Source organism: Cucurbita maxima, unplaced genomic scaffold, assembly GCF_002738345.1.
Source record: "Cucurbita maxima cultivar Rimu unplaced genomic scaffold, Cmax_1.0 Cma_Scf00003, whole genome shotgun sequence".
Taxonomy (NCBI): domain Eukaryota; kingdom Viridiplantae; phylum Streptophyta; class Magnoliopsida; order Cucurbitales; family Cucurbitaceae; genus Cucurbita; species Cucurbita maxima.
Genome location: NW_019272019.1, coordinates 880,395 through 952,483, shown reverse-complemented (window position 1 = coordinate 952,483; position 72,089 = coordinate 880,395). Strand labels below are relative to the sequence as shown.

The 72,089-nt window shown below is 36.1% G+C and overlaps 4 protein-coding genes and 1 long non-coding RNA gene across 8 annotated transcripts in view; 2 read left to right on the top strand and 3 right to left on the bottom strand.

Moving 5' to 3' along the window:
* Positions 1 to 11,987: 11,987 nt before the first annotated feature.
* Positions 11,988 to 20,372, bottom strand: LOC111476576. The gene is made up of 3 exons (XM_023120293.1): positions 20,040 to 20,372; positions 16,189 to 16,269; positions 11,988 to 12,785 (listed from the first exon to the last, which is right to left on the bottom strand). Exons 1-3 carry the CDS (start codon positions 20,196 to 20,198, stop codon positions 12,369 to 12,371), a joined length of 657 nt encoding a protein of 218 aa, XP_022976061.1. The 5' UTR covers positions 20,199 to 20,372; the 3' UTR covers positions 11,988 to 12,368.
* A 9,020-nt stretch (positions 20,373 to 29,392) lies between these two features.
* On the top strand, positions 29,393 to 31,443 carry LOC111476758 (40S ribosomal protein S18-like). Its single transcript, XM_023120557.1, has 4 exons — positions 29,393 to 29,517; positions 29,670 to 29,830; positions 30,695 to 30,883; positions 31,219 to 31,443. The coding sequence occupies exons 1-4, from the start codon at positions 29,515 to 29,517 to the stop codon at positions 31,322 to 31,324; spliced, it is 459 nt and encodes a 152-aa protein (XP_022976325.1). The 5' UTR covers positions 29,393 to 29,514; the 3' UTR covers positions 31,325 to 31,443.
* A 605-nt stretch (positions 31,444 to 32,048) lies between these two features.
* Positions 32,049 to 63,188, bottom strand: LOC111477137 (protein GIGANTEA-like). Of its 3 annotated transcripts, none has more exons than XM_023121135.1 (15): positions 63,010 to 63,188; positions 62,306 to 62,723; positions 51,410 to 51,481; positions 51,140 to 51,209; positions 50,910 to 51,052; positions 49,313 to 49,584; positions 39,114 to 39,169; positions 37,399 to 37,639; positions 37,162 to 37,312; positions 36,326 to 36,535; positions 34,654 to 36,189; positions 34,093 to 34,161; positions 33,755 to 33,973; positions 33,572 to 33,664; positions 32,049 to 32,555 (listed from the first exon to the last, which is right to left on the bottom strand). In XM_023121135.1, exons 2-15 carry the CDS (start codon positions 62,390 to 62,392, stop codon positions 32,259 to 32,261), a joined length of 3,516 nt encoding a protein of 1,171 aa, XP_022976903.1. In that variant the 5' UTR covers positions 62,393 to 62,723; positions 63,010 to 63,188; the 3' UTR covers positions 32,049 to 32,258. The 3 variants fall into 3 exon arrangements, with proteins under 3 accessions (XP_022976903.1, XP_022976904.1, XP_022976905.1); XM_023121136.1 differs by having other exon boundaries at positions 51,140 to 51,194; XM_023121137.1 differs by lacking the exons at positions 50,910 to 51,052; positions 51,140 to 51,209; positions 51,410 to 51,481.
* Positions 40,498 to 61,429, top strand: LOC111477173. Its single transcript, XR_002717230.1, has 3 exons — positions 40,498 to 40,507; positions 46,316 to 46,320; positions 60,627 to 61,429. It is a non-coding gene; the product is annotated as an uncharacterized LOC111477173 (long non-coding RNA).
* An 8,150-nt stretch (positions 63,189 to 71,338) lies between the features above and the next one.
* LOC111477154 (dehydrogenase/reductase SDR family member 12) overlaps positions 71,339 to 72,089 on the bottom strand; it is a 7,824-nt gene continuing 7,073 nt past the window's right edge. For both annotated transcript variants that reach the window (XM_023121160.1, XM_023121162.1), the window contains exons 9-10: positions 71,783 to 71,904; positions 71,339 to 71,710 (exon numbers count right to left, since the gene is read on the bottom strand). In XM_023121160.1, the coding sequence (XP_022976928.1) occupies positions 71,500 to 71,710; positions 71,783 to 71,904 (333 nt within the window). In that variant the 3' untranslated portion in view covers positions 71,339 to 71,499. The remainder of the gene's footprint in view (positions 71,711 to 71,782; positions 71,905 to 72,089) is intronic.

Genomic DNA, 72,089 nt, shown 5'->3' with positions numbered 1-72,089 from the left:
CAATTACTTATATATAATATACAACGTGTGTATTTTTATTAAATTATTTAAAAATATAGGTTTTGTTTGATTTTATTTTATTAGTCTAATTTTCAATTATCATTATTTAATGGAAAAATTATATATATAATTACCTTGATTTTTAGATAAAAGGAAAAAAATTATACTTATTTAAAAAATAAAGTCAAGGTAATTTTTAAATTTGACTAAAAATTCAAATATTTTTTTTAAGGTAGAAACTTAAATTAAAAAAAGTAAAAATATTAATAATTTTATTTAAACCAATATATTTTGGTTTTGATTTGATTCAACTTAATTTCACCCAAAATATTATTTTTTTTCTTTTAGTTTTTTTAATTGAGTATTAATTATCTAGTAATTATTATTTTTATTTGCATCATTTGATTGCTGGATTAATCTAAATATAATATTGAAAATTGCAATGAAATTATAATTTTAATAATTATATTTAAATATAATACAACATATAAAGAGGAAAATAAAAAAAATTAAGTAAAGAAGAAAATAAAGAGGTAAAAATAATAACTATTTTATATTGATTAATTTTAGCTTCTAAGTGAGGAATTAATTTTTATTTTAAATTAACTATTAATTATTAAATTATATTATAATTTTTACACTTTTTCTTGCTTTGATAATTGTAATTAGTTACCATTTAAAATTTTAATTAATTCTTATTTTAAAATAACAATTACTAAATAAATAAATAAAACACTATTAAATTAACGAATAAATTAAACCAAATTTTGCTTTGACGTTTAGTTTTCAGTTGATTATCGTTTGAATTAAATTTAAAAAAAAAACCTTATTAAAATAAAGTTAAATATTGAAGTTTTTTGCTCGACATTTGAGGATAAGTTTAAGGCATAACTCTGATACCATGTGATATGAATATGACTCTCCACAATGATATGATATTGTCCACTTTGAGAATAAGTTTCCATGGCTTTGCTTTGGGCTTCCCAGAAGTTCTTGTACCAATGAAGATAATATTATTTAATTATAAACACATGATCATTTCTTAAATAAGCTGATGTGAGACTTTTATTATCCAACAATCATTTTTTTTAACAGGTCAAGCATACAAACCTAAAAGTATGATTACAACTCAACCATACTTTTAAAAAGATCAAGAATATTTTAACGTTTGTAATCAATGTTATTAATATGTTGTGACATAATATTTGATATTTGAGCTTTATAAAATTTCAATTATTAATAATTGTTGGATGATGGAAATGTCACATCCGCTAATTTAGAGAATGATCATGGGTTTATAAGTGAGGAATACTAACTCCATTGGTATGAGACATTTTGGGGAAGTCTAAAGCAAAGCCATCATTGTGGAGAGTCGTGTTCGTTTAACATGGTATCAGAGTCATGCCCTAAACTTAGTCGTGTCAATAGATTGGTAAATCCTCAAATATGGAACAAATAAAAGGAGCCAAGCCTACTCGAAGGCCGTAAAAAATGACTAAGACTTCAAAGGTGTCGAGCCTCGATTGTGAGAATGGAGACACATGGCAAGTAATGCAGCAGGTGTTGAGCGACTGGGTCTTGAGCTTTCTACAGTGGAATTTACCAATTTGCCCTCATCTAGTGCCGAAGAACAACGAAAGCGTCAAATCATTTATGATAATTTTAATTTAATAATATTGTAATTTTTGGAGTACTCCACGTCAGTCAGCGTCAAATCAAATGAAATATAAACTTTTTCCTATTGAGATTATTATGGTACGGAGGAATGAGGTGGGACCCACTCCATGAAAAAGACCAAACTGTGGACCCCACAGTACAATAATAATTGAAATAATAATTAATTTATATATAGAAATTAATAATTCTTCCGTACGACAAAACTCTGACAGCTGTATGATTTTGTTTTTTTTTAATATTAATTATGCACATGTGCGAAAACGCACGTGGGGTCAAGCTATTACTTATTATTCAAGACCTTTTGAGTTTTTAAAATTTAAAATTATAAATTTAGTTTACAATTAATTAATTTTTTTAATTCAAAATTTAAGAATGAGAGTTCAAATTTTTTTTTTGAAACACTCATAATTTTTTTAAAAAGTATTTTTTCTTACCATACATAAATAAATAAATATATATATTACTTTAATTTAATTTCAGGATTATTTTTTATTTATTTTAAAAAATTAAATTGAGTTTAGTGTTTGAAAAATTAATACACTAGTTTTCTTTGCTCTTGATCTTCATCAATAAGTAATCTGTTCCAAAACTTTTTTCTTGAGTTTATAAGGGGTAAGGTATTGTAATGTAGTCGGAGAATATGCCATTTCGGCTACTATAATAGTGTATTTCATTACCCCTTTTCTTGTAAAGTAGTAACTACTTGAGCCACAGAAAAGACTTTTTGACCAATAGCTACATAAACACATATTACATTTTGCCCTTGTTGATTCAGAGTATCCGTGGCTAGTCAACTTCTCCCTACCCAAGGTTATATACTGTGAGCCGTTGTTATTTCTCTCTTGCTTTCTTATATAACGTCTCTTTCAAAAATCTCTCTCTACTCTCGTTTTCTAAAACTTTCTCTTAAAACCGAGGCCAGAGGCTCGAGCATACGTCGCTTGGCCGTAGGCAACACAAGAACGAATTGGCTTAGCTCACTTGTCGTTGGAAAGTGAGTGTCGCACAATCGCAAGTCGCTGCCATCAAAAGTGCGATTGTGACAAGATTCCATATTATTTGGTATTAGAGCTTTAGGCTCAATGTTGGATATATGTTTCCTAGAATTTATCTCTTTTAATTCTCTTATAATTTTTTTTTTTCGGATTGGTGTAGAATGTTCATATTCTATAAAGTGTTAGATCTCGATCTTATAAATTAAAGGAAAAAAAGAAAGAAAGTTTATTGATGTTAAATGTCATTTTTTTCTTGTTATTATATGTAACACTCATGTGTTACTACGACTAAATTAAATGTTCTTATTCGTCTTTTTTCTTTAACTTGTTCATTGCTTCTTTAATATCCATGCGGTTGGTCGTGCCTTGATGAGAGAGAGAGGTCGTGGAAGAAGGCATCATAATTTTCAACAACGAGTTCCTTATGAAAATAGAATTGATCGTAACGTGGGGAGCATTAAATTAAAACATCCCAAGTTTTATAGCAAAATCGATCTAGAGGTGTACCTTGAATGGGAAAAAATGGTGGAGTAGGCGTTCAACTGTCATACTTTTAGTGATGACAAGAAGGTAATGTTATGCATAGCTCAATTCAAACAATATGCTCAAATTTCGTGGGATAAATTGATGTCAAGTAGGAGAAGAAATCTAGAAGCACCAATTGTTTCCTAGTACGAGTTCAAAGAGGCTATGAGGAAGCGTTTTGTTCCACAATATTTTCAACGGGACATGGCACACAAGCTTCAAGCATTGAAACAAGGACGCAAGTCTATGGAGGATTATTACAAGGAGATGGATCGACTTGATCTCGATGAGGACATGGAGGCTCTCATGGCGCGATTTCTTAATGGGTTAAACACAGATATTGTAGACAAGGTTGATCTATAGCCTTATTCTAATATCGAGGAGTTATTGTACATTGCAATTAAGATCGAGAGGCAAATCCAACGAAGATCTCAATGGTATTCTTCTAAAACTTTTTCTAACTCTACTTCAACATGGAAAAAAGATAGTAAGAACATCGATTATAAGCATAGAAATCAAGAGATGGATGAGAAATCTCGGTTAATAGTGATCCATTTTGAATAATTTTTCAAGAAAATTTGGATGGAATCCATTGATCTATGAAATACATGTGTAAATTATGTCAAGAGTTGAATTTGCACGACAAAGTAAGAGAGGCAAATTGTACCACCCATTCAAAAAGAGGAAGATGTCTTGTGGTGAGCGACAATATTTCAAATAATGATATTGTTTCTGATGACGTGGAGATAATGATATTGTTTCTGATGACGTGGAGATCAACAAAGACAGTATGCACGTATATGTTACGTGAAGAAAGTGAAAAGGAGAAAGAATGTGAGGAAGAAATATTTGGCACGTGTATAGAGATTAAACAGAAAGAGAGTTTTGTTACGGAAGTTTGTGAGAAGAACAATGTTTTATATACGAGAATATAAATACACAAACATGAAAGCAAAAAGACTTTCATTCTATGATTGATTTCAACTTGAGCCAACATCGAACTCATGGGAAAAACAAGACCAATGGGCTACACACGAAGCAACGCTCCCATTTCACTTTTATATCCATGCATCACCTAAAGATAAAAGTGAAGACCTCGAGAAAACTAAGACCACGAAATGCAAATGATTTTAATTTGCATTACAAGAAGATCAATTGGATTCGAGGACGAATCCTCTCGAAAAAGGGGAGAATGATATGAAATAAGGTTTTATTGATATTAAAGAAGGGGAGAATGATTTAGATTAAGAAGGTTTTATTGTATTTTAAAAGCTTGCTTATAAATTATGAGTTACCATTTGTTGGTGATCATTATGGTACTGATGACCATGAAAGTTACAACCTTTTAATTAACCATAATGTTAGAGAACTTCTATGTGCAAGTGCTTAAGCGTACTATGACGCAATGGGGTGAAGGAGAAGTACACGAGAGTCAGACGACGAGATTTGGGGCGGAGAAGCTATGGAGGAGAACCGTCGGAACACTCGGGAAGAGAGAGAAACAAGATTTGAATTTCTGTGGATGAAGAAAAGGGATCCAAATCCGAGTAACCCATTCGCACCAACCCATTCCAGTAGCCCAACCAATTAAGATAGAAATGTGAATTGTTAATAAAACGAGATTGACGTTCTAATAGGAAAAAATTCCCAACGATACTTGGAGCAGCTTCGATGGACGAAATTCAAATGCACTCAAGTTTAGGGAGAACACTGGCTAAGGCCAACCAAGTAAATGGTCTTACTATCGGCTCGATCGGAAGACTGGCCTTGTGTATGAAAACATGTGTCCAATGACCCTTAATGAAAATATTTGATAAAACAATCAGAAGTACATGGTGGTGAAAGTTCTCTATTTATAATCATTTGAGAGAATCAAATAAATTACAAAGGGTATGAAAAGATCAATAAATGGAAAGAGCAATAAATGGATACAAGATATTTGAGTGTAATAAAAGGGCAAATATGATATCTATGTTAAGCCGTAATGGAAGAAAAATAACTAGATATTTTCGGATCAAATATGATATCTATGCTAAACGGTAATAGAATGCTAAATATCCTCAATCATACAAGATATTTGCCAGTAATAAAATGTCAAATATAATATATATGGTAAACCATAATTCAGAACTAAATATTAATACCTTATACATGTCATTTACGTTTTGTATTATATGATTATGTGACTATTTTATATGATGTTATATTATGTTATACGATAACGTTAAATGATGATGACATGACGATGTAAGATGCATGATGATGAGATGACTTAATATGATGTTATTCCATATTAAGATGGCGGGTATGTTTTAAATTTCATGGTACATTATGACGATGAGTTTTCTAAGACAACCCTAATTGATGCTAATGACAAGGAACATATAAAAGCCAACGCATATATGTTACCTAGTATGATGTGTGAATAATGTATAGGGTTGTGTCACAAGAATGATTTAAAGATGAAAATTGTAGGACCTCATGCATTGTGTGTTTATATATATATCAAGTTACTTCCCTTTTTATGATGATGAGTACGGACATGTACGATATGATGACGATCATCATCATCATGTCTCGCATGACACTCAGGGATTTGTTGACCTCTAGATGTTTGGCTACGGACAGCTAACCCGATTATGATAGGTCTAATAGGGTGAAAACCTCTTGGAGATTGACGCTCGCACGCGTGGATCATGCGTAGGGAAGTACTACATGAGTTGCATGTGTTTTGACGATAGGTCCCTAATCATGAGTTGCATGTGTTTGCATTCTTTGACCACAATAGTGGGGTCACTTACTGAGTATTTCTTAAAATACTCGAGTCATATGCTACATCTATTTCATGTGAAGGTAAGACACCCATGTACGACTGACGATGATATCACAAGTAAAGATCATAACACGTGCATAAGAAAGTGGTATTTCTTTTCGTAGACTTTAGGTTAGCATAAGGTGTTTTTACTTTTTAATATTTTATTTATTTTATTTAATATTTCGTTATTTTACTTTACAGACTTTTTCGAACATGTAAGTCTATGGAAATGTTTTACGATGAAGTTTAAATGTTTATTTTTGTATAAGAGAGTATGTTATGATGACGGTAGCAACTTTAGGTTAGTAGAAATCTAAGGCCGTTACAATTGGTATCAGAGCTCTAGGTTATAGATTCTGTAGACTAGCCTACGAGATAGGCTTGACATGTTCCATAGTCTCACCGTCGATGCTCCATCACCATCAAGTAGGTCATGCATAAGAAAAAGAAATGTTCTTGATTGCATGTACTATGATTGTTTACTATAACTTAGCATCGAATTTGATAAGCCATTATTATAATATTCATGGTAGCATGATCTTTGAACTAGTCTAATGTTTATGATAAGTTATGCAAGTTATGCTTGCCAAATTGTATGTTTATGATGATATGCAATATGATGCATATGCTTGCCAAATTGTATGCTTATGATGATATGCAATATGATGCAATTTACATTAGCGAATAATAGACTTAATTAAAGTTATATGTTGGTTTTTAAAACATGTCGCCCAGAGGATGACGAGGAAGGAGACGACACCCTATTAGAGAAAGTTGTAGAGATGAAGAGAGCCCACCTCGCAAGGGTTCAGTAACTAGAACGGACGCAGGTATGTCACCTCCAACGGCACTAGCAGCTGGAATAGATCTCACTACAAGCTTGATGTGAGAATCGTTTTAGGTCATGATGCATACAATGGTGGTCACTCAACAAGCCAACAACTCGCAATCTACAAGAGGAGCAAGATATTTATGGGACTTCAAGTAGTATGACCCGCACATTTTCAGCAGCACCGTGGGAGACCAAATAGAAGCTCAAATGTGGATTTCAACATTAGAGACGATATTTCTGTTCATGGATTTTTCGGATGATCAGAAGGTGTTTTGTGCGAAGAAGGACATAGATGGTGGTTGGATAACAGGGAATTTCTTGGTCCTACTGGGAGTGTTATAGACTTGAAACGATTCAAGAAAGCTTTCTTAAAGCAATTTTATTCGAATGTAGCTCGATTCAAGAAATAACAAGAGTTCACCTACCTAACACAAGGTGGACGTCAAAGTTTCATTAGTGGACAATGATTTATAAATGACTGAGAAGTTTATTGTGGGATTGGATATAGAGATTCGCGCATGGTGGAAGCCATAGACCCTACCACCTATGAGGATGCATTAAGGACAGCCAATGCTCTGGAGAAGCCTAGAGATGAAGTGCATCGAGAGTCAATAGTTACTGTCGGGTGAAAGTGGCCATATGAATCGAGGAATTTAGACCGACGGCCATCAACGCGTAGACCTTGATATGCTGATAGACATCCCCTCGACATGCCGACATGCTGACAGGTATCCTCCTCGATGTACTGAAAAACACTCCATAAACCAAGATGGGGCCAGAGGAAGAGGAGAGGCAGATTGTAATATATGTGGAAAGCCACATGGGGGAAGATATATGGCCGGGACTAGAGGTGTTTTAGGTGTGGCTAAGAGGGTCCATTACTAAAAACTGCACAAGACCTTTGCAAACTCATTCTCAAGCTAGTGCATATACGCCCACATGTAGGGATGCCAGAAGGTCCGACATAGTAGTGACAGATACACTATCAGTTCTGGGACTTATGCTTTCACTATATTTGATTCAGGTTCTACGCATTCTTTCATATCTTTTTCATTTGTTAGAGAAGTAGGGTTTGAACTAGAACCTTTATTGCATGTATTATCAATAATAGACTTAGTTGCTAAGGATAGAGTAAAAGATGGCAAAGTAACTGTAGTTGAGCGAACCTTAAGCGTAGACTTGTTAGTTCTTAGCATGACGAACTTCAATGTAATATTAGGGATGAATTAGTTAGCTGAAAACCATGTTAGTATAGACTATCAATTCTCATCATCGTCCGGATCCAGTTTTAAGTTCAAGGTTACATGCGCTAAAGTTACCCCGAAGGTAGTCTCGATGATGAAAGCCAAGAGATTGGTCCAACAAGGGGGTTGTGTCATATTGACAAGTGTCGTGGATGTAAGAAGAAAAGAAAAGACTTTAGGCACAGTGCTAGTAAATAAATTTTCATGTCTTTTTGGAAGACCTACCACTCCCCTTCCCAAGCGGTAGATTTTGCAATAGAACTCGAGCCGAAAACTGGGCATATTTCTAAAGCCCCCTACTGCATGGCGCCAGCAGAGTTGAAAGAACTCAAGGCGCACTTACAAGACCTACTGGATAAAGGCTTCACACATCCTAGCGTATCTCCTTAGGGTGCGCCAATGTTATTTGTCAAGAAGAAAGATGGCTCGATGCATCTGTGCATTAATTATAGAGAATTGAACAAGAGAACGATAAAGAATAAGTACCCACTCCCTCGTATTGAAGATTTGCTTGACCAACTCTGGGAAGCGATAGTATTTTCCACGATAGACCTTCAGTCAAGATATCACCAAGTTAAGCTAAAAGAAGTGGATGTGTTGAAGAGAACATCCAGGACAAGGTACAGTCACTACGAGTTAATGAATCGGGTATTCAAGGAGTGTCTCGATAGAGCTAGTGAATTAAAGGTGGTTAGAGCTAGTGAAGGATTACGACATAGACATCTAGTACCAACCTAAAAAGACAAATGTGGTTGCAGATGCCTTAAGTCGAAAAACGATACAATCGTCGACCATCGTCAGCCCTCATTCTTAATAAAATCAAAACGGTTCTCAATGCTTCCGCTATATGAATGAAGAGTTCATTCTCTTCAAGGCTCACATAGGTTGACTTGGATTTTAAAGAACATAATCGAACTTTGATTGAGGATAAATTAGTGACACCAAGTTAAGCTAATCATGTAAATGACTTGTTGGAGTTAGATAATTGAATGATGTATGATAGTGCATGCCTCATGACCCCTGCAAGCACCATATTATTTATGTTATGTGTATGTGTTCTATGTAGTGATATATGATGCTATGATATGTATGCATGTGATATCCATTAGACCATGTTGTAAATAAAATGAAATACTATGTACGTCACATTATGTATTGCCATGTAAAGTCATGTGGTGGATCATATGATGATTGTCATGTATACATAATGCATACATATAATATGTCATGGATGAAAGGAGAAAGGGAATGATGTTAATGCTATGCTATGAATGTAAATCATGAGACCTCATGCATGCATGTATGTCATGTGCATCGGGATACTTCCCCGTTATGTTATGTTATGTTATTAGAGACACATACCTTTGATATTTATGTTCGCCATGATATCATGCGAGTCTTTTCTTTTTTGTGGCTTCCAGCGACATATAATGCATTGTGCCCGACCAAGCCAGACCCAGGGGATACATATACGAGTTGCATGTGTTTTCATTCCCTGACCCCAATAGTGGGGTCACTTACTAAGTATTTCTTAAAACACTCAAGTCATGTGCTACTTCTACTTCAAGTAAAGACAAGGTGGCTCACGACGACACCTCTAGTCAAGACCATAACACATGCAAGAGTCGTTACAATGCATGTGGTAACGTCACTAATTTAGGCCAGAAAAATTAGGGGCGATACAAGAAGTACTATGCAGTAAAAAAAAAATAGGTCTTATCAATCATCATATATACGGTATGTGAATGCATTTATCAACTCCAATGGTGAGGCCAACACATGTTAAGAAGACTATGGAAATGATGTCATTGATATATAGTTTTCGGCATTTTAGTAAAATTTTCTCTCAATGATCAATTGGTTATGTTTCCACTTTTGGAATTCGCTCGGGAATTGCTATACTTTTTTTTTACTCGTCATGTTTGCATTATTTATGAAGTATGAATTTCATGACAATTTTAAAGTTAAAATAATTTTTTAGATATTTTTCGCTTGAAACAACTATAACATGTATGGAGTAATGATATTATTTCAGAAGAAAAAAAATAGGGTCGTTACCGAACTTGGTGAGTAATTTTCAAAATTTTATTTAATGGTCGATCTTACACTAATTACTTAATTTCGATTGAAATAGTGAAATTTAGGAGATCGACTTAAAAATAGTTGGTGAATGTAAAGTAAACCAAACATATGGAAAACTTTTGGTAACACTAAAATTCTTCCTATTAATGATTGAATCTTTCCATGACTTCAAAAATTGTGTTTAGTTATGTTTTGATTGATTTAAGTTTACCTTCAAATGAGAAATGAGAGGTATGAATCTTTTGTGGAGATAGAGTCAAACCTCGAAAACAACATACGGTCACGTAGAAGTACCATCAAAATAGAGAAAGACAAGAGTCGGTTGAAAGCGTCGACCACAACAGTTTCAAGGAGACAAAGTTCTGATCAAGTTGAGATTTGATCAACTCCGAGATCAAGGCAATAAGAGTCAAAGATTGGTATGAAAATACTATGGACTAGTTGAAGTTATCCACAAGATCGAAAAGACGTCATATAGGATCCATTTGCTCCCATGGATGTAGACTAGCCCTGTTGTCCACGTCAGTAACATGAAACGCTACTCATCTGACGTAAAAGACGTCAATCACAGAGAGGTGACACGACCTCACACAAAGAAGAAGAATCCCCAAGTAAATAATGTAGGAGAAACTTTGATGGGGGAGACGCTAAGAGCCAACGAACCGAAGTAGTTTTCAACATCTCCTTACAAATTTGACGAGACTCAACAATATTGTAATCAGCTAGAAACACATCGAAGAGAACTAAAAGTCAGCCTCAGCCTAAGACACAGGATTGTAAAGAGTCGATTGACAGAGATGTCAACCAATTGAGTGAGGGAAGATGTCACGGTCATGCTTGTCCAAAACATGACAGATGTCCCTGTCTTACTTATCCAAAACGTTTAACTAAAAATACTATAATTCTATATTAAGAATAATAAATAATAAAATATCATAAATAAATTTAACAAACAAGAAACAATATTTTAATTCTATTGTGTTAATTTAATGAAAGATGATTCAATTTAATTTAAACGAATGAAATATGTAATTTATTGGTTTGACAATTAATTAGAAAGTGGCATTCTTATAAATATAAAATGTTTTTTTTTAATTATTGTAAATAAATGGATGGAAATACGAAATAATTGATTTTATTATTGATATTATACCTTTTAACACCTTAGATTATTTACATTTTTCAAATAAAAAATAATTTTAAATTTTAAATAAGTTAAAAAAGAAACTTTTAAATTTTAGATTATTGTCATAAAATTTAACTTTTTCCTCGAACATTTATTTTGGATTTCAATAATTTTCAAAATAAAAAAAGTTCGATAAATTTTATTATTTTTGGTCTTTAAGTTTTTACACTTGAAAAAAAAACAATTTAGGGACGTATTCTCAAATCATTGCTAAAGGTCAGATACTAGAGGTAGCTTTTCCTCCAGGCTCCTATAGGCGTAGCTTTTCCTCCAGGCTCCTATAGGCAAAATGTCTAATATTTATAACGCTTTGATAGTTGAAGGTCAAGATCCTACTGGTCAAGAACTTAAAAGTTGACTCATTCAAATGGAATAAGTCAACAATGGGCAATGAAATCAAGTGTCATATGTTAGTGACCAATTATTAAACAAGTTAAAGAGACTCTCAAATAAACGTTAACACAAAATTAAAAGTTTATAGATATATAAAAACGAGGCTAACAAACGAGTGAGAAAACTAAAAGTTAGAGACTTATAGACATTTCACATAAAAAGTTCTTAAACTAAACTTGTAATTTAACAACGCAAAATTATGTTTAAACGAAAGAGGAGAGTTACAGACGGGCGTCGATTCGAATGTTCACCGTTATCTAACTAACGAACCCAACTTAAAAAGCCATATCCTATAATTTCTCATTCACCAGATCCACAAACTTACCCAATCTACATTAAGATAGTATTGAGTTCTAAATAATAAAGGGGGGAAACAAAGCAGCACTGTTTGAAACACCATAATAAATGACGAGAAACAAAGGTATTAGCAACTTCCAGTTCTTTTTTTTTTTTTCTTTTTTTTTTTTTCCCTGAGGTTCTGTTATAAAAGAAACCCTTTACAAGATAAAAGCCCTAGAGAAATTTCCAACAAAGAAAGTAAAGGCCATTGGTAGCCAGGAACTTATGCTTGTTCTCACCTGGCTAATAAAGCTTTAGCACCAATTGGCGATCCCCGAGATCAGTAATGTGAATCATGTGCGGGACTATCGGCATGCATGTCCATCGATGAGTCGTTAGAGCTGACTGAATTAGGGTCAGCATTCTGATGCTGAAGGAAGTTGGGTTCATTGTTTCGAGTGGCTCCGTTTCCTCCCGACGTCCCACTGTTTGGGTAGTGAGCTTCCCGAGCAATGTGATACTGCTGCAAACTCTGACGAATGGGGCTTGATAGAGCATTTGAGAAGACTGAGCTTTTGGAATGATTATCAGAGTGCTCGGTTCGACTTCCTTGTCCAGTGGTTGCTTGTGCAGAAAGACCTGAACCTGGAAAGCTTGAGTTTGTGAACTGCATTGTTGGTTGAGCATGTTGATGTTGGTGGACTGCTGCTGCTCTAGGGGACATTGACGGTTCCTCCCCACAATAATCCAACTCGTTCTGGAGAGTACGAAATTCAGAAAACTCATACAGCTAAAAAGAAATCAAGCGAAACCTACGCTAAACTCGTTAAACCCTAGCACGAATGCAAGTTACAGTTGTTAATACTTTTTTGTTCTCCTCTGTGCATTGAACTCTAATTTAAAAATGCAACTTTAACATCTTATTCAACAATTTCTTACTGAAGAGAAAAGAATGTGTCATGAGGAAGAATGTGTCATTCGTTTCCTCATGGGGTGTTTAAGGATCAGGTTACCCTGACTGAAACTGTGAGATGCCACGTCGGTTGGGAAGGAGAACAAAGTATTCTTTATAAGGGTGTGAAAACCTCTCCCTAGTAGACGCGTTTTAAAAACCTTGAGGGAAAGCCCGAAAGTGAAAGCTCAAAGAGGACAATATCTACTAGCGGTGGGCTTGGGTCGTTATAGAAACTTTAGCAGGTAGATACTATAACCGTTGTTTCCGAGTTAATCACTGCTCAATTCCACATTTTTTATTACCGATCTCCGTGTCCCTCCATACTAAAGGGGATTTTAGGCAACCACAAGACTGAAACTTCTACTAGGTATCTTGTCATACCTGATACCACGTATCATTCTAAAATCTCACACGAGAACCATATCCAGCTACTTGCACACAAACCTTGAGTTAAGAGATCTTTCCCTCTTAAAATGGTGAATCAATGGCTTCTAAAGCTCATAAGAACAGTAAATTGCTAATCTAAGAAGCACAGATACAGATACAAATACAAGATATGGATACGTCACGACATGGACACGAAGACACATCATTATTAAAAATCTAGGACACGAACACAGATGGGACACATTTATTAAAATATCCATTAAAAAATATATATATATATCACTTTTGTACCAGAAGGAAACACCTTTCTTTCCTTTCTTTTGCCACATCAATGTAAAAATCTAATCCATAATAATTTTATGATAAATCGCTTCAACTGGACATTCAAAGCATCACAATCACATATAGTCCATCCTCGCTTATTTGTACAAATTAGAACCAATGAAAGTTTCTCTCACCCAAAAATCTAATCCATAATAATTTTATGATAAATCCCTTCAACTGGACATTCAAAGCATCACAATCACATATAGTCCATCCTCGCTTATTTGTACAAATTAGAACCAATGAAAGTTTCTCTCACCCAAAGAACTACTGGTAATACATTAAAAACACCAACCAAATAACACTTCTTCACTAATTCATAAATCCCAAGTTCTTTATTAGCTTGTCTAAAAAGTAATCTTGCAAAGGACACTGCATAAGGTCAATTAAAACTTCTTCCCACCAAAGAAGTTGCATATAACGGACAAAAATGGAAAGAAATGGAGAAAAAGCAAGAACCAGCCTTTTCTTCAATCTAGAAAAGCTCCTTGTCCAATCAAAAAGTAGGAAAAAACTTGTTCCCCACACATAGCTACTTAACGCCATACTTCAAAGAGCTTTACAATAACCATAAAACCAATAGGTGATGTAAACCAAAACACAAACAAGAGTGGACAGCAAATGAAGCCCAGGAAGCTAAAAAAGAATTGAGGGCACAATGCCATGAAGGACACCAAAGGGACCAAGTGGACAATGAACAAATCCAAGGTTCCAAACTTAAGCGATAGAGCCAGAGACTCAAAGCAACGTGTGTTGACGGCAGTGCCGACTGTTGTGACGATGATGACGATGGTGGCTAAGAGGACACACGGCAATGAAGGCAATTAATATGGCTAACGGCTGAAGGTTAGGTCAGGTTTCAAGTTGATTGGGTTTTGGGGACTTGAGAGGCCAAAGGATTAGGATGCAAGACAGAAAGAGAGAGGACAAACGGAGGATGCGAACAAGCGGCAGCGAACGGACAGCAGTGGCTACATCAGAGACGACTAGGTTGAGGTTGAGGGACGAGAAGGGGAAGAGACGAGAGTTAATCACCTCCAAGGATGACGCACAAATCCAGACACATTAACGAGTTTTTAGGATAAGCTTCTCAACAAAAGGTCCTATTATTATACAAAACTACTCAGGAATCCCTCAAAGATAAGTACCATATAGCAAGCCAAGCTCCCAGTTTACAGCTAGCTAGGCCCAACAAAACAAGTTGATGAATGTTACCCCCTAAAGCCTCATTTAGTGAAGCTAGTTGTTATTGCATATGCTTTTTCGAAAAGTTCATTGAAAAGTTCAAATCAAACCAAGCAGATTCAAAACTTTGTCTATATACAAGGAAGCTGCTAATAACAAAGTGTAAAACATTAAAGATGCATTAAAGGGGCATAATTTTGCCCAATATAAAAGAATTCAATAAATGAATATCATAGCCTTTTATCTAAATTCCACCAAAACGATCTTCCAATGATATCATAGCCTTTTATTGTAGCCTTTTTGTTGGTTTGGGCTCCTTTTGTGTGAGCCATTTTTGTAATGCTCTTATTCTTCATATTTCTACAAAAGTTTGGTTTCTTATTTAAAAATACGAGTATACCCAGGGAAAGGATCTTAACCCCAGACTTGTTGACGAGGACATATTTAAGTTAGAAATACAACCCCTTCATCCATTTTTTCCAAGCCAAACCAAAACCCGTTTTACGAAAGGAAGCATCTAAATAGTTGCAATCCACCTTGAATGCATCAGGTGTTATCTTTCTTAACCCACATGTAACTACGATCTTGTTCAGATTAGACAAATTAGGAGTCCTCTTTATAATCCTTTAGCTTGAGGGGGATATCTCATCTCCTCGTTTTTGTTTTTATTTATCCTCGTTGTTATATTCTATAGTTTCCTTGAAAAAATATATTTAGAAAATACAAACTTCTCACTGATATAATAAAAAATAACACAAATGTTCAAAGAAATCCCAAACAGGAGTGAATAAAGCAAAGTAAATAAAAGGAAAACCTAGCTCTCTAATGAAGGGAAACAAAAGCAACCTGAGCCATACAAATATTATTTTGGAGAATGATGAATACACAAATTACAAAGTGGACATCATTTTGAAGCTGTGAAGAATTCATTTGAGGAAAGAACATCTAACATGGGAGGAAAGCGGATCATCAAATATTTTGTGACCTGTTGGTCTACATTCTCTAAAGAAGCTAGATTACGTTCGACTTATGTTATCAATTCTAGTTGAGGTGCCTTCTAGTAATTTCCTAATCAGGATCTACATTCTCTAAGAAGCTAGATTGTGTTTGACTTACAGTATCAATTCTAGTTGAGGTGCCTTTTAGTAGTTATCTATTCAGGTTCTATCGTGCTTCTTCAAATGGGAGAACGTGAATTTTTTTGCAAGGAACCAGTACGCATTAACAAAAAAGCGGGAACAACCTAAGGAAGACAAACTAACTCAAATGTTCAAACAAAGATGAAAATGAAAGAAAAATGTAAACTGACCCGTATGTAATTGAGTACATCAGCTGTTGTCACTCTAGATCCACCTTCTTGTTGTCTAAACATCCATTGATAAAGCTTTTCCTGAAAACAGCATCAGATAAGGTAAAACATTTTGATGAAACAGATTAATGACATAATTTGTGAACATATTGTATTACACTAGCAAAACTAGAACTAAAGAAGACATTCCAAAATTGACTGTTCTTTAAACAAGAAACAACCTTTTCATCGTAGATTAAAAAAAACAACAAAACGCTCATGGATACAACCTCCCAGAGGAAGAGAGAATAATAAAGCAAACAAAAGAAGGGAGATAAAAAATCCCTGATAAATCCAGAAGACATGGCCCAAAATAAAATAAAACAAAACTTAAAAACAGTATCCACAAATGCATAAGAACAAAAAAAGAAAAGCCACCAGCAGAAAGAGCTCCAATGGAACACCTCCCTAAACAAACCCAACTGCCAAATCATCAACCCCAAGAGCCTCAAAACAAAACTTTGACGAGAGCCAATCCCTACTAACAAAACAACAAACCAGCCCACCAATAACAATGCCAATCCCGGCACTTGGTCTGCACTAGTCCCCTTAGGAATAATAAGGAACTACAGTGATTCCCAATTGAGCAGAAAAGATTTTGATTGCTATTTTGAGTGAACATTGCGAAGTACATTGGTCATAGTTACATGATTATTTTATCTCATGCAAATCGTTTGTATGTACTATTCAATATCCTTAAGAAAAAATTTTCTTATTCAATCTTTCCTTCCGAAAAAAAATTATCTTGAACCATCCATTTCATCTTCTTTTTGTAATGATCGACTTTCTTTCAGTTATTTCTTTCGTCTTTCCTCTCTTTTTCTTTTACAGAGTGAAATCAGGGAGAGGAAAATAGCAGCTCGACCAGTTAGAACTTCTGATTTCATAACCAACAACTATGGATCCTTTCCTGCACTCGTGAACAGATAAAACCTAGTCCACCTAACAAAGTTCAATTATTCATCAAGTTGAATAAAACCAAAAGTAAAAAATACTTCAGAGCTTCGCGGTCTTTTTTTTCTTTTAAAAAAAAAAGAATCCATGCTTTAATTGAGAAAAATGAAAGAGAATACAAAGGCACACTAGAAAAACTCAACAAGGAGTCTAAACGTAAAATGGGTTCTAGTCGAAAATAATAACACCTACTTGATAAGTACGAAAAGACTCATAAGCAAATGCCTCAATGAGGTGTTAAATCTAATATCCCAAGTAGCTTCCCAAGATCTCTCAACCCCTACAAAAATTCTATTGCTTCTCCCAAATCAAATACCCCATAAAAACGCAATGAAACAAGCATGCCAAAAAACTTTCCCTTGGCTTGTAAGGGAGGGGACAACACATCCTCCTCAATCCAATCTTTTGTCCCAAGCCAAAGAAAGGACTCCAGATAGAGACCAAATAGATGACACAAACTGACATTTCCAAACCAAAATGATCAAGATCCTTTTTAATGCATTGAGAGAATGAACCATTGAGGCCCCAAATAGAAGAAGAGCACCTTAAAACGTGACCTGAGGTTTTTGAATTTTCCATGTAAGAGTAGTCAGACAAAAAATTGATTTTCTTTGTAACTTTAACCTTCCGAACTGAGAACAAAGGGGACCATGGGCATAAGAGTGAAGAGAAGGAACACTCAAAAGATCGAAAAGAGAGTTACAAGGCTTATTGCAGCCAAGCATTTATAGAAACGTTGATTTTTTACTTCCAAGAAACTGATCAACTAAATTTTAGGTATCAGTATTGCTTTTTAAGATAAAGCCCTAAGAAGTTTCTTAAACCAACCTTGATTTTTATTTTTTCTAAAATAATGCCTTAAATTATTTTATCTTACATATCCATTCAACGATGTCTTGTATCCATTTATAGTGAATATAATATAGTTTCTTTACTCCTAGCCTAATCCTTAAACATCCCAAGACATCCCATCAGAACAAAGCATAAACATGAATCATTCAAATTAGAAACAAAAGGGAAATGTGGTACATTCGACTCTATGTGATTCCTTAAACAATGTTTTCAAGGAATCACTTTAACGTTCTTACAGATGAAAAAGTTCCTCATCACATTGAAAAACCAATGTATATACTTGATTTGGAATCAAATGGTACAACTCAGAACAATAAGGGTGGGAAACATTATAGATATAGCCACTTAGACAAACGTCTATGAACATTCAAGGCTTTCATCATATTCTAAAATCCATCAACTTCCTTCTGATTTTTACATCTAAATGAAGATTTGTGGTTAACAACTAAATAATTATTTTTGGTCTACATCTAAAACAGAATTTGTCCACATGGAATGGGTTAAGCGTACGATTCTCATCAATTTCATCCCTTGATGCATTAACCATTGCAATTCAATTATCAAAAAGATTCATTCTAGAAATGATTAACAAGTTCTTCTAGCAACAACACACCTTTTTCAAAAGCAGCCCTAAACATATTTGTTATACAAAGGAACTTGAAGAAGCTCAACAAGAGAAAATATTAGCCATTGCAAGCTGGTATAAAAAGAATGAAACTTACTCTTCTTCTCCAATTTAAACTCAGAGATATAAGAATCAAAAAATGAACTAGTTGAAAATAACTTACTGTCTATCTAGAGCTGCAAAATTCTATCGATTAAGCTCCAAATATCACGAAAATAAGAGAAAGAAACAAAAGAGGATGTTTCTTTGCATTCTACATTCACGAATAATTGAAGATTACCATTTTTTTTTTCTTCATATTAATGAAAGGAGTATAATTGCAAAGAGAATCGGAAAGGGAACACCAAAAAGGGTAATAAAGCTTAGTCAACTCGAATAATGTTGTCCTACTCTTGTTCCTTCTCATTCAATATCTTCTCTATCCATTAGCCAAAGCCTTCAAAATATTGATCTGAAGAAACTTGGCATTGAAATGTCAAAGCTAAAAAAGATTGAGAAAGAAAAGTCATAGAAAATCTATTTATGTTCTCTTAATTTGATCCTCTCATAAACAAAATCATCAACTATGTTGTTGTTTTCATCGAAAATTGTCTTTGGTTGTTTGACTTATCTTCCTAAAGTACTTGATTCAGTGTAATTCAGAAAGGCAAAAAAGAACCAAAATGCTTCGTTCAAGTTTTGGCAGGATTTCTGAGAACGTTGAAAATATGGCTTTAAAAAAACTACAAAATGTTTGTTGATCATGAGACATCGACACATGTACCAGAAGTAGAGATTAACCCCAAGAAGTTTCCTAAACAGACCTTGATTTTTCTTTCCATGAAATCAAGGCTTGGTTTAATTTCACATTATATATCCGTTCAACTATGTCTTGCATCATTTATAGTGAATACAATAGCATCTATTATGTTAGCCTAACCATCAAACATCCTTAAAGAACGAAGGATAAATACGAAACCTTCAAATTTGAAGCAAAAGGACAACATAGAACATCCAATTCCAGTCATCGCCTTAACAAAAGTTAACCATAAGTAGACCCGCTCATCACAATGCATGAACGGTATAGATTTCCAATCAAGAATCAAATGGTTCAAGGCAGAACAAATAACGATGGAAAATATTATACTTTCATCGTATTTCACAATCGAATGCTCAGACTTTTAAGCAGAAATAAGCGAATAAGCATGATTCATACTACCTTAATCCTCAGAATACATTAAACTTCCCGGAATCGTTCAAAATAAGAACTCATATCAAATAGAAAAGAAACAAACAATAACCAAAAACCGCGTCTATCAAAATCAATTTCATGCACACAAAAGAGAAACAGAAAAACATGATAAAGTCCACAAGGAGGAGGGGAAAAGATGAAATTCCACACCATGGCATGACGTTCTCCGGCTTGAAAAGAAAGCTTCTGGTGGTTCATAGCCTGGGTGTAAAGCTGCGAGAGAGAGTTGGCCCCGCTGCAAAAAGAGGTGTACATGGTCCGATCTACCTCGTCGAGGCTGGTAGCAATAGATTTCCTCTTCTTAGCCATAACGGAGGGATTAATCTTCTTCTCCGGTGAGTGAAGGCTCTGATTCCGGCGGAAATGGCGGATTCCTTCTCACAGTGAAGATGAAGATTTTGAGAGGATTGGGGGAGGATTGGGGGAGGATTGGGATTTGGGGAGGGCCAAAGGGCGACTGGTGAGGGACTCGGGACGCTTGTATTCCTTGTTTTTTTAATGCGTTATTTAAATTCAACCTATAATTGTAATTTAACTCCATCATTTTATATCCATTAAACTATATTCAAGTTGATATATGAAAATTTAAAATTATTAATATAATATTCAACTGTATAGATATAATCGAAAAAATCATATCCAAGAGTAGTCTAAAGAATTTATAATATATGAATAAAATTTTGTATCTTAATTGATAATAGAAGAGTTAACTATCAATAAGTGCACTCATCCTGGGCTGTCTACCTACGTAGTCCCAAGTATTGTCCAAGATCGGTTTACAGAATTGCAATCACTGTCTTGACTCGTTTTTACACTCAATAGGAGTTCTCGTCTAAAGCTAACTACTAGCGTAATCTCAAGTCTGGTTAAGACCTTAGCCTCGACTCGATCCTACACTCAATAATAACTGAGTGGCATTGATGTTTTGTTGAGATTCCTTAATCATACTTAAATGTCATGGAGGTTTTCTAGATCCTTAGGGACGTCTGAGTAGTTTAGTCCTCATCTTGCATTTTCAGGACGCTTGTGGTTAGCTACTCGAGGCTAATCCAATCTCTAGGTGCACTCAGGTCTAGACCTCTGATCACCACTCACGCTCCTAGGGTACTTGGCCTATTGGAAAAGTACTAACCTATGTAACCATATAAACTACTCTAGCTCTAGTGCCCTAAGTTTAGCTTGGTTTACTCACGTATGTTTTGTTAGGGAGATATTTTTATCAATCACAAGAATGGAAAACATAATCTATTCGTCCATACAAGTTTGTTAAGGAGATATTCCTATTGATCACCTAAGGCACGGAAAACATGATCTATTCATTCATACATATTTATTAAGGAGATATTCCTATCCATCGTAGTGAACACAAATCACAACATCTTGTCCACCATTCTTAAGGAGTGGAAGGTATTAAAAATAGGTATGCAACTTAAATTCTCATCATAGGGGCATTTCAGTAATTTTTCATAACATACATAACATTCTCATCTAAATTGCCTAATCCGAGTCCTAAACATGCATATTCTAACCGGATAAGGCTAGATATACTCGCATGCTAGCACATCCTAACAACCCTTACAAGTATTACTTGCAAAAGATTGAGGCGCTACTTACTTGAGTGAAACGTGCCCTTTCCAAGCTTGCTTTTCTGCGTGTTGGAAGCTCCAATTTTCTTGAAAGTTCACTCGTAGGTTCTATTTTAAGTAAAATTAAGGCCAATATCTAAATTAGAATGAAAAATAGTCGAACAAAGGTTGAATGGGTTGAAAAACTCACTCTCACACACAAAAGAAGAGGTTCCCCACGTACGCAGCTCATGTGCTGAGTAAGGATAAGTGCGCCTTTGGCATGCCACGTGTTGCGCACTAGTTGATGCTTTCAGAATGGGGGCATGTGTTTGATTTCGGAGGCGCACGATTAAGTTTACACGATTAAGATGTGGGTTCTTCTATTTATTTCAGTTTGTTTGGAGAGCTAAACTTTATAGCGGAGGCAAGAGAGTTTTATGCAGTTTAAGTATGTGGCAGAATTTTATTTAATTAGTTTAAAATCACTAATACTCATTTGAATGATACCCAAAAACTCATTTAATTTACAGCAACAAAAGTTACCAAAAAGATAGGTTCTATGTAGAATCAATAATTTACTTGTTACTTGCTACTTGTTGTGATAGTGTATACTTGCACTTATTTTTGTGAAGTTTACATCATTTTATTATATACATCCACAAGCGATCAACATTCAAAGATCGTGAGCGACAGTTAAAGGTTTAGACCTGAGTGCACCTAGAGATTAGATTAGCCTCGAGGAGCTAACCCTGAGTGTCCTAAAAATGCTATATGAGATTTAAACGGCCTAGAAAACCTCCACAACACCCAAGAAAATTTAAGAGAACTTATGAGGCTACTAGCAGCATGAACTGGATCATTTTGAGGAGTGACTACCGTGTGTAAGAAGCGAGTCAAAAGTTCATAAATCAACCTTGAGAGGGGACAAGAGAATGCTAGAGGCATCATGGTCTAAGCCATCAGCTAGCCAACCTAGCTCTAGCGTCCTAATTATGGAGAAAAATTCATTCTATAGGTAAAACAAAAAATTAATAGCTTGAAGGTAAACATACTATATTAGGTAAACTACAAGGAAACAAGCTCAATGGGGAGATGACATCCCAATGGGAGATGACATCGAGTGAAAAACATGTAAACATCTCAACTCTTATCATAGGGCCATCTTGTAATTTCTTACATATTAAATAGTTTATGCATCCATAGTGTCGAACTCATATTTTAGTCATTCATATTCTCTTCCTAACTTTGCATAAAACATAAAATACCACACTTCAATGAATTTTTAACCTTGGGGCATAACAGTAATTTTTCATAGCATACATATAGTACATATTTATCATAAAACGTCCTTATGAAGTCTTTAACATGCATTTTCTAACCACTTAAAGTAAGGAATGCTCGCATGCTAGCACGTCTTAGTGATCTCTCTAAGTTACCTAAAGTCCATGTGGCTACTTACTTGGCTGACATGTGCCTTCCCAAGCTACTATTTTGTGTGTTAGGAGCACCAAAGTTTCCAAAATTTCTTTGGCAAATTCTAATTCAAGTAAAATTAGGGTTAGAATCAAAATCGAGATGAAAAACTTGCAAACAAAGGTCGAATGGGGTAAAATGAGGTTACTCACGCGTGCAAGGAAGCTCCCCACGCGGCTGGGGAGGGAGATGCGCATCTTTGGCTTGGCATGTAATGCTCTTGATTTGCGCAATTGGCTCCCACGTCTTGAGTTCATCTCTAGCGAGTGTGTTTTCCTCCAATTTTTGTTGTTGCGGCACATGGGATACTCAGGATGGGTCGCGGTTCATGGATCAGTTGGCATTGTGGTTGGATCCTCCACTTAGTGCCTCATGTCACTCTCAGGCTTGTCCAAGACGTGTTGTTTGTGGTCGCATGCCCGTTGCATGTCAAACCCCTCATGTTATAGTACGTTATTGCTTTCATGTATTGCTTTTATGATGTATACCGTTCCTATTGTATTTCCTAGGAGTATGATGTTTCGAAAAAATCACGTCTAGGATTGGGAAATTGAAAATGCCTCAAAATGTACTATAATGCGATTAGTCATTAATTCATACTTCCCAAAGTTATAGGCTATCTAAGTCATTGTGTTTCCTTTCTTGCTTACTAGCCTATAACATTATTTTCAACCGTTTTTTCAAATTCTTTTTCAAAAATCTCTTTGCCCCTGTTTTCTAAAACCTTATACTCAAAGCAGGGGGCTTGAGTATACGTCATCTAGTTGTAGGCGACGTAAATTCAAGTAGAACGACTCACTCGGTGCTAAAAGTGAGTGTCAGAATTGCTTGTAAACGTCTCGAGGGGGTGCGTTTGTGACAGTTGATATCAGAACCTAGTCGGCTCCAAGAGAAATTTCTGCAATCATGTCCAAGACCAAGCAATTGAGCAAGCCCCACGAAGAGTAGATGCAATACCCTTGAGAAGTTTCTAACAATATATGGTACTTGGACGAGAGTGTCAAAGAACTAGCCATAAAAATCGATGTGATCGATGCAATAGTTGGTCGTGTGGATGGAATGCCCATCCAACAACTGATGTATAGTGTGGAAAACCTTAAAGAATATTTGTTAAAAACACCACGTCTAGTGACCTCGAGCGTAGAGATAGCTATGAGAATATTTGCTAAAACCACCCATCTAAAAGGTGGTGAGAGTTTTATTATTTGTAATCATTTACCATATCAAATTAGATTAAATAGGTTATAAAAGAAATGGAAAGAGTAATAATCTGATAAAAGATATTACCCTATGAACAAGGGTCAAATGTGATATATATGACAAATTGTAATGGAAGGCTAAATATACTCAACAACCCTCGCAAGCTAAGTGTTGGATTTGGACAAACGTGAAGTTTGGATCTAAAAAATTAAAAAAGAGGTCAAGAAACACTTTTGCTGAAGATGCTAGCAACCTAGAGATGAGAGGGTACATACTATGTGCGAAGTTTGCCAGCGACAACAAGTTCTCAAACGAAATGATAATCTAATTCAACATGCTTGACCCACTTGTGAGAAATGAGATTGGAGCTAAGAAAAATAACACTTTTGTTGTCACACAAGAGCAAGGACTACCGTGGAATGGGGAGCTTAAAGCCATGCAAAAGATGCGTAAGCCAAAGAAGTTCAGTAGCAGTCATGGAAAGAGCACGATACTCAGATTCATAGTCGGAGTGTAAGACAATAGATTGCTTCTCAACACTAAAAAAAATGAGATTGTCACCAAGATAACTGAAATAGCTAATGTAGAATGACGAGTATTGGGACAACCAACCCAATCAACATCCGAATAACTCATTAGCTCACTGGAAACAATAGATGGATGAAAGGTAAGGTCATAGTGGAGTATGCCCTTGAGATAGCGAAAAATAAGCTTGACAACAAGAAAATGATCTACAGTAGTGGCATGAAATATCTTGAGTAATATCTAGGTGCGTAATGGTCAAATACTAAAAGGCTCCAACAAGAGATTGATCGAGAGTAGAATCAGAGAAAGGAAAACCATCAGCAGTCATATGTTGAGAAGCAACCATGGAGTCTAGACTAGTTTGCTATCAAGTAATTGAGCATGAGTAGGAATATCTCGAGCATATTTTAACTCACTAATAATGAGACATCAAGAGTGAGTGAAACTTCAGAACCAAGAAAGTAATTGAGATAACCCAAATAATTTGTAGTAAACTAAGAATGAAGCTTGCGAGTAAAGCGGTAAAAAAGAGATAGGTTATTGTCGGTAACAATATTGTCATCGACATAAAGAAGCGTATAAATAAGGTTAAATTGTTGATAAAATACAACAAGAGACATGTTAGCAAAATTATAAGAAAAACCAAGTGTGAGAATAAATGAGCTGAAATGTGAAACTAGGCACGAAAATCTTGCTTTAAGCCATAGAGTGCTTTGTTTAATAGAAAGACATGAGTGGGACAACGAAGATTTATATACCTAGGAGGTTGTTCCATACGGACATGATTCAGAGGTAGCTCTAAAAGGGATTGACTTAGTTTCTTGTTGTACCAGATAGAAGACAAGAACAAGATCTAAATCTTGTCTGGGGCGAGCCCGTGTGGTTATGGGGGCGGGCATGAACGGTCTAGTGTCCGAGCCAATTGGTCAGATGATGACGACTATTTGGTAAGAATGCTATTGAGGAAAGCATTCTTGACATCAAGTTGCCGAAGATGCCATTTATTTGTAACAGAAAGAGAAAGCACATCATAGACAGTAGTAGTTTTGATAACCGGAGTAAAAGTATAGTCAAGTCCAGAAACCTGACTCTAATGTTTGGCAACAAGATGAGCCTTTAACACTCAATGGATTCATCAGGGCAAAAATTTAATGTGAAACACCCATTTAGAGGCCACGATGTTGATGTTGGTGTTGGTAGGGCGAGGAGCCAAAATTTGAGTGTCATTTTGTTGTAAAACTTGAATTTCCTCCTCCATGACAGCAAGTCAAGCAGGATTCTTAGCAGCATATTTGAAACCTCTTGGCTCGGTGGATGCAAGAATAGCAGAAAGAAGTCCAGATGAGTCCAAAACATCAAGACTTGTTGGATGACGAGTCTTGAAAATACCAGTTTTGGCTCGTGTGATCATAGGATGAGAACCCAAAGAAGAAGAGGAATCAACACCAAGTTTAATAGAGGGCGGATTAGAAGCTTATGGTGACAAAGAGGAACCTGCAAGAGAAGTATCAACTTGCACAAACTCATCACGAGGTCATAACAAATATCACATGGAGAGGAGGTGAGTCAAGGAATGTGCGATGAAGAAGGGGTAGTGGGGATGGATCAATATGGCAAAGACGCGGTTCCAAGAAATTTGAAATATGAAGAAAAGAAAGAGGTCGGGCCTGAGAGCGAGGGATAGAAGGAAAGTGAGTTTCATCAAATTGAGCGTGACAGGTGATGTATAGCCTAGTGGTGGTGGGCTTAAGACAGCGAAACCCTTTATGAGAGGGACTATAACCCAAGAAAATGCAAGGTTCTTGGGAAAGAAAGTTTATTAAACATATAACCATATAAGCAAAGGTAAACACAACAATGAAATGGATGAAAATTGACATAATGTGGGGAGTAATTGTATAGAAGTTCAAATGGTGACTAACCTCCAAGAAGTGGAATGGACAACTGGTTGATGTTATAAGTGCTGAAAGCGTCAACCCAGAAAGGAGGAGAGATGAGAGTGAAAGAGAATGGTCAAGTCAGTTTTAGTCACATGACGATGTTTTCTCTCAACATGACCATTTTTTATTTGAAAAGAAATAACATAATAATTCACATGTTGCAGATGGGGCGAGACGGTTTGTGATGCAGAATAGTGGGTTGGGTAGTGGATCAGTATAAGGGTATTTGACTCTAGTCCGGATCTGTCGGATCTCATCTTCTTCACCCAACTTTATGCGATCCTCGATGTTGTTTTCTCTCTCCTTCTAAAGCGATTTTCTGACATTCTATTCCATGTTTTCGTCCCCTATGACCTCTTTTTTGGTCTTTCCCTCACTCCCACTTCGTATGTACTATGGAGGTATGAGTACACCGACGCTTGATGTCCAACAACGAGGAAATAATACGTAAAAAATCTATGGATTGACGTATTTTACCGTGAGTATGCTCGGAGTCTCTAGCTGGTTTCTATTCACCGTGCTTTGTGTCACGGTCCTACATTTTTTACTGTACGACGTCGTGATCTTGACATGCTCGCGATCAACCTTAAGGGGAATTAAGCCCCATATATATTTTTTGCCCCAGCTTTGGGGCTTCGTCGGGCCTTAGGCAAGGTTTGTCTTCGCCAATTGAACATCGCTTGTGCGGAATCCAAGCTTGTTCCACCACACACGCTGCCTGAGCGTGCATGTTCAATCGTTTGCGACACATCTAACTTGCCTCTGTACTAGGCAAAGTCATTTGGCTCGACCTTGCTTCTGCTTAGGCCAAGGTCTCTCAATACAACGTTGCATCTCATCTTGTCATCTCAATCTCCATCGACATGGTTCATATCTCTTGACGCCATCCCGAGTCTCGGGATGTTGTCGGCCATCATAACTCGCTCGGTCATGTCAACGAGAATGGGCCCGCTTGTCTTTCATCTCATCGGGACTTTCCGAACATCCATCCATTTGGGTTCTATTGAGGCATTGGCCCTCCCGTGCCCATGTCGAGTCATTTATAGATACCGTACCAGATAGCGGGTGTATGTAGCAACCTCCAACACGCGGGCTGGGGCACAATACTGGCACACCCGTGCCGTTCGGTACTATCCTTTAAAAATCCATTTCAAAGGAAGTCGCCCGAGACACTCCTATTGGCACACTCTCCCACACTACGACACACGTATGTGTCACAGGGTAGCTCACTTAGGCCACAGGGCCCAGGGGTTATGGAGAGCTAATATAGGGATGATTATGGTGAACGGTCATACGGTGTCGTGCATTGTCCGTCCGGTGTCCGATTGACACCAAACTTGGCGAGCATTCATATTTCATATGGACAAACTTAACTCCAGAACTGCATGCCTACATTCCTTTCGGAAACCCGACTTTCAAGGTTAAGGCCTGGGGCCCTACTCGGCTCTTCAACAAGCCTATCTTTGCCCCTCATGTCTATTCGATGTCTCTATCATGTTTATGTCTCAACTTGTCTTCAATGCCCACTTCACGCGGTGGTATGTTGGATGATGCACCGTCCTTTTCGATCGCACCATGACACTCTTCTATATTCATCCGCATGTGGCCGGATGGGCGTCTCTTGAGGAACGCCGCTTTGCTTGTCATGACGTGAGGGTCACAACCTACCCTCTTCATAGTATGGTTGTACACTTTGCTCGTTGTTGCTTACATAGTTGGGTTTTCTTTGCTTCACTGGGACGAGATTTGTGGCGTTTTACTTTCGATGTTCTCTTTTATTTTTAAGAGGATATGAGTGTGTAGTGATTTGGAAGATCGATGGTGTCAGGGGAGTGTGTGGTAAGTTGAGGGTACGAAAATTCTAGCGCCTCGCCAAAATTATTTATTTTATTTATTTTTTTATTTTTGTGACTGTTACAATAGGATACCCCTACTCAAATGTTTCCATATAATCTAAACCCTTTAAATTATTGTTTGAATATGTTTATGACATGTGTTCAAGATTACACTAATAACCTTCCATATGTTGTACAATCGATTATATTATATTGCAAATAAAATAATATAAATTATTATTAATTATTAAAAATAAAATCATTAATTACGAGACTTTAAAATATAAATTCCAATAAAACCCCAATTTTTTCTTCATTTGCCTTCGAACAAAAAAACCCATCCCCACCCGCCACCCGCCACCCGCCATCCGCCACTTACAGTCACTTTCTTCCTCTTCTTCAACCGAAAAAGTTCACCTCCTCTTCTGACCTCTCCCGACCCTTCTTTTTTATTTCGTATTTGGGTCGAAAACTTAGACCTGAAAAAAAAAAACTCTCTCCAGCCTTTTTTTTTAAACGTTTGTTCAAATTCTTTAACAAGTTCAAAAATATCCTTACCGTTAGTACTATAGGTTAAAAAAATACTAATGGAATTCTAAAACTACATTAACCCTCTTAATATCTATAATAATAATAAAAAGTTTTAAATCAATATATGAACAGAAACCATCTATCAACACAATCATACATTATTTTCAAATTTTTTAATATTATTTTTTAAATGTAGTATTAATGGTAAAAATATTTTTGAAATTTTTAAAAAATTTATGAGGATAAATAAACTTTTAAAAATTTAAAAATATTTTAAAAAAATTTAAGATAATATAAAAACCTTATAATATTTTTATACAAATGCAAAAATTTAAAGTTATTTTTATTAATTTAATCTATTAATTCAACCCAAAATAAAAATAAAGTTTGAAGAGGGTATATTGGTCAATTCAGTTTAGTCGGGAGCCCTAGATTGCTGATAGACAGTATATAAAGCCCTCCTCCACACTCAGCCGAAGATCTCCCTTGGTTTTTTCGTGCCTTTTCTGCCGCCGGGAATTCTACGAAGTCCTTGCTTCTATCTACATTCGCCATGGTAATTCCAGTTTCTTCTCTGCTCTAATTTCCCTCTTGTTCTTCTGTTTACGGTTCTTGAATTCCCTTGATTATTCGTTAGGGTTTTGTAATCTTCTCCCAATAATGGGCTGTATTGATTTGGCCTTTTTATTTTGTTGCGTTTGTATCTAGTCGCTGGTTGCAAACGAGGATTTTCAGCACATTCTGCGTGTGCTGAACACCAACGTGGATGGGAAGCAGAAGATTATGTTTGCTCTCACTTCAATCAAAGGTATTGGAAGGCGTCTTGCTAACATGGTTTGCAAGAAGGCTGATGTTGACATGAACAAGAGGTATTCGATGCTTTATCTCTCCCTATTTTCCCTTCTTTGCCGCTCGTCTATCTAGTTTGATGGAAAAATTCGACAATTTGGAGTATTACAAGGGTTTCGTTCGTAGTTTTTAAATTCTGCCTGCTATGAATTTAAGGTGTCAATTCCTTATACAGGACCTTGAATCCTCGAGTCTTCCACAGAAAAAACTTATGCCATAGTGAACTTTTTGAGTCTTCTGGTTGACGGATAAAAGGATTACCCTTCTGATTTGAGTTATAGAAGGACGAAAAAGGAAAAGAAATATGTACTGCAACTAGATTTTCAGTTCCTGGAATTATCTGCTGCAGCCTCTTACGTCTTCCTTTGATATAATTTAACACCATATATTTACCTTGCTTACCTGGGTCTGATAAGAGAGCAATGCATGCACAGATGACTGCTATTCTCTTTTGATGAGTAGCTTTCATCAGAGTAAAACTATATCTTCTAATAATTAAACTGGCAGCAACCCGAATACAAACTCACCAACCCCATGGTGAATGACCATAGGGACTAAGCACCTAAATACAGCACGACCTTACAGCTTAATCTAAATATTGTCCTAAAGAATATTGCCAAGTGAGAATAAACCGAGTGCCTTTAGTTCACTGAATAAAATGGGGACAAAATCTTAGTGAAGAGTTCAAGTTAATGGCCAATAATCAGGAATTCATGACTGAATTCAAACACAGTTCTTCCTCTTTGACATCGACTGAAATATTATGGAGAGAATGCAAATTTCTTCATATGCCATAGAGGGTGTTACAATTTAGAGTTTGGGTTAAAACTCAAGTGGCTTGTCTAATATACATCTTTGTTTTCATTTGTTATTTTTGCTAACAGGGCTGGTGAACTAACTGCTGCTGAGTTGGACAATCTAATGGTGGTGGTTGCCAATCCACGACAATTTAAAATTCCTGACTGGTTTTTGAATCGGCAGAAGGATTACAAGGATGGGAAATATTCTCAAGTAGTTTCAAATGCATTGGATATGAAGTTGAGAGATGATTTGGAGCGGTTGAAGAAGATCAGGTAACATCTGTTTTTGTTGTCATATCAACATGCACAGTTTTTTAATTTAACATAAATAAGATAAATGAGGGCAGAGCATATCTTTGCAAACCATTATCAGCTAAGCAGCTATTAGGTACAATGTTAAAGAAATGCCCCAATAATCCCGTACAATAAAATTAAGATAAAGATCTGTTTCGGAAATTTATAGTCCTCATGAAGCCCTATACTCACTCCATGCATTGTGTTGATTCTTAACAATATTCTTGAAGTGTTTCATCCTGGGATATCAAGCCCTACTCCTTGCATCATGTACATTTGTAGTTCACGATTAATCTTTGGTATGTCGAATGCAGAAACCACCGAGGTCTAAGGCACTACTGGGGCCTCCGAGTCCGTGGTCAGCACACTAAGACCACTGGTCGCCGAGGGAAAACTGTTGGTGTCTCCAAGAAGCGTTAAGCGTATCCATGTTTTTATGATCGAGTTAAGTATGTGGTTGTTTGGGCAAATCAAGTTCTTTGGCCTTTTAGTTGAACATTTGTGCTGTTTTAATCAAATCAAGTACTATGGTTAATTTTAAAGTTTTAATCAAATCTATTTTTTTCTAACAATTTCAACATATATCTTGAAATATTGGGGGATAAAAATTGTAGTGAAATTTCACATCAATTGAATAGAATAGATGCGAGTGAAGTGGATCTCGAATGAAAGTGGACGTGGACGGTGAGATTTCACATTAGTTGGATGGCAATATTCAAAATTGAAAAAGAAAGAATATTTGCGGCTCACTATTATTTTTTTGCTATGCAGCACTAAGTTTCTCCAGCTCGCTTACTCATGTATGTATACATTTTCGTTTTGGAAAGTAAACTACATCTCTTGGAAACCTCTCTAACAGACACATTTTAAATACTTTGAAGGGAAATCCGTAAGAAAAAATCAAAAGAAAATAATATCGATTAGTAGTGGACTTTTGTGAGATCCTATATCAATTGGGGAGGAGAACAAAACATTTTTTACAAGGATGTGAAAACCTCTTTCTAATAGACATCTTTTAAAAACCTTGAAGAGAAAACCTTGAAGAGAAGCCTAAAAGGAGGAATGTACCCATAAATAATACCTGGAATGAAATAAGAGGGAGGTAATAAATTACATTAGAGGAACTTTTCTACGCCCAGGAGAAAATAATTGAACGCACAATAAGGCCTTATAAAATGTCTGTCTCCCTAGGCACAACCATCTTGGTGAGAGGATATGTAAACAGGACCAAACAAGGAATTATTGGATAAAAATAATCTATGGTATCAGATAAGAAACATAGCGTAAATCGTCTCCGCAAACTCGTATACTTCAACGTCGTTACAATAACGAACAACCTAAGCTTATACCGACGTCATAGGGGAATAGAGCAGCCTAATTCCTCGGCAGCAGCTTGAAGAGACTGAGTTGATAGTCCAGTTGCAAGTTGATTATGAACTTCCCATCCTAAGCACTTCTCAATATCTGTTTTCCAGTCAATGATACCTGAACTGAAATATTGATAAGAGGGATAAATGCCATTTATGTTTCCCGATTTTGAACTAGAATTTATCGAGCTGGTGTGCAGGATATCACGAAGAACCGATGTGCTTAAGGCTCGGACATGTGCACTTGGATGAGATAGGCATCGAACAGTAGCTGGTAGACGACACTACAAACACAAACAACATACATTGGCAAAAGGTACTTCACAGACATTGGGAAAAATAAGAGATCATGTTTGCTTCTTTTCAGAGCATCACAATTTTTTTTAATATTCAGCAGAGGCCGGAGTCGCTTGTCTAATCTCACAGAGAGTAGCTTTTCCCAGCCTTAATAATTTTGATTACTAAAGAACTCATGTGGGATCATTACTAAAAAAAACTCATGTGGGATCATTATTAAAAAACTCATGTGAGATCTCACGTCGGTGGGAGAGGAGAACGAAATACCTTTTATAAGGGTGTGGAAACCTCTCCCTAACCGATGCGTTTTAAAAACTTTGAGGGAAAGCCCAAAAGGAAAAGTCAAAAGAGGACAATATCTGTTAGCGGTGGGTTTGAGCTGTTATAAATGGTATTAGGCCAGACACCGAGCAATGTGCCAACGAGGAAGCTGAGCCTCGAAGGGGGTGGACATGAGGCGGTATGCCAGCAAGGACATTGGGCCCCAAAGGAAGGTGGATTTGGTAAGGGACGAGTGCCAGGAAAGACGCTGGGCCCTGAAGGGGATGGATCGCGAGATCCCACATCGATCGGGGAGGAGAACGAAACATCCTTTATAAGAGTGTGGAAGCCTCTCCCTAACAAACGCGTTTTAAAAACTTTGAGGGAAAACCCGAAAGGGAAAGCTCAAAGAGGACAATATCTACTAGCGGTGGGCTTGGGCTATTACAAATGATATCAAAGCCAAACACTGATCGATATGTCATCAAGGAGGCTGAGCCCTGAAGGGGGGAGGACATGAGGCAATGTGCTAACAAGGATGCGGGGCCCCGAAGGGGTGAATTTGGTAGAGGGTCCCACATCGATTAGAGAAAGGAACGAGCGCCAGCAAGGATGCTTGGTCTTGAAGGGGGGTGGATTGTGAAACCCCACATCGATTGGGGAGGAGAACGAAACACCCATCTTTATAAGAGTGTACATAAACAAATTGCATAACTCGATTACTTTGGACGATGTATATTACCTTTAACAGATTGGAAAGGCCATCAGCAATTGACAGTCCAGATTCTCCCCACTCCAGTACAGGCTTAACTGCTCTAGCAGTCGCTTCCAATAGCTGTGCTTCCGTAAGAAGTAGAGAACATTGGCTTATAATTAGTAAGCTTCAAAACAAACAACATTTATAAAAACTTAACTGCATTGTTACCTCTAGTTGTGGCAAAGTACAGGCTTCACCATCTACAAGCATGCCATCTGTGGCACGCAACAGTAGATCTAATGCACTCGCCAATACGACCAGCGATTCTGGAGTATCGTGATTTCTCATCAGCTCAACTATGAGTTTGATGATCCGCTGGTTGATTCTCCACATCTTCTGACCTTGATCATCATCTTTTGCAATCCAAGGTTGCAACTGCCTCTCCGCCTGACAAGCACAGAAGGCCATGAAAATGACTAAACACATGAAGTATACGATCATGAACAATAACACTAGAAGATAGCAAATGAGGTCTGGAACAAAAAAACTGGTAAAGAAATGTAGACCTGAAGGACAATTGCTGTAGCTGCTTTAGCTGGGGAAGCTGATACCACGTTGCATAATGCATCAACTACCTATTTAATAGAACAGTGCAATTCAATAAATATTAAAGTAATGTATTGCTCCAATAAATATTTAACATTCAACAGCTAAGCCCCATTTGGCATTCCTAGTTGAGCCTTCAGGTCTTTGTACTTCAGTGAAGGAGTTGAGCCTCGATTAAGGGGAGGCTGTTCGAGAGCTCCACCGTAGGCCTCAGGGGAGGCTGTTCGAGGGCTCCATCGTAGGCCTCAGGGGAGGCTCTATTGTGTACTTTGTTCAAGGGGAGGATTGTTGGGAGGGAGTCCCACATTGACTAATTTAGGAAATGATCAAGGGTTTATAAGTAAGGAATGCATCTCCATTGGTACGAGGCCTTTTGGGAAAGCCCAAACAAAGCCATGAGAACTATTGCTCAAAGTGGACAATATCGTACCACTGTGGAGAGTTGTGGTTCCTAACATGGGAGTTGTATTCTTCGGATATAGAAGATAAAACCAAAGGAGAAGAGCGTTGTACGAACTTACCTGTCTCCATCCTTGCTGGGCTGAAGTGCTCTCCACGCTCGGTTGAGTTTCAGGAGCTGTAATCAACTTGTGCCACAGTAGAGAAATAACAGAGAAACATAATTCTTGTTTCTCAGCAAGCACTGATCTTAAGAGAACTTGTGCACAACAGTTGAATCCTATCTGCCTCTCCATTGTGAGTAAGTTGGCTAAATCAGAAGCATCAATCGAGAAGCTTGCTAAACCTTTCCCTAAAGTATTTCCCAACTCTTCATTTGAATTTGATGTTCTCTCGAACACAAGCTTAGTTTCTGAATGGGTCGAATTGTCACACTTTTGAACAGATTGTCCAGGATGAAAGCAGGTACTGTCTTCACATTGAATTTGTTTTTTTCCGTTTAAACCAACGAGAGATTTCTTCCATTTCGGTACTTGTATTAAATTTGCTTCTAAAGGTTCAGCTTTGTTAACAATGGAAGCAACTGCTTTGCTGTGTATATCTATCAGATTGTACAATGATGATGCCCTGGTGTAAATCTCGTCGTCCCACTTGCATCGCATCAGGATAGAGAGAGCGTGCATGCAAGCCTTTGATCGTCTAAAGAGTTCTGAAACATGAGCTGCAACCATGGCTGCAGCAACTATCTCGTTTGAACTATAACTCCATGAAGTTCCCACAGAAGATGGCTTTAAAGAAAAAAGTGCTTCTAAGATGGCCAAAATTCGGTGTGTGTGGCATACTGCTGAGCTAACGCTATTCTGAAGTTCGGTTGAAGTGCCATTTACTTTGACCAGTTTTGTTACATCCTGTAAATTTGTAGTGTTTAAATGATCACTTCCCCTAGCAGCAAAGGGAAATAACTGGAGCTCACAAGCAAGAGCACAAACGGCAGCCAGGACGTAAGAATCGAATGCAGAAACAGGACCTTGCTTTTTAGTCTTTCTCCTTCTTATTCCTGTATGGTTCTCGGGTACCGCTTGCAAGTCCTCAATCCTTTCATCAATACTTTGTTCACGTCTGAATTTCTTGCTTCCATTGGATTGAGCTTCATGACTAACACAAACAGTCAATACGACAAAGAGTAGGCGTGAAGCGAGCTCCACAGAAGCACATGATTCTAAGAAGAGCGAGTGGACCATGGTTCGAAGCTCTGTGACAGCTAGATTTTTAGAAGCAGAACCAAAGCTGGAAAAGTATCTTGTTTTTCTAGTTTGTTCTTTGGGAGACTCAGACGGAAATGTTCTTTGAAGAACTGATTCGACAGTAGCAACAAATATCTTCATCAGACATGCTTCGGATGGGCTACCTCGTGGAAGATATTCAAGAACCTTAAGGAGAGGAATGTATAAATTCCATGATAATATGGGAGGTTGCAATGGTGTTGCAACTACGATTTCAGGGAGGTCAACTACATCGGAACTTAACGGAATCAAGCCATAAGCAGCTTCCCAGATGGTACAAATTCTCCATTCAACTTCAGGGCCATGTGCACAAAGCATCGACGCAATTCCTTGAGCAGTAGCTTCAGTTGTAGCTTCTGCTGCAGGCACTTCGATCTGATAAAGTATACAGATGATATTTGGAGTTGTTAGAGTTGAAAACAAGATGACATTCGAAGACCCTAATCCATTAATTCTTTCAAGAAGCTAGAAGCATAGCTTATACAGAGAGTATGTGCTATAAAGTCCATACCTGTTCCCTGTATGATGAATCATAGCCACCCAAAGATTCATATTGAACTTCACTTCCCTCAACTTGTCGTAGTGGCGGAAAAAGCAATGCGGGTTGGGACAGTATGCGAAAAAGCAAGGCTGCTGCAGCATCAGCAGCAATACCAGCTCTCATGGACATTGCAGTGCCAATGGCACGCAAGAAATGTAAATGCATCCAGTTTCTAGGAAGCTGCATTAAGGATAAATACCGGTTTGTGCCACAGATATATATAAATTATTAGAAAGTAAATTGGTTGATAGCAACTTCAAGAGTTGATGAATTTGATCCATACCAAATGGTGAAGCTTTCAAATGAACTAAACCAAACCAAACCTCAAACCAAATCAGCCCATCTTTAACCAAACCAAACAAAACCAAACAAAACCAAACTAGATTTGAAAGGACATGACAACCACAAACATTTGAGCAAAAATATTTCAAACACATGACAACCACGAACAATGCAGATGCGTCAAACCCATGCATCAGGAAAGGTGCAATAGTGAGGTATAGATTGAATGTAAGCAATAACTGACAACGAAAGCATGGGGTTGTATCATATCAGTGAGGTATAGATTGACTATGAGAAATAACTGTTTGCTAATGAGTCAATGCAATTACATCATATATTATAGCTATTTAATTGTTAGTTAGGCACCAAAGGAGCATTCTTCTGATCATTCTACTGATATGAACTAATATTAGAAAAATATTGTCAAACTATGAAGAAAAGATTGCACAGTACCATAAATTTAAATAAAATTCATGAATGGCGTAACCAACATGCCTTGCCGCATAGTATAGTATCCAACTTACCCTAATGCCAGTTGCATACTCTTCAGCAGCTCGAAGAAGCTCTACAAGCTGTACAGCTGCATCAAGTGCATCTGGAGCCCAAGATGGAGGTGCTTCTAAGAGTCCAAGAAGAAGCCTTTGGGTAGCACTGGGAGTAGCAATGGCATAATATCTGTGCTGGGGATAAAAATTTGAATAAGAAGAACCAGCATAAAGGATTTGAAATTTGTTTCTCTTTGAAGGTTTAGACAAGCTAACCTATGAAATAAGCGTGCATATGGCTCAAGAGCTGGTAGCCCAGCAACTAAATGTTCATCTAAAGCTGTTGTAGGGGGAGGAAGAAGAAGCGCAGGAACAGCAGCTGCTGTTAGAGTTGCAGTCTCATACCGAGCAACTTCTTCATCACAAACACTCAATATGACTCCAGCACCATTTGCGACGGCCCATCTTGGAGTTGATGGTATTAGCTGAGGGTGTTTTCCAGATCCACGAGAAGAAGCTATAAACAAGAAAGCCTGCTCGGTAATATCCTTGCTTTAAGGATGAAAATGAAACACATCTTCTAGTAAACAATATCAACACAGTTAAAAGGCTTGTACAATTAACCAAGAAAGAAATCAGAAAAGTAACTTGAAAGGCTAAAGTACTTTTTCAGCATTGAAGTAGCGTAGTGCATTTGGATTTATTGATGGAAACAAGGAAAAACAGATGTAAACTTGCACCAACACCAAGGGATCTACATCAGAACATGGGAAAGACAAAAGAAGAACCTGCCGTGAACAGAAAAATGTACTAGAAGCTACTGGGGACACTCATGTATCTAGCTCACACTAGACTAGACATAACATACTCAGTGAGTGTAATTAGCTAATTCATGCATGATCCGCAGGAGACCCACCTTCAAGCAACATACAGCATGCTGCATTATCGGAAAGAAACTTCATAAAAGGAATTTTATTCAAACGGAACAATTTTATTACATCGGAAGCTTACACCGATGCTGACCACACTAGACCAATAGTGGATAGAAGATCTACAATGGGGTATAGTACTTTTCATAGAGGTAATTTGTTAACAGGGAGGAGTAGAAAGGAAAATATGGTGGCTAGATCATCTTCCAAATCAGAATTTCGAGCTATTACTTAAGTGTTATGTGAACTCTTATGGTTGAAGATAATCCTTATGACTTACAGATTAAGAGAGAAGGTCCGATAAAATTGTATTACAACAACAAATCAACTATAATATTGTATATGATCTTATACAACATGATAGGACAAGGCATATTAAAATTGATCGACATTTTATCAAGGAAAAATTGGAGAAAGGGATAGTATGCATTAGTTTGTGCCCTCACAGCTTCAACTAGTAGATATACTAACAAAAAAAAACTTCACAACTCATTTCCTCCCTAATCAATATTGATTTTCCTTTGTTGGACCTTCGACAAATTTTCAAGCTCACAAGTGAGGGAAAGTGTTAAAATATTGATAGAATTAAACTTATGCTAACATCTTAAGCTTTTGGGTTGATGGGTGATCTAACGAACATACTTTTGACAAGCTAGCAAACGAAGATATTTTTAAACCATGTTGAAGAGTTGTTTTATTTTTTTGTAAATATTAGCTGCAGATATCTTTTTAAACCATAATAATTTATTATTCACATTGTATTTATTCTTCTTCCCCTTTTGTTGTAGCTCTTTCTCTCTTTCTCCAATACAACGGAACTACGTAGAACCATGTAGACATGTACTACTTACATTAGGATCAGGATCAGAGCACAAATATTTTATTCCCTCTAAATTAAGACACATTTCATAAGCGTGTAGCTTATGGTGCTTCCTTCCCTACCTACTACTTACTATGTATACCTTTTACGATTTATTTTCAAAACATAGATAAGTTGCAAATCCGTTGCATAAAGTGAAATGCCACTTCATAGTTCGAAATTTAAGTAAGATGTTCACAAACCTGATGTGGGTGGCCTGAGCTCTCCAGCAGCATATTTACCCATAACACCACTGCACCTGTTTATGTGCAAAAATGTTTTTCAATGAGAAACAATTTCATAGATAACATAAATTACAAACGGAAAAGTCAAGCCCCTAACCGAAAGGGGATTTCAAAAAGCTCTTCCAACTTCATAAGAGAATCAATACCAAAATTTCTTGAAAGAGAGACAAGTTACACCAAGAAAGCCATAAAGCATGGAGTTTTTGTCTTTCTTGCAAAAAAGACAACCCTAGGAACATTGAACTAAATTGTTCGATGTGATCGTCATATTGTGGTTGTCATCTTCTAAATCCTTGAATGTATGGTTAAACCATACTTTTTATGTTCTCTCCTACATCCAACAATATAGAACCACCAATCACATTATACTATCTTCCTCAAATAATTTCTCCTCACTTAGAGCTGAAACACACCAATAGAGTCATGTTTATTATCTCCCAACTAAGGAAAATACAGTTTAAATCGCTTAAGAGAATTGAGAAACTAGAATGAATGGTTCTAAGCCATTTGAGCACCTATCGATGTAAATACAAAACTTGGAGCTAATATTTACAGAACTTCCGGGCAAATCTTCACGGATAAGTAGTTGATTGGGGGAGATATTAGCTAGCTGGAAACGCATTTAACTCATACTTGTCTAGACATTAGCTTTGCTATTAGTGTGGTAAGTCAATTTGTGAACAAATTTTCTAGAAGCAGCAAAAAAATATTAAGATATCTCTCAAGCATTACCAGAGAAAGAACCTCCAGTTCAAAAAACTACAAACCGAGTCGGGAAGTGTACACTTACACAAATTGGGAAAAAACATAAGAGAGAAAATCGACTGCATCACTTGGATGGAGATTTCTTCAGCAAAACTTTTGATGTATTAAGGCTTCCATTAATCATAATTCATAAACGAATGTTTATTCTCTCTGAATTCTAAGACTTCCATATGAAAAAGTTCTTTCTGCATTGGCGATGAAGGATCCGAAAGGCTGAGATAATGATTTCACTGAAAAAATACCATAAGAATCAAGAGACCATATACAAGAATCTTCATTTGAGCCAATGTTCGCAGCAGAAATAGTAAATAAAGTGTCTGAAACTCATCAACTTCCTCATCCCTAAGAGACCTTCAAAAAGAAACATCTCACGCACCTATTTGAGCATCCCAATGGTCTGAAACCGATCCTTTTGGTGAAGAAATAGCAAACCGTCGAGGAAAACATTTTAATGGGGAATTGTCCAGACATACATCTTACCCAGAAAGTATCCTTCTACCATGAAGGAATTGAACTGCTGCCACAGAATATTCATCCATGAGCTTCTACGACTAGGATCTTTTCGGATTCACAAATTCCAACCAAAAGTAGAAGAAGTATAAATACTAATAATGATCTTTTCCCAAAAAGATTGGGGTTCATTCATAAACCGCCAACCCCATTTTGCTAAAAAAGCCGTGTTTCTGTTTTTCAAAGCTCCAATTCCATGTCCACCATTCAACTGACCCATTGTAACAAGTCTCCATCTAATCAGGTGCTTTATTTTCACACTGATCGATGAAGGCATTAGAAATAATGACAAATAATATAATGGAATGCTTGATAATATTGAAGAGCAAAGAGTTAAGCCCCCACCTCTAGATAATAAGTTTCGTTTCCACCTATCAATCTTCTGAACTTTGTCACTAACCGATTGCCAAAAGGAATCTTTTTTGGGATTCCACCAAGGGGAAGACCCAAATAAATAATTGGCAGAACTTCAATTTCATAATTCAACCTTGAGGCAAATTGGCATACCTTTGAGTCTTAATGATTCCACATAAAGCCAATTTCCCCATTTTATGTCCAAACCCGAACACCATTCAAAAAATCCCAAATAAATAATTGGCAGAACTTCAATTTCATAATTCAACCTTGAGGCAAATTGGCATACCTTTGAGTCTTAATGATTCCACATAAAGCCAATTTCCCCATTTTATGTCCAAACCCGAACACCATTCAAAAAATCCCAAATAAATAATTGGCAGAACTTCAATTTCATAATTCAACCTTGAGGCAAATTGGCATACCTTTGAGTCTTAATGATTCCACATAAAGCCAATTTCCCCATTTTATGTCCAAACCCGAACACCATTCAAAAAATTCAACAAGTTGAATTAAATTGTTGTAACACCCCATCGTCATCCTTGCAAAATAAAAGTGTCGTTTGCAAATTGGAGAACTAAAACATTAATATCATCTCGGCCAACTTGAAACTCATCATGACTCCCATTGGAGTAAACATTGTCAATTAATGGTTTGAAAACCTCTTCACTCACGATTGAAGAAATGATGATAAGGATCCTGGTGTTCCAAATGTTCCAACTGGACCTATTACACGATCCAAGGCCAAGAAGATTCAACAAGCCTTCATTTTTCATCTACAAAATTGGATAGACTCGATTTAACCATTATTTCATGTATCACAAGCTCCTTCGATTGAGGAAGGACCATTTAGGGCTTCAGAAGTGAATATTTTCTTAGTTGAAGTAGTGGATGAAGTTGCTATGAATTGCACTTGATTCATAAGTTGTTAGAAAATTTTATTTATTATTTTTAATTTCATAATTTCTTGTAGTGGGAAAAGGGTGGGAAGTTACTTGACTTTTTGTGGAAATTTAAAGGAAGTAGAAGTAAATTATGACCACTGAGCATTTGAATAGTTGAAAGTTTCTTTTGTGGAGAGACTATAAATACCCACCAATTACTTTGTAAAAGACAGAATTTTGGATGAATGAAATTTAGCTCTCAAATGGAGACTTTCACCCTTAGAAATTTGAGTACCATTTTTGTCATTTCTAAGTTTCATGCAATTTTTGTAGTAGATTGCATCTAAGCCATTAAATCAAACCTTGATCAAGTTCGATTGTGGAGTGGCTCAATTTAGAACAAGGTTCCAAATCTTGATTCTAGATCTTTGATCTTAAGAAATAATCTAATTCTAGCCTTGTCTCTTAGTTGATCCGAATTTTGTACAAGAGGTGTTAATTTCTTTGATTCAAGGGTTTTTGCTTCAACAAAAGCTTTGATCATGTTAATTTCTTTGAGACCAAACATCCTTGCTTGAATCATGTTAAGGAGGTGTTAATTTCTTTGATTAAAGAGTTCTTTAATACAAGGAATGAAAAACAAACTTGATCAAAGATTCGGATCAACCAAGAGATAAGGCTAAAATTAAATTACTCCTTAAGATCAAAGATCTAGAATCAAGATTTGGAACCTGATCAACCAAGAGATAAGGCTAGAATTAGATTACTCCTTAAGATCAAAGATCTAGAATCAAGATTTGAAACCTAGGTTCCAAATTGAGTCACTCCACAATCGAACTTGATCAAGGCTTGATTGAATGACTCTGTCTTTTACAAAGTAATTTGTGGGTATTTATCTTCTCTCCACACAAGAAACTTTCAACTCTTCAAATGCCCGCTAAATAAGTTAGTGACCATAATTTACTCCCACTCCCTTTAAATATCCACAAAAAGAGAAGTCACTTTGACAAGTAACTTCCCACCATTTTCCCACTACAAGAAATTATGAAATTCCTTTTCCCACTCCAAGAAATTATGAAATTAAAAATAATAAATAAAGTTTTCTAACAACTTATCAATCAAGTGCAATTTATAGCAACTTCATCTGCTACTTTAGCTATGCAAATATTCACTTCCGAAGCTCCAAATGGTCCTTCCTCAATCGAATCAGCTTATAACACATGAAATAATGATTGAACCGAGTCTATCCAATTTTGTAGATGAAGAATGAATACTTGTTGAATCTTTTTGGCCTTAGTTGAAACATTTAGGACACCATGATCCTTAACAAATGACCCTTGATTTAAGGAACATTTGTGTAATTCCTAACTTTAAGCTAGGAGATATTTGTATAATCTCATTAAATGAGAGAAGTAGTTGAGCTCTCTCATTTATCTTTATTGTTAACTCAGTATCTAGGGGCTTAGATTTATTATTATTTAGTATCTAGGAATTCAGTTAGATTTATTGTTACCTTGTATATGGATTTAGTTAACCTTTCTGTAGTATGAAATACATTAATTTGAAAACCAAGCAAGATAATATACACTTGCAACATGGTATCACAACCATTCTCTTCTAGGAGGTTTGATTAATTAGCGTAGTCTTCATAGTTATCAATGTTCTACCTGGACTAAATTTATTTAGAGCCTTCATAACTATCGATCTTTCACCTAGACCAAATTTATTCGAATCCTTCATAGTTATTGATCTTCCACCTTGTACAAATTTCATTCGGAGCCTTCATAGCTACCGTCCACCTTTGAAATAATGTTCCAGAATTCTATTAGTGTGGTACAATAATCGATGATCACATGAAAAGAGTATTCACAGCAGGAAGGCTACAACATTAGCATTAGCATTCCCAGCTTCATTCACTACAAGTGCAACAGCAATCCAACAATCAATCCATTCATCCATCAACCTAACATACTCATATATCTTCTCTCATTAGTCAAAATAAAATCTCTACCCCTTTTCATTTGATTCATAGTGATATATGAGAACCCTCATCTACTCTCAGTATTTCTTGTGCTCGTGCTTTCTCACATTAATTGATAATTGTACTCGGATTACGTGACTATTCCTTCCCAAACAAAAATAAGATGTTAGTAATATTATTAATGTCTTCCACTCAAGGATTTAGACACAATTTAGAGTCAATCAAAACATTTTGAACTAACAATGTTAGAGAATATTTTAATCAAACCTCACTTTCATATTTATTTTTGGTCTCAAGTCACTATCCATAATTCTTTGTCTGTGATTACACCACAGAAAAATGGAATGACCGAAAGGGAAAATGGACACCTTTTAAACACTACTCGAGTATTGCTTTTCATAGAAACATGCTAAAAACTTGTTGAGAGAGACATTTCTTTTTGCAACTCACATGATTAATCATCTCTATCTCATGTCCTAAATAATCTAAGCCCAATAGAAGTTCTCAACCAATTTCATCCTCGCTTTCAAAAATCAAATGATCTCACACCCCGCATATTTGGGTGCATTGCCTTTATTCATGTTCACAACATTTAGAGAGGTAAATTTGATCCGAGAGCAATAAAATGTGTCTTTTTAGGATACTCTTCAACCACAAGGGGTACAAACATTACAACCCTACATCTAGGAAGTCTACACTTCAATTGATGTGACATTTACAGAGAATAAACCATTCTTCTCTAAGGTCTCTCTTCAGAGGGAGAACATAGAGATTGAAGAGGGTCCTTGGGAAACTATTGAACTTCTAGACATCTTGTCGAAGGATTAGCCTCAAGTTCAAAGATATTTGTGTAATTCATGAGTTAGTATCCAAGTTGAGAATGAATGATATCTACTACTCAGCTTGAGGGGGAGTGTCAAAGAATATTTGTATAATCCCATTAAATACGGAAAGTAGTTAACCTCCTCAATTTATCTTGTTGGATTCATTTAGATTGACCATTATCTAGTATCTACGGTGATTATTTAGATTTATTTACCTAGTATCCAAGTCGAGAGTAAATGATATCTATTACTCAGCTTGAGGGGGAGTGTCGAAAAATATTTCTATAATCCCATTAAATAAGGGAAGTGGTTAACCTCCTTAATTTATCTTAATTTAAATGTATTGTTATCTAGTATCTAGGGTTATTATTTAAATTTAGTTGCCTAGTATCCATAGTTATTATTTAGATTTAGTTACCTAGTAACTAGGAATTTATTTAGATTTATTTCCTAGTGTGTAGGGATTTATTTAGATTTAATGTCACTAGTATCTAAGATTTAGTTAATCTTTCTCCCTTGTAAAGAGACATGTAACTCTTTGAAAATTAATAAGAAAGCAGGAAGTTAATTTAGACTTACAACACATACTAAATAACTAGCATACAAAACCAATTATTGAGTCCATGCTTGCTACCTATTCTAAAATGAGTTCACCCCTACTACCTAGAGTTACCAATTGAACCATACATTCGGTTGGAAGTCCCACATCGGCTAATTTAGAGAATGATCATGGGTTTATAATCAATGAATACTATCTCGATTGGTATGAGACCTTTTGGGGAAGCCCAAAGCAAACCCATGAGAGCTTATGCTCAAAGTAGACAATATCATACCATTGTGGAGATCGGTGATTCTTAACACGTTCCACCTCCATTGTCGGATTCGTTGTTCTCTCAGGTATAGGCTAGAAGGAAAGTTATCTCAAAGCTATTATAAGTCCAAACATCAGACTCTACTCAAATTGAGGATGTAACACAAACATCAATAGATGATAGACCCATAGCTCTCCGGAAATCCACTAGGCAATGCACAAAACGACCCTCCCCTATCAAACTATATCTCTCTTGAATGACTATCCCCACCACAGAGTTTCATTGTGAGTCTACATTCAATTGTTACATAACACAGTTCTGAAACTTTATGCAAGAGAGAATGTCAGGATGTTATGAGAGAAGAAATGCATGCTTTAGCAAATAATATGTGGGAAGTTGTGGATAGGCCAAAAATAAAGATATAGTTGGGTGTAGGTGTTTTTCATTGTAAGATACAAGGTTGATGGAACATTGGAGAGGCATAGCGCAAGGCTAATGGCGGATACACTCAAATTTATGGGATAGATTACCAAGAGACATTTTCCTCTCTTGCGAAGATGAACACCATACTATAGTTATCCTTGGCTACCAATTTAAATTGACAGCTTTCACGGTATGATGCAAAGAAGGCATTTCTTCACAGCAATCCAGATGAGCATTCCTCTAGGATTTGAAAGCTCAAGAGGTAAAGTATGCAAATTGAGAAAGGTCGTGTAGGACTAATACAATCATCACAGGTATGGTTTGGAAGATTCACAAAGATACTAAAAAACTGTGGATATAAGCAAAGTCAAGGAGATCACACTCTCTTTATTAAGCATTCAGACTCAAGGAGAGTTATAGAGCTTCTAGTGTATGTAGATGGCATCATAGTCACCGGAGATAATGAAGAAGAGAATTGATGAAGAAATTTGAGATCAAAGAACTTGGAAGGCTATAGTACTTCCTCGATATTTAAGAAGCGTACTCAACTCAGGGGTCCTTTCATATCACAATAGAAATATGTGATGGATTTATGGATGGAAACAAGAAAAAGTAAATGAAAGCCTACAACAGCGCCAATAGATCCACATCAGGAATTGGGAGAGTCAAAAGAACCTACAATGAATAGATAAATGTACCAAAGGCTGGTAGGGAGAATCTAGCTCACATTTGACAAGATATAGCGTACTCAGTGGGTGCAGTTAGCCAATTCGTGCATGATCAGCAGGAGCCTCACCTTCAGGTAGCATATAGAGTATTACGTTACCTGAAAGGGACTTCAAAAAAAAGAATTTTGTTTGAACAGAACAATTCCCTTGCATTGGAAGCTTACACTAAAGCAAATTATGCTGGTTCAATATTAGACAGAAGATTTACTAAGGGGTATTGTACTTTTCTTGGAGGTAATTTGGTAACATGGAGAAGCAAAAAGAAAAATGTGGTGGCTAGATCATCTACGAATCAGAATTCTAAGCTATTGCATGAGGGTTACGTGAACTATTATGGTTGAAGATAATCCTTGATGACTTACAAATTAAGGCAGAAGATTCAATAAAGTTGTATTGCGATAACAAATCATCAATCAATATTGCACATAATCCTATCCAACATGATAGGACAAATCACATTGAAATTGATCAAAATTTTATCAAGGAGAAATTAGAGAAGGAAATAGTATGCATTAGGCTTTGTGCCTTCACAACCTTAATTAGCAGATATACTAACAAAATGGCTTCACAATTCAATGTTTCCTGAGTTAGTATCCAAGTTGATATCTATTCCTCATCTTGAGAAGGAAGGTTGAAAAATTAATCTTGATTTAAGGAATATTTGTGTTTTCCTAGTCATAAATGAGGAGATATTTGTGTAATCTCATTAAATAAGGTTAGTAGTCAACCTCCCTAATTTATTTGTATTATTTGTATTGTTGCCTAGTATCTTAGAATTTAGTTAGATTTATTATAAAATGCACATCTATCTCTCTAAAAATTAATATAAAAACAAGCAAGATAATTTACTCTTGAAACACTAAACACTAACCAGCAGAAATGGGTCTCCTTGTCTTAATGCACGGGTGACTAAATTCTTCCACGAGGCCGAACATTTATGAATACTGAGAATTTGGGGTTTCAAACACAACCCTCAAGCCACTTAATCCATTTACTGTCAAATGTTTTGGATTGAAGCACCTCATCCAAAAAAATCCAATCAACACAATCAAAGGCCTTTGCAATGTCAAGCTTTCATAACCACCCTCTTTTCTTTTTGTGGCATAGAGTTAAATGAGTGATAATCAGTCTGCTAAAGCTCTCGGAAAAAAAAAAATACAGATAACCAAATTAAGGATGTTCCTGCCCAACAGGAAGCTACAAACATATTGACAAAGGCATTGCATCGAACAAACCTTCGTGGTTTGATTTGCAACAAGAAATGAAAATCATATACCATCCAACTTGAGGGGAGGGTAGAAAATCACGCTATAAATTAAAGTTTTCATTTTCCCCTTGTGTAGCAAGAATTTCACTTTAATTTTTTTAGAGTTAGGCTAACTACTATGATTGTTGATTCTAGGGATCTGAGATCCTCCTAGTACAAAATTCTCTTTTTTACTCAATGAAATGTAACCTAAATTGCTTGCATACTTAGCTTAAAAATCTGTTTATCACAGTCCCACAATCCCCTAGTTATCTTGTATAGAATCACATACATTTGGGTAACCTGCTGAAAGTAGCATACGCAGTTCAAGAACGGAAAGGAAGAGTTTTGTCCACCTATTGTAGGGAGAAAAAATAAATGGAAAACATCCAATCCAGGAACAAGGGAGAAGCCACTGAGTTTAAGATGAACATTGACCTTCCCTCATTTCATGGAAAAATGGATTTAGAGGCATTTTTTATTGGATCAAGAATGTCAAAAATACTTTTGATCACATGAATACACATGGGAACAAGAAAGCTAAACCAGTAGCACTAAAGTTGAGCCGCAAGAAAGTTAAACTAGTTGCACTAGAGTTTAGAGGGGGGCTTCATTTTGGTGCAATTAGCTTCAAGTTAATTGAAGAAAAGCAGGAAAGAGACAAATAGAAAATACCAAGAATACTTCGATTAATGAATGGTCAGCAAAAATCTACTAACTCCGAACAACTATTACACAAACCAATAATGATGCCAAGCAATGTTGCCAAGTAAATGGTTATGTTGCTAGTCATGTTAAATCACCAATCAACCTAGTATCAATGCAGAAAGTCCAATGATTTTCACTATTCAATTTACCATAAACTATCTCCTTATACTTTCGGGTTCACCGGTGATTTAACAAATTACGTGGAGAAATTCCATTGTTTAAGTACTCATATCAATCTAGCAGAAAATGAGAACAACAAAATTCCAAGATTTGTTGATGGCTATCGGAAGGATATGCAACTTACAAGACAAATTGGATCTTCAACACGTATATTCTCTCTCTAATGCCATTACTTTGACAATAAAAATTTAGCAAAGGCTGCTGTATCCTTTTGATGTCTTCTGTCCGAGCATTTTTTGTTAAAAAGTATTGATATAATTAAATTTATCATAACCCATCAACTAAAGTTTTTGGATTGAGTGGTTATTTAACATGGTATCAAAGTACGAGGTCTGATGTACAAACCTCTTGTAGTGTCATTTCCTCTCATTAATATTGATTTCCATTTGTTGAGTTTTCTACAATTTTTCAAGTTCACAAGTGGGGAGATGGTTAAAGTATACCATAACCCATCGGCTACTTTTGGGTTGATGGGTGATTTAACAATTTTTAAATTATTTTTCGAATGTAATTCATTCAAATTGGAAGACTTTCTTGTATGGGTTGGGATGTAATTGCAAAAAGTTGGATAATTTGGAAGGATTGAGGGCTTTCTCTGTTATTCTCCTATGGAAGTAGCTTCGGAACTTTTTAATTTCAGTATGTCTTTTTCATGCAACAATGAACTGTTTCTGTTTCAAAAAGAAATATACATATATATCATTCCAAGCAGCACCTAACGCTCAACATAACAATGCCTTACCAGCGGAAATAGTCGCTTCTGATGCCCAATGGTGCAGCTAGCAATATATCAGTAATCCATGGGGACAAAGGTCTTATAGGTTTCCTCTCGTGTTGTAGAGGCACTTGAACAAATTCCCCATCATTGGTGTCACTATTCGTAGCAACGTAGCCACTATTGCTTCTTTCTGTTTCACCATTCTTTTGTTCCATCTTGTATATTGGACGATTGTAATGAGTCAAGATCCGGAGTATCTCCCCACATGCAAGGGCCCATTGTTCAGAATAATGGTTCTGATGGGGTAAAAAGTATTTGTAATGCATCTTCACATTATTCATAACTATAGAATATATATCAGAAAATAAAGCTACCCCAAAATAAAACACAAGATATACAGTGAATTAGTGAAACCGTTGTAGTGGTGTAGTTTACAGGTTGTCTTTTTAAAAAAATAATAATAAATAAACTTCTTTAAGCTGTTAATTTGGTTAGCTATGATCGATTGTTTTCTTGGTTTTTATTTTATTATTTTTTGGCTGGTTGCTTAGTTTGTTATTTGGTCAGTGTGGCTACCCTCTATATCGGAGCCTTATTTGTTACAAAAAGCAGTTTTTTCTTGATAAAGAAATTTTCCAGCAAGGTGATTGCATCAGTTTTGGTATCAGACTATTTTCTAAGAAAGGACCTAATGGTGGGAAAGACAAATCCCACCTTATCCGTCGGTGGAGCAACCCCCGTCCCATCCCACAAACATTGACCAACTGTGCGATGACTCCATGGAAGAAATGAAATGGAATACACATGATATCCACCAGCTTATGAACTTCATGGCACGGCATTTCAAAATTCTAACATCATCAAAAAAGACGAGAAATATCTAAACCCAACTTATCAAGATCAAACAAAAATTGAAGCGGCCCACACACTTAACAAAATACCAGTGGAAAAAATGATTACAAGATGAAATAGACTTAACCGCGTTTAATGGAAAGCTTGACCTTGAAACATTAATTGATTGCAACTGAAGTTTTTTGTTAGGCAAATTCTTCATGGAAAGGTTAATACTTAGGATAGGGTGTTGAGGGAAGATTGCTAATTTGATGGGGTCATGGTGCTGTATTATTTGCAAGAGAGCAACAAAAAACCTTGACCATATGCTTTAGAGTTGTGATTTTGATTATACTATGTGAACTTGCTTCTTTGATTTTGGTTTTGATCTGGCTGGACATGGCTACTAAGAAATGATAGAGGAATTCCTTCTTAATCCTCTCTTTAGGAAAACAGGAAAGTTTTTGTGGGGACATTCCGGTGAGAGGAAAAATAGAGGGATGGAAAGTTTTTTATGGCAACCTTGATTATTGTGTTCTTTGAAAAAAAAAAATTAAAATTTATCCAAATCATCAGACATCACCTAATCCTTTCTTCTATTTAGTTTCTAGGTTTTTGTTGTTTGCTTAATGAAAAAAAAAAAAAAAAAAGAGAGAAAAAAAAGCAGTTTTTCCACAATAAAGAATTTTTCCAGCAAGCTGATTGCATCATGAATTCATCTCATTTATTAAAAGAAATTTAGTTTCTCAAAAAAATTAAAGTTCAAAATACATTCAATCTGAAATTGTACCTCTGTTCCCGGGCAGAATAAGGATATGAAAGAGACAAATGGAGGGTCATTTCTGTTATATTCCAGGGTGCCATCAATTATACAAGAAATGATTGGAAGAATAATAGCATGCCCATGCTCGGGATGATGAAAGACAAACACAGCTGGAAATAGACATATGAGATAGATTACTCATCAAGAGATGATAGCATCATTAAAGATTGAAGTGTCATGAATTGAAGAGTTCATACCTAAAACATCATCGAAGAGGCGCTTTTCCTTTGATTGGAAACGGCTCCGAATCAGCTGTTCATTGAATAACTGAGTACGCATATATCAACTACTAAAGCCTTGTACTAAAAAAAAATAAGAAAAAAGTTTCAAGGCTCTCAAATATCTTCTTTTTGCTAGCATACAAGTAAAACAATTCCCCTAATGAATCAAATGATAGAAATAATTTGAGTAATATCTCTTTATAATTTGGGAACAATAGAATTTCTGCTCAATAACACATTCCATACCTCAGCAATGTCCTCTGAGAATCGTTCTGATGTAAACTGACCCAAGTACTCAACATATGCAGAACACTGAGCCTGTAAATAGAAAGAGCAAGTGCACTAAGAAACAAACAAATGTATCGTATCTCAAGCATCTACAATTTCAAACAATATTAAAAAACAGCTCAAGTAAGACCTCAAAGAAACTTCTCAGTTGAATTTGCGATTGGCCAAAACAGCTTGTGTTAACAATTATTTATTGGCTGGACAGCAGCACTTTACAAAGCCAGACCAACAAATCAGCCAAAATAACAAGCCAATAGGGTAAATCCTAAAATTTAGACTTCACCTTGCCATAGCAACATTTAACCAAGCCAAAGTAATTATCAAAGAACAGCCAAGAAAAAAATACAATGCACCAAGAAACCTCCCAAGAAATAAAAGAAAGCACCCAACAAACATACTACATCAACAGCTCTTTCTTTTCCGTTAATCAATTAAAGTTTTGTTTCAGGTTAATAAAAGAAAAGGTATTGTTAAATCACCAATCAACCCAAGAACTTAAGTTGATAGGTTATGATAAATTTAATTGAATCAATACTTCAATAGGTTTATTGAAGCAAATGTTGTATGTTCTTCATTCTCTTGTTTTAAACTTACATTTGCAATAAATTAGGTTATGGTTGTAATTCAACATGTACGCAAGTCCATTCTGCTAAAAATATGATAATCTCATTACACAATTAATTTTTGTTTGGGTCAGTAGAAAAGGCAGATGCGGATAATTGGTCACAAAAACATACATGGAGACAGTTTGTGGAAGCGTAACTAGTAGAGTGCGTGGACAGGAGATAACAGGATATTCTGGACAAGTTATTTAACGCAACTAGAAGGTGATAACAAGATGCATCTGAAGCTAGTGTTTGACAAAGTACGGCAAAATCAGTTATATATCAAGAAAGAGAAACGTGCCTCCGCATAAACATGCAGCACCTTCCTCGGGCACATTATCAGGTGTGGACAAATCAACATGGATAGCAATAAGATAAAAGCTATCAAGGATTGGAAAATCCCCACTTCGGTGTCCGATGTACGATCCTCTCTAGGATTAGCAAACTACTATAGGTAGTTCGTCGAAGGGTTTTCACGACGAGCTGCCCCATTAACAAAACTCCTGAAGAAAGACCACCTTGGTCGTGGTCAAATGAAAGTCGAAAGGCCTTCGAAGATATGAAGGCAACCATGACGAGGGGCCCTGTCCTCGGCTTTGTAGACGTCTCTAAACCTTTTGAAATAGAGACAGCTGCATTCGACTTTGCTCTTGGGGGAGTCCTTATTCAGGAAGGCCACCTTATCGGCTAGGAAAGTTGGAAGCTCAATGATGCAGAAAGGAGATACATTGTCTCCGAAAAGGAAATAAACGTCGTCGTCGATTGCTTTAGAGTCTAAAGAAAATATCTTTTGGGATCTCACTTCATGGTAAAGACAAATAACAGTGTCATTTGTCACTTCTTTGACCAATTGAAGTTGACGGCAAAACAAGCTCGGTGGCAAGAATCATTAGTTGAGTTCGACTTTAGGTTCAAACAATAACAGGAAAGAGTAATCAAGCGGTCAACACGCTGAGTCGGAAGGGGAACATGCGGCCCTATGCATACTAGTCCCATATTCATTCAAGTAAGATCGATAGGTCGATGTGCGACATCATAAGGGAACACTTGTATAAAGACCCTTCAGCCAAAATTGTTGTTGATCTAGCCAAAGCCGAGAAGACTAGACAGTTTTGGGTCGAGGGAGACCTTCTACTGCCAAAGGAAATATATTATGTCCTAAGAACGGGAGAACTAAGGAAGAAGCTCATCCAGGAACGTCACGATACTTTGTGGGTCGGACACCCAAGGTGGCAATGAGCTTATGCCTTGGTCAAGAAATGGTACTTTTGGTCAAACATGCATGATGACATAATGCATTATACAAAGACGTGCTAGGATAAAGTCAAGAAGGCCAAGGTCTCAAAACTCCTTAAACCCCTACCCTTGCCAACAAGACATTGGGAAAGTGCCACTGGACTTCATAGCATACCTCCCAAAAGTAGGCAAATAAGAATCCACCTTAATTATCATAGATCGGTTCTCGAAATACGCCAGTTTCGTTTCCACCCACAAAATATGCTCAGATGAGTTAACAAACAGCCCAACTGTTCTTCAAACATATTGTGAAGTTGTAGGGTATTTCGTCGAGCATCATTAATGACAGAAATGGTAGATTGCTCGAAACATTTCAGACCGAGTTATTCATAGTCCTGGGGACAACTTTAAATATCTCCTCGAGCTACCACCTCCAAACCGACGAACAGACATAGTGTTTCAACTGCTTGCTCGAAGAATACTTGTGTAACTTTGTCGACGCTCGTCAGAAAAAATTGGGTATAACTGCTAGATATGGCTCAATTCTGTTTCAATTGTCAAACGAGTTCGTCTACTAGAGAGAGCCCCTTTGAAATTATAAGTGGACAACAACCAGCCTTGCCCCATATTATTGATCATCCATATGCAAGAAAGAACACTTAAGCCCAAAACTTCATAAGAGAATGGAAGAAAACAACAGATAGAACCCGAGCTTATTTGGAGAAAGCTTCCAAACACATGAAGAAGTGGGTGGACAGGAAGCATTGCCCCCTCCAATTTTAAGTAGGAGATCAAGTCCTTATCAAATTGAAGCTTGAACAAATCAGACTCCGCAATCAAAAGGGCTAGAGACTTGTTAGAAAATACGAAGGACCAGTCAAAGTTCTCAAAAAGATAGGGGCTACATCTTACAGAGTAGCATTGCCCACATGGATGAAATTCACCCAGTAATTCATGTGAGTAACCTAAAGCCTTACCACCCCGATCCAAGTGACGACAATCAAAATGCCATCATCATATTTACGCCTGCCAGACTTGAATCGCCTCAAAATGTGCTATAGGGGGATGCGACTAGTCGTGAATTCTTCCTACCTAGATTTATATGATATCTAAGTCGTTGTGTTGCCTTTCTCGCTTATAGCCTATAACATTGTTTTCAAAACCTTCTTTTAATCTTGCCTTTAAACTCTCTTTCGATAAATCTCTCTGCCCCTGTTTTCTATAACCTTCTTCTCAAAACGGGGTCAAAGGCTTGAGCATACGTTACCTAGCCGTAGGCAACATGAATTTGAATTGACTTGACTCATTCGGTGTTGGAAGTGAGTGGCACACAATCAAAAAGTCTGCTGCCAAGAAAAGTGTGATTGTGACACAAGGCTTGCAACTATCCTGTTCAAAAGGAGTTTGTAGCAATTTTATCCATCTCATCAGTGACCCCTTTAAGAGCTTTGAAAATCAAAAAGTAGTATACTGGAAGTCTATTAATCACCCCAATTGAACAAGAGTCAAACGACCACCTTCTGAAAGAGTTAACTTCTCCACTTGTCCAAACGATTAGCAAATTTTTAAGTTATCTACCCCACTATACCACAGCAATGCCTTGTCATCAAAACTTACCACGCCAATAATTAGTTTTTCAGCTTCCATAAATGGTTGAATCTTAAAAACCACTCAATCGTAAATAGTTTGAAGTCAAGCTCCTCTCTAACGAACAAGGACATCACAACCTAAATTTGTTGCACTACTCTGTCCTACATCTTTCGTTCGTTGGGACAATTCTCCTTCCTCAAGAATCTTAAAGACCATCTGCTCTCCTCTTCCAACATGAGAGCCACCACTATCCATAGCTCTCCTCCTCCAATTATCTACTCCCATGGATTTCAGCCGTTAATTGCTCGAGACTCTAAATTACTCTAAATTGTAATCCACCCAAAATTTATAACAAGGACCTTCATTCTTCTTCAATGTGGCATGAATTGAAATATCTTTTGATAATTTCAACAACATTTCTTCACATCTTCATTGAAATATATTGTATGATTGATGTCTCTTGGTTCATATCACCTTTCATCACGACAATCTCTTTTGAAACCTTCCCTTCTCTCTTCTAAATGTTTTTTTACCATTTTTCTTAATCTACCATGGTTGGATGTGCTTTGATATCACTTTGTGGGGTTTCCACCTCACAATTAACCAACAAAACTCAACAACCAAACGCTACAAAACCAAAAGTCACAGATTATCCCCCATCGGGAGTTCCAAAACAGCACAAAAACACACCAAAACAAACAAAAGAACACAAACAACCAACTAATTCCAGAGAGCTGGGAACCTCTCCTACCAAGCCGTTCAGCCTCAAAATTCGACAATGCCTCTACCTAATTTCCCTCCCCTACGAAAGTAGACAAACTTCCTTTTCCATACACGCACAATCTCCCTTGCCCCACTATTGTTAGCAGCGAGATCCCCTTTTACCCTCTTAAAGGAAGTTTGCACAATTGGAGGCCTCACACATAACCATCAACAAGCCAGATTTAGCTCCCATTGGGTACAAAAGCATGTTAAATCTATTTTAAAAAGGACTAAACTTTTCTCACTCGGCCCGTCTTTAATCATTAAATAATATAATTAGATCTAACTTTCCTAACAAAGTTATTTACAAGGAAACACAACAGTTAGGCAGTTAGAAGTTATAGGTCAACACCCTTACATTTTCCATCTCAATTAGGATTTTGTTACCCATTAGGGTTTGTGAGCTTTGGAATTTGGGACCTTTGTTTTTCACCTTAGGTTTTGTGAGCTTAATGACCCATCTACACCTAAACCCGCCACCAATGTCAATGTCCATGCCGCTCAAAGCCACCACCCTCCATTTCATGTGCGGGCACTTGAGAGCGCATGGACTATCAAACCAGTGCTTCGAGGCTTGGGTTTATCTCAATTTTTGTTTTTCAGCATATTTGTATTTGAATCTGACAAAACATACTCAAATGTGAGGATATTTGGGCAAGTACCTGCAATTGTCTCGATTCAAATTCGTTTTTTGCGTTTCAGTTCTACTTTAATATTTTTTTGACAATTTAGCCCTTTTTTAGTCTCTCCGGTTAGAGTGATTTGTTGGTTCTTTCTATTTTCGACTGGTTGAGTGAGTATCTTGGCCAATGATCTACTGGGGTTTGAAGTTGATTTTGTAAAAGAAGCAGATTTATTGAACACTCCATTCTTGTTAGATTTTCAGAAATCGTGCGGCCGTCTAAATTCGTTATTTTGATTACATTGTGCTTCTATATTCGTCATTGATCTATAGTTGGAAAGAAGGTCACAATAATATCTAATATGGTTTAATTGAGGACTCCATCCATCCATGGTTCATCTAAGAAGCCATTTGCTAATTCTTTAGAGGTTCATAAATTCCAAGAATACCAGACCCTTTTCCAGCTATTCAACAAAAAATCTGTTCTTCAAGGTAAGACTCACTATCATGTTCTCTTCCCAACAAACCCTTCGCCAGCTATTGAACAAAAAAATCTTTGGTTGTACTTGTTTTGTTAGAGATGTTTGTCATGATCGGAAAAAATTAGACCCCAAATCTTTGAAGTGTATTTTCTAAGGCAATTGTCATGTTCAAAAAGGATACAAATTTAATTGCCGTAGTTTGAACTGGTATCTCATATCTCATATCTCATATCTCGTGATGTTACTCTCTTTGAGAACAAACCACTCATCCATCTTTGTCTGATACAAGTTAGGAGGAAGATGATGATCCTTTTTATTTATACACTTGTGTCTCCCACACCCTCCTTAGATCTATCCCTTCAGAAATATGACCCTACCCATCCACCTATTACTCAAGCCTATTCTAGACAGCAACAACCTACATGTGAATGTTCTGTTCCAAAATATTCTATGACATTAGATCCAAGACCAAGTGATGAACTTCCTATTTCTCTTTGTAAGGCTATGCTCATACGTATGGGATTGATTATTTTGAAACATTTTCTAATGTAGCAAACCTAACATCAATCTTGATACATTTCTCATGTAGCAAAGCTAACTTCAATCTTGATACATTTTCTCATGTAGCAAAGCTAACTTCAATCTTGATACATTTTCTCATGTAGCAAAGCTAACTTCAATCTTGATACATTTTCTCATGTAGCAAAGCCAACTTCTGTCAGGTTATTCATTTCTATTGCAACTTCTAAAGGTTGGCCTTTCCATCAATTGACATTAAAAATGCATTTCTTCATGGTGATCTTTAGGAGAAAGTATATATGAAGCAACCACCTAGGTTTGTTGCTTAGGATGAGAGTGATGAAGTTTGTTGCCTTTGCAAATTTTTGTATGGGTTGAAATAGAGTCCACGAGCATGGTTTGAAAAATCCAATCAAACACTTGAGAAGTTTTGAATGGAAAAAAGAAAATTGAATCACTCTGCCTTCTACTGACGATCTGTGAATAGAATTATTTTTCTTGTTGTCAAAAAAGCAAACTGAATCACTCGGCCTTCTACTGACGATCTATGAATGGTGTTATTCTACTTGTTGTATGTGTTGATGATAGTATCATTATTGGAAGTGATACGAAGGTATATTATATCCCAAATCTTCCTCCAAAGTCAGTTTCATATTAAAGACTTGGGAATGTTAAAGTACTTCTTTGGAATGTTGAAATACTTCTTGGGAATTGAAGTACTGAGAAGCAAGAAGGGTATCTTTATGTAATAGAGAAAATATGTGCTTGATTTGTAATATGAAACAGGAAAATTTGGAGCCAAGCCATGCAATACTCTGTTGATGCCTGGTCTAGAACTTACGAAAGATAGAGTACCATTAAAAGATCCTGAAAGATATAGAAGATTAGTTGGAAAGTTGAATTATCTAATAATTACATGACTGGACATATCTAACTTAGTAAGCATTGGTAGTCAATTTATGACTTCACCCATAGTGAATCATTGGGTTGTAGAATCATGATCAAGTGCTAAATCAAAGAATAGAGCTATGGTACAATCAGTATAATGTGGGTATATCAACTTTTGAGTGAGTTAGGCCTTAATCTTACAGTCTCAACCAAGTTGTTGTGACAACCAAGATGCCCTTTCTATTGCATTCAACTCAATATTTCACAAGTGAACTAAACATATTGAAATTGATTCTCATTTTGTTCATAAGAAAATACAAGGTTTGGTGTCTAGTGGATATGTCAAGATCAGAGAGCAATTAAGAGACATTTCCAAGAATGCTTTAAATGGAGTTCAAAAAGATTACCTTTGTAAAAAATTTGAGCATGATTAGCATATATGCTCTAGCCTGAGATGGAGTGTTATAGTGTACATATGTGAATATACGAGTTTATTAGTTTTTTGTCTTTTATTGTAATTTACTATTCCTAGTTTAGGCTTTATGTACATCGAACTTTAATTTATAGAATGAGTAAGGAGTGGTATCAGTAGAGGATGTTTGCCCGATAGAAGCCCTCACAAATAACCATCAACAAACAATTGATTCCTATTGGGTAATAACTTAGGTTAAATCTATTGTCAAAGGATTAGCCTTAAGTTAGGAGATATTTGGAGAATCTGATTAGAACCAAAATCCTAACTCAATCGGTTGTCGATCATCTCAAGTTCAATTCGGAGCCTTCCCAACTGTCGTCAAGTTTCAATCGGAGCCTCCATTCACCGGGACCAATTTTCATTTGGATTGTGAAAAATAAAAATAAAAGAGGAGCAGCCTCAGATTTGTATATTCTGACTACAAACTACCTCATATCTACCAGCATATACAAGCCATCACCGCAATAATATTTAGCCTTCCATCACGGCAATAGTTCCGCAAGCATTTACATGTCTTTTTTTTCCACTTCATCAATAGCCCAGCCGCAATATCCAATAGCCACCTCTGCTTTAAAATCCTCTATTTTGAAATCCTAAGGCACTCACCTCTGCTTTCAAATCCTAAGCCACTCACCTCTGTTTTTTCAAATCCTATTGTCTTGAAATCCTAATCCACTGTGGCTTTTCGCTTCAGTTTCCAAACCCACTATTTTTCAAATCCTAAGCCCAAAATTAAACTTAAACTCTTCAAAAGCCCATGGTCACTGTTCCATCCTAAGCCCTTTTCCATTCCTTCAACCATCGCCATTCTACAAGCCCACCGCTTTCGAGCACAAAAGATGTTTGCGTAGGTGACTTGGATAACTCGTGTTTCAGACTAACTCTTGTTTAAATCGTCATCACAAGTCATCAAAGTCCGATATTCAAAATTGTATTCAATAATGGAGGGAGTCAAGGGTGTCGAAGGAAGAAAATGAGGCGACAAAACTAAGATCTCCAAAGCTGGACTCCAATACCTGGACGGAAGAAATCATTATGTTGTAAAAGGATTGATTAATCTAGGTTTTCCATTCAATCCATCAAAATCTCTTGAACACTGATATGTTGAGTGATCATTTTATGAAATTGGAAGAATGTGTTGGACCTCTAACTATAGCCATAAAGAAAATCTTTAAAGAAGCAAGAACGGAAGGCAGAATGAAAGGCTCAATAAATCCAAAATCAGTTTTTGGCTGCATCTCTTCCAAAGCTCCTCAGTTCAAAAGATATGAGCAACATGACAGTCATGAATTGCTTCGTGCCCTGCTTGTATTGAAGAGCTGACTTCAAGGAAGAGAGAATGTCTGGAAATCCCACTCCATTTGTTGATGAGATGTTTGGGGGGACATATCAAGTGCTGTATCTTACAAAGAATGTGGCCACACAACGATGGTTTATGAACCATTTCTTGATCTTTCTCTTCCGGTTCCAATGAAGAAACCTCTGGCCAAAAAGGTCCAACCAGTCTTTCAGGCAAAGAAGATAAAAGTGCCACCTAAGCGTAGTGGAAAGACGATTCCTAAAACTGACAAGACATCAGATGTTGTACCAGTTCAATTTGCCTCTTCCATCATCTAATAATGAGTTTTCCCTTGCATCAGAGGCCAGCGCCAGTAGCAATACTACCATTATGGAGAAGACTTTAAGTTCTCTGAATGCCTCATATGTTAAAGAGCCTGAAAAAGAAGCTTTGATTGAGAAGGGAGGAAAATGTGCTTCAGTTAATTTGACGTTCCTTGGACCAGAACTAACAGCCAAAAATGGTGATATTTCCACTACTCAGGATTCTAAAAATAATGAATCCTGGCCTAGCATATTCTTCAGGTTGTAATAAAACCAGCAATGAAGATAAATCCAGGTGTTATCTTTCCAACGATGATCCTGAAAGCAGTGAACTGGCAAAAACTAATATTGAGCCCTTAAGTTCACAAATATCTGCCGAGAACCAATTAGATAGGTGAGGATTGTGAGATGAATTCTGATTCAACAATTGTGAATGTGAAAAGAGATGCAACAAAGAGGTTTCTCATTCACAGGGCCCCTCCTATCTTGACAATTCATATAAAGAGGTTCAGTCCTAGTGTTCGGGTCATTATAGTAAATTGGATGGCCACATCAGATTCAAGGAAACAATTGATCTTAAACCATACATGATACTAGGTGTGCAGATAGGGGCAAGTGTAATTATCGGTTCGTCGGAGTCATGGAGCAATCTGGATCTATAAGAGGAGGCTATTATGTTGCATCCAAGGGAGGCGAGGAACGCCACTTCCTAGGAGTGAGCACAAGAGTGGTGAGAAACACCCATGAAAGATCTCCAAGAGGAGTGAGCATGAGAGAGGCGAGCAATGCTTGTGGAAGTGCTCCCAGAGGAGTGAGCACGAGAGAGGCAAGCACGAACCATGTTTGCATGTGAATGCATTTTCTGACACCAAGAACGGGGTCACTTATTGAGTACCTTTAAATACTCAAACCATGTTTAACATTTTTCCAGGTAAAGGTAAAGCCCCCACATACAGATATGGCGTCAGCCGAGGAAGCCATGAATCAAGTCCCGACAGATTTCCACATTAAGTTATAGTCATTATGTTAGGATAAGTCGATGACATTTATTTCTAATTTGTGATAAGAGATGTTTTTTTACTTTTTTAACTATGTTATTTTATTATTAAATTTGAAATATTTATAAACATTGAAGTCCACGACAATGCTAAATTTTTTTACATACAGTAGTCATGACATGCATGTAGTAGTGGCCTTATTTTCTTTTAAAAAAAAAAAGTAGAGTCGATACACAAACTCTCACAAAATTCCACACACTTCACATTTGCATCATACCTAAATATATGTACACTTGCGTCGTACCCAAACTTTTACCATTGAGAGACTAATAGCATCAACTTCATAACAAAAGACCACCTTATAAAGTATTTCATTTGTTCTTATTGCTACCATTTCCTTTATGAAAAATACTATCTTCACCTGTAGGGTCTATCTAGTACACGTGAATAGTAAGAAGGTAGCCCAGTACCAATCTACTCCTTAAATAAATGTAACCATTTCCAGCAAAGAAGATAATAAGCTGTTAGAGGCATGTGCAGACACTCATAAAGGAAAATTAATCAGAATTAAGTCCCTCATATTGAAATTCTGAGATTAGCACACATTGTCGAAATTTCCTTATATTGAAATTCCAGCAGAAGTTCCCAAATATTTATTCCTTTAGTATGCCATAGTTAGTTTTGACAGTAGCTAACTAAAAGCAGATGAATTGCTTGACCCATATTCTAATTCTATGAGCTATTCCAGTAAATGTCCACATAATAAGGAATTAAAAAAATTAAAATGCATCATAAAACATTATTGTGCCTAGAAAACCATAACAAGGAAAAGATCAAGGAAAACAATGGAACATTATTCAAGAACAAGGACCCAGCAACTTCATGAAGAATGATAAATGTAACTTCGGGCTTACTAATCAACTTGAACTATATTAGAAAACAATCTCATGAAGAATGATAAATATAACTTCGGGCTTACTAATCAACTTGAACTATATTAGAAAATAATCTCATATGATGAGAGAAAGTACCATCCCAAAAATTGATCATATATAAAACATGAAAGCCTCTGTACCTTTCTTTGCTGATCATCATCTGGGGGAGGCCAAAATAAGGAGGACAATTGAAGTCTATCGATCCATCTCTCACTTGACGTTGCCATATATTTTCAATATATTTCCCTTAAAGCTACCTCTTCAATTGCCAACAAATCAACTAGGCAATTGCACAAACTCCATCTTCATTTGCTACCAATCAAGAATCCAAATGTCGTAATTCAGCATCCCAAAACGACAACCAATTTCGATTAGCCACGAATTCTAAAAAAAAGGCTTGAAGAAATGTATTCAATATCCAAAATCTAGCTTCAGGTCCCCTTAAGAAATTCACCCAAACCCAACCCCTTGTACCGCTATAGATTTTTCAAGTTCCAGTTCCTGAGAAGTTCACAACTCCATACTTACAATTGCCATAACAACAATAAAACCAATCCTCTGCAAGATAAAATACAAAGAAAAGAAAAAAAAAACGTAAATTAATAAACCATAAACAACAAAATGAAGTCAAAATTAAACCAAAAACGAACAAATCATACAAAATCACAAACAATAAAACTCAAATCAGAAACAAGAAGGTAAACAACAGGTTTCAAAACGAATACAACAAATCAAATTAAAAAAAAAAACAACCAGATGATCCAAGCTTCAATTCAGATTTCGCAACTTCTTCTCTAAATGTCACCGATTCACATCAAAAAAACAGTAAAAGAAAACGAAGTACCTGAAAATCGATTCCGCTTCAGCCAAAAAATTCCACAAACTGTAACTCTCTCCCTCTCTCTCTCTCTCTCTCTAAAAGGTATATTCCTTTGTTTTTATGCCAAGTAATTTTTGGTGTAGAGAGAGAGAGAGAGAGAGAGGGAATCTTTTCAAAGGCCGTCAGTTTAGAGAGAGAAAGATTTGAGATCTTTAGAAGCGCTGTGAGAGCTCAACATTACTGCATACGTGGCTTTGGATGTGAAAGTACCAAAATACCCTCGTCTGGTGGGAATATTATAATTATGAAACAATGCTGAGTGCGTAAAAAAGAATTATAGTTCGAAGGCAAAGACAAACCGACCGTGATGAGATATTTTCCTTGGAGCTATAATATGGTGCGGCGTGGCTGTACTGTTCATCTCACTTCTTGACCGTTGATTTTCGTATTGGAATGATCCGAGGGATGAGAATTTTCTTTATATGTGCTGCTAGTTCTCTCTCTAGTTTTGATTGGTTGAAAGAATAATTTCATCCTATGAATTTATATATAATGCAAAATGTCTTTTTCTAATTAAATAATGTTCCTTAGTTGGTTGAATGTGTCTACTTTTTTTTTTTAAACAATTATTTTTTTTTAATTTATTTATGATATAAGTCTAAATCAATTGAGTAATTACCGAAAAATAGTTACCGTCCAATGACAAACCACAGGATGAACTTGAACTCAAATCGACCCAACTCAAATTATAAGGGTTTGATTGGGTTAGATAGGTTACTGAGTTGGGTTGAGTTTAGCTTTCTAAGAACTGAGTAGGTTGGGATAGGTCTATATTCAACATCCTTAAAGCTAATTTGTCTGGTTGTTTGCTACCGTGTCCCCTTTATAGAATCACAGTAGGTCGGGACAGGTCTAGGTTCAACATACTTAAGGCTGATTTGTCTTGTTGTTTGCTACAGTTCCCCCCCTCGTAGAATCATCAGTATTCTCTTTCTCTTCTACCTTCAATTTCCAAGACAAACATGCTCACTTACAGCAACAATCCAACTCGACAACTCAACCTGACCCAACCCAGAAAGGTCATGACCTACTTCTCACTTCTTATGAGTAAAGATCATCTCCATAGATCAACACGAGTTCTTTTAGGATTCTTTGTTTTCACCCACATGCATCTTGGTCACCCATCATAAAATTACTCCAAGTAAAGCACGTTATATTATGGAGTTCTTATATTGAGCCACCACTTACAGCAGCAGTCCAACTCGACAACTCAACCCGACCCAACTCAGAAAGGTCATAAACTACTCCTCACTTCTTAAGAGTGAGGATCATCCCCACAACCCAACACGGGTTCTTCCAAGATCCATTGTTCTCACTCACATACATTTCACAAAAATTCCTAGGAGGGTCCCTATATAGAATTGTTTCAAGTAAAACATGTTTAACCATGGAGTTCTTATGATGTAGCCACTAAAAAAGAAGTTGCAATTTATTTGTATAGGTAATAACTTTCATAAGTCTTTCTTAGTCATCATATCTTTAGGATCGATGTCATTCAGATGTGATCTCACCTCAGAGGCACCAACAAAGAATTGGTTCAAATAAAACAAATTTAACTATGGCGTCTTTATGATTGAGCCACTAAAAAAAAAAGGTACACCTTGTTTACATAGGTAGTAACTTTCATTAGGATCACTCTCATTCAGATGTGTTCTCGGTTCATTCAGTTACTTCTCCTTTACTCGGATGTCACATGCCCGTCAACTTTCGCCTTGGTTCATCCTCGAACTATATCTTACTAGGAGTGGCATCACTCTCATGCTATTTATAATGACCCATGCTTAGGATTCGGAATCCAAATTTGACACCTCGTGGCTCCAACATTCCCTTGCATCATGGTCACATTACCTACTCCTTACTTAAGATATTTATAATGACCCATCCATATGATTCAGAATTCGAATTCGACACCAGATAGTCCCAACATTTCCCTGCATCATGGTCACGTTACCTACTCCTTATTTCTTAAAAGTGAAGACTATTTCACAAACCAACACGCGTCTTTATAGCCTGCATTGTCCTCACTCATCCCAATAAAATTCCTATGAGATCACCTAACATAAAATCACTTCAAATAAAACACGTTTAACTATTGAATTCTTATTATTGAGCTACCGAAAAGGAAGGTGCCCTTTGTTAGTATAGGTAGTAACTTTCATCATTATATCCTCAGGATCGCACTCATTCAGATGTGGTTAGGTTGGGATGGGTTGTGATACAATTTCGAGTTGGGTTGGGTTGGGTTGGGTTACCAATCTAATCAACTCGAACTTTAGGGTTGGTTCAAAAAAATTCCTCAACTCAACCCAAGTACACCTCTACTAACCCTTCGAGTTTGGGCTTTGGGTCAAATTATTGAGTTTTTTCGTTTATTTGATCTTCAACGTAATTGCTATATGATCCAATTTGACCAAAATGCCACGATTAAGACACGTAAATCATTTTAGATTTGTCGTTTTCGTCTTTAAAAGTAATTTGAAATTTGTTACAAATTTAATAGCATGAATTTATTGTTAATTTAAAACATAATTACGTGTCGAATTCTAATTGGCCTATTCGACCATCACTTTGATGTTTTCTTGTTATTTTATCTTTTTTGCACTATGGAATCAACCTAGTAATAGTCTATACATAATTTAAATTTTCTTATTTTTTTATTACATAAATTATACGAAGCTCACGGGAAATTAAGTGGAGATCCAAATCGTCTGAAAATAACATGTCAACTTCGTCGTTTTTACTTATTTATCTCTCAAAATTAATATAAATCAAATATCATCAGAAGATCAAGAAGAGCTCGGATGTAAATTGTTAACGCTCAATTCATTATTATGTCATTAGATATTATCCGCTTTGACTCGTTACGTGTCGTTGTCAGCCCATGATTTTAAAACGCGTCTGTTAGGGAGAGGTTTTTACACTATTATAAGAAATGTTTCGTTCTCCTCTCCAACCAATGAGGGATCTCACAATATATATTAGAAAAATTGTGAGCACGTGGTTAGGTCTATGACATTGTATTTATTACGGTTACAATTTCAGTTTCTAGTGTAGAATGTGATAAATGGATTGTTGTTCGTATTGCCCGTAAATATTATTTAAATTGAAATAACTTTTTTTTTGCAATTATTTTTTTCGTGTTGCCCGTAAATATTATTTTTTTGTCGAGTCAATCTGACCATAAAAAAAAAAATAGAGTTACAACTCAGTCGGACCCTACCTTATTTTTAAGATTATTATGAAAATTAAGAATATTTAACTTTTGTAACCCGTTTCCGGTCACTTACCTTTACCTAAAAAATAAGAATAGTACACTTGAGTATTTTAAGAACTACTCAGTAAGTAACCACACTGTTGGGACCGAGAAATGCAAACACATGTGATATGGTGAGACTTATCATTTTAAAAACTATATGGCATGGCTTAAGTAACTTTCTAGTCCAACCATGATTGGATGTGTAGTACTTAACTTTTTTTTAATCTTACTCCCCTTGTAGTGGTTCTTTATCTTATCAACTTCTTTACACATGGTCCACTAGGCATGCTCACACAGGTTGACCTATGTGTTACATGATTTTTTTGGGGCATGGACCTTATGGACATCCAATTGCTATACACAGTACTGAATCTGTCCAAATCAGATCCGAATATGACTTAACCCGCAGGTTTCTTCTTCTTAACCTGTCTTTCTAGCTTTTCCCGATTCTCTCTCTCTTTTCTTTGTTCTCTTTGTGTTCTCCGACAATGACTAAGTGCACCCTCCTCGCTCACTGCTTGCTCTGATGATTCTTTTATAACGATCACGACGTCATGGAACCTACATACAGTGGTAATTGTGAGGAAAGAAAAGAACCCAACATCCTTCCCAAAACCAAACAACCTAAGAGAATCTGTGTTTATCGATCGTCTACATGTCATTGTCGATTGTCTCCACCATTGTGAATTCCCTCTTGGTTAGTAACGTCAATCATGTATCAGAGTTGCTCGGGAAGATAGATATGTTGGCTTGGATGGATGTCGAGGACTCTCTCTCTCGAACAGTGATGACCTCGATTCTGAATGAGGGAAAGGGTGGTTGTTGATAAATGGGGAGATAAAAAAGAATAAGGGGGTTTCATGATCTCACGAGGTTTTCGAATACTGTTTCTTTTAATAACGACAGTTAAAGACTATCTAATAAACTTTTATACTATATATTTATTTAGTTATTAATAACTATGGTTATTCAAAGTCATTTATTTAAAATTTTGTATTTAATAAAAGTAAAATGAAATAGTTAAAATAATAAATTATTTTTAAGAATTTGTTATTTATATATATATATATATATAGTTGATAGGAACATTGACAAAAAAGACAAAATAAATAATAAAAAAAAATTAAAAAACTAAAACGATGACGTATTGGTCGGTTCCCCACTTTCGGTTAAAATAAGGAAGTCAAACTGTTTTTTGGTCGGCAATTAAGACCAAATTATATTATTATTCAAATTCAAATATATTATTTGTCTAATAAATTATATTTTTATTTTTATTTTTGATTTATGATAAAAATGTTAGCAAATATTTTTATTTTTATTTTTATTTTTGAGTATGCCAAGAACGTGTTGCAATTGAACCTTGATTTATTTTTATTTTTATTTTTATTTTTTTTTTAGTTATAACGATGAATACAACTCTTCGTCTTGCTTAGGACAGAAGCCCTAGATTTAAAGGGTCGGTAAAAGATAGTCATGACACCCTAAATATCGTCTCTCAAAATTCTTGAAGTTCTAAATTTATTATACTTGTTCGAGCTCCCACACCAAACACGAATGTCGTGTGAGGAAGTGTAATACCAAAAATTAAAATATTAAACCTCACGTTAGTTTCACTACTGGCAAGTGACCAACGAAATTGATAAAATAAAATGTCCTCGTTTGTTCGTATCTTATATGGTAATAACCCTAGCGAATTGAATCTAAGAGTCCTCGTAAATATTTATGGATATGCAAACTTCTAGATCACGGATGCTAAAACCCCTAACTCTTGGAAACTCGATATAACAACCTTATTGAAAAATAAGATCTTTAGATATAAAACATATCAAAGAACTAAGAAATCACTCGAGAGTAAGATCTAGATTGCTTTGTTATCCAAATATCTTACGACAACAAAACATATTTGATTCACCCGACAGGCAAGATTGATCATGTCAAGCTTTAATGATTCCAAACATGCAATCTAAACTATATAAAATTACAAAGAAATTTAGCTCTGAGTTAAAAGCACAAAGGCTTATTTTACTGTATTTATTCAAGTATATTTTATAAAAATATTAGCGAACTAGGCCTTTTGAGAAACCCAAAGCAAAGTCATGAGAGCTTATGCTCAAAGGGGACAATATCATACCATTGCGGGGTCATGTCAATAGAATCCTCAAATGTCGAACAAAGGACTCCAAAAGAAAAGAAGTCGAGCATCGATTAAGGGGATGCATACTTTGTTCGAGGGGAGGTGTTAGATGAAAGTCTTGACTAATTTAGGAAATGATCATGAGTTTATAATCAAGGAATACTCTCTCTATTGGGAAGCCTAAAGCAAAGCCACGAGAGCTTATGCTCAAAGCCACGAAAATGATAGATGTTAGAAGTTTTAGAAGCCACGAAAATGACAACTCTCTCTATTGGGAAGCCCAAAGCAAAGCCACGAGAGCTTATGCTCAAAACCACGAGAATGACAGATGTTAGAAGTTTCAGAAGCTTGGTCGGTGGATTAATTTACTTAACACACACACCATCCGACATTACATTTCCTGTTGGTATTATTTCTAGATTTATACAATATCCTTCAAAGGTTCATTATGAAGCAGCAAAGAGAGTCTTACGTTATGTTTCTAGAACCATGGAGTATGAAATTTGGTATTCTAAATCTTCTAATTTCAAATTATTGGGATCGGGCAGGATCATTATATGATAGACAGTGATGTTGTCAACTTCAAAAGCATAATAGATTGCAACAGGTTTAGCTATGTCAAGTCATTTAGCTAAGAAGAGTGTTAGCTAATCTTCAACAAAAACAAAAAGGGGCAACTGAAATATTCTATGACAAAAAACCCGACATTTCACAGCAGAACAAAGTATCTTCAACTTCGACACCATTATATTTGCAATCTTGTAGCAAAGGAAGAAATTGATTTGAAGTATCGTAACACCAATGAACAACTAGCAGACATATTTACTAAGGTTTTATCAAAAGAAAAGTCTCGAGTATCAAAAGGACTATTCTCAGTTGTATTCTTTCTACCAAATCATACCTTTTAGCTCGTATTCCAGCTCCTCTTAAAGCACTTGTGGTCGATATTAGAGATTAAACACCTTCCTTCACAATGACTACCTCTACTATCACTAGAGGTCCTCTCGAGACTTGTTGGGACGACTTGATTTTGTATGCACCTTGGTTACGATTCCCAATCTTAGTATTACTCGAGATTATTTGTTCTTGTATAATACCCCTCCTCACGACTCCTTCTCTTGACACCTCATGGTTGGGTAAGGGTGTTTTTGCACGGTCAGTGTCACTATACTCTCTTGATGAAAAGTCATCTATTTGTCCTCTCACACCTTCTAAATGTGCTTATTATTCCGGTTCCTTCCTTGGAATTGGTCAAGGTGTCACTACGTAGTGTCAACGTTGAAAATCGACTATAATTTTATTTAGAATTAAACAAACTTAACAAACCTTTAATGTACTTAATCCAGCTCCTCCAAGATTGAATCTCATATGTAAAGTTTTCCTCGATCCATAACACAAGATCAAGGCTTGTAGATATTTTAATATATATATTTTTTTTCAACTAGACCGATCCTTTTAGTATTACTATGAGTTAGAAAGAGGATAGGTACAAAATTAATTAATTTAACTCTTTTATTAATCAATTTTCACATATTAACTATAGACTTAGAGTTGCATTTTTATGCACGGTAGGACAAGTTGGGTCCCTTAATATAATCAGTACAAGTAAGTCTATCATTCAACAACTTGTCCGTAATTACAGCTAGCCCAAAAATCTATTTTATCCTTATAGTTACATCTTACCTCTTAAATACTACTGATTATTAACAAACAATTTGTTTATGATCCAATCATAAATCAAGTCTCTCTCGAAACAGTGTGAGGGTGAAGCCCATTGTTCAAGTCCTAAAATAAGTACGTACGAAAATTATTTATCTACTTTTCCTATATAGGAAGGAATGAATGAATTTATCGCGTGGAATTATATTCTCTAACTCCCTATTTAGTCAAGTCTCCCGAATATCAAAATTAGCGAAAAATAAAAAAATTATATTTTATCTATCAATCATTTTCAAATAATTTATAAAGAGGCTGAAAGAAGAAAAGAGGAAATAAATATATTTTAAGGTGGAAGGAGAGATAAATTAATTATATTTGATTTTTCAAATATAATAAGTATAATTAATTTTTAATTTAATTATGTTTTAATTATTTTTTAGTATAAATTTACCAAATATTATTAAATTAATTTATTTGAGGATAATGATTTTTATTATTAAATAACTCAAAATAAATTAAAATTAAAATTATTAAATTTATTTTAATAATTTTACTTATTAAAAATAAATTAACTAACTACTGTTAATTATCTAAAATTCACTAATATAATAAAATTATAGAAAATAATAAAAAAAAGATTATTTATTTACGTGAAATTTTAGCATTTTAGCATTTTTCATGCCACACCAAATGCCGTTCATCTTAGGGTTGTACATTCAATAATTAGCATTTCGGATGAGTTCATTTTTCTGAACCCAAACTGAATCGATTCAATTTTTGGTTCGTAGATAAAACTTTTGTATTAATAGGTTTGCTAAAGTGGTACCTTGGATTCTTCTCTAAGACACCCACGCTTGAGTTTGATGCAAAGTAGTATGTCGGTATTTAGCTGTTTAGTTTTCGCTATTGAGGATAAATAAAACTTTTAAAAAATTTTTTTGACAACTCGACAACCCAACTCGAAAATAGATGGTTAGGTTGGGTATGTCGGTATTTAATTGTTCAGTTTTTGCTATTGAGGATAAATAAAACTTTAAAAAAAAAAATTTGACAGCTCGACAGCCCAACCCGAAAATAGATGGTTGGGTTGAGTCAGATTGTGAAAATTTTTGGGTTAGATTGAATTACCAATCCAACCAACCCGAACTTTTGAGTTGGGTCAAAAAAATCCCTCAAACCAACCCAATCCGAACCATGTACACCCCTCAAGTAAAACCTCAAACTAAACGATCCCAACAGTATAACTTGATCTTCCTCCGAGATAAAATCAAAAGGTTTTAGAAAAATAGTTAAAAGAAAATAAAAAGGCTTAAAAATAAGAACCAGTAGTTAGTTAATTCATACAAGTTTTCATAAAATACATAATAGAAGTTCACACTCTTTTCACCTTTTCTGATCTAAATTAGTGAGCCAAACCAGACAATGAACGAAGATGATCATATATAGACCCAATTGTTGCATGAGAGGACTTTGTAGCAGCAAATGCTAAATGCTTTGGCGCTTCACTTCTATCAAAGTAGAATGCTCCCGGTACCAACTTCTCATTCGGCTGTAACGCCAACCAAATAATCGTATCGGCCCCTTCCTCCCTCGTTCTTAGCTTCCCCGAGAGCCTGAAATGATCGAGCGAGGAGTTGATAATCTAGCCCGTTTTGAATAACAAAAATTTTGCTAGTTATCCTTACGATTTAGTGAAACTTGGTAGAGATTTAGCAACTCCGGGCGTTTCGGCCCAGCCGGGGTGCATCGAGTAGAATCCGATCCCTTTGTTGGAGTACTTCTCTGCCCATTTCTCTGTCAAAGCCACCTGAAAATATCAATCTTCATAAGTGTTAAGCAAAGATAAATTACACATCTACCAGTAGCACTTTGTTGGGTTTCCATGCATACATTAGTTTTACTTAGCTTTACTTTCTTTGCATGTAACATATTGAACTTTGAAAGATAATTAAAATGTCTCATCATCCTTTTCGTAGCAGCCCGAGTGTGCCG

Excerpts from the sequence above, each read along its gene's own strand:
- LOC111476758 (XM_023120557.1), top strand. Across the intron at positions 29,831-30,694 it reads GATGTTGACATGAACAAGAG|GGCTGGTGAACTAACTGCTG; the intron begins GTATTCGATGCT and ends TTTTGCTAACAG. Across the intron at positions 30,884-31,218 it reads GAGCGGTTGAAGAAGATCAG|AAACCACCGAGGTCTAAGGC; the intron begins GTAACATCTGTT and ends TGTCGAATGCAG.
- LOC111477137 (XM_023121135.1), bottom strand. The coding sequence starts at position 62,392 with ATGGCAACGTCAAGTGAGAGATGGATCGATAGACTTCAATTGTCCTCC. Across the intron at positions 49,585-50,909 it reads TATTCTGCCCGGGAACAGAG|AACCATTATTCTGAACAATG; the intron begins GTACAATTTCAG and ends TTACCCCATCAG. Across the intron at positions 37,313-37,398 it reads TATGCACGCTTATTTCATAG|ATATTATGCCATTGCTACTC; the intron begins GTTAGCTTGTCT and ends TCCCCAGCACAG.
- LOC111476576 (XM_023120293.1), bottom strand. The coding sequence starts at position 20,198 with ATGGCTAAGAAGAGGAAATCTATTGCTACCAGCCTCGACGAGGTAGAT. Across the intron at positions 16,270-20,039 it reads CCGGAGAACGTCATGCCATG|GAAAAGCTTTATCAATGGAT; the intron begins GTGTGGAATTTC and ends TGCTGTTTTCAG. Across the intron at positions 12,786-16,188 it reads ATGTACTCAATTACATACGG|AACGAGTTGGATTATTGTGG; the intron begins GTCAGTTTACAT and ends CGTACTCTCCAG.